This window comes from Rhinolophus sinicus, linkage group LG03 (assembly GCF_036562045.2).
Source record: "Rhinolophus sinicus isolate RSC01 linkage group LG03, ASM3656204v1, whole genome shotgun sequence".
Classification (NCBI taxonomy): Eukaryota; Metazoa; Chordata; class Mammalia; order Chiroptera; family Rhinolophidae; genus Rhinolophus; species Rhinolophus sinicus.
In genome coordinates, this window is record NC_133753.1 from 78,129,433 (window position 1) to 78,201,521 (window position 72,089).

Below are 72,089 nucleotides of genomic sequence, written 5' to 3' on the forward strand. Positions count from 1 at the left end.
AGATGCATATGCTGCTTAATATAAATTTTACATTTTAAATTGTTTTTGCTGTGATAGCTTGAAAAAGAAAACGTAATATATAAACTGTATGCCTTTTGTTACCAAACTCCTCCTGTTGGAAAGGGGGTGTTCATACGAGGGCCAGGAGTTTTATAGGCTAGCAAATAAAAAGAAAACATTAAAAACACCCACAATCCTCCAACCAGAGATACTGCTTGTGCTGGTTAAGGTTTTTTTGTACCTCTAAATCCACTTTCCACAGTTTGCTGCCCTGCTCTCTGCAACACAAGGCCTGCCTCTAGGGACTACATTACCAGGCTTCACATTAGGTATGCCTGATGGGAGATCAGCAGATCACAGGGTAGGAAAAGAACTAGTGTAGGATCTTCTACAGCTTCAGCTCTCTCCAAACTCTGGCTCTTGCCAGCCTGGGAAGTAGGGCTGGTAACACTACCTTCTGCTGCTAAATCTCTGGTTGACTCCTATAACCCTGCCCACGCCTCTGTAAATCATCCCTTCTTTAAAGTTTCTTCAGCTGAACCCTATGAGGTGTGCCATTTGTGTCCCACTAGGACCCTGACTGGTAGATCACTGTGAATATTTTGTTTTATTTCCATTAAAATCTTTAGGTGCATGCTTTCATTTTGCTTAATGTATCATAAGAATTTCCCCATATTATTAAAAACTTTTTACAAACATCATGTGCAAATTCTTGTCAGACTACCCAAATTTTCAGTAACATAAACAATGCTACAAAGGACATCATTGGATGTAAATTATTGTTTGGATTTTTTATTCTTCCCATAGGATGAATTCCTAGAATTTAACAACTGGAAGAAGCATAACAACACGTTTAAAATTCTTGATATGTGCTTTCCAAATTGTACAGATTCTCACAGTTTCCTGTATAAATGCTCCCATGCTCCATCTTTGACAGCATTGAGGATTATCATTTTCCATCTTTAAAGTGAAATGGCATCTGTTTTTCCTTTTGCAGTTTTTTATGTTCCTTATAAGGATAACTTCTTTTAACACTGGTCAGTATTTTTCCTTTATTTTTTGAATAGTCGTATATTTTTTAAATTACTTAAAAATGCTTTACCTTGGAAATTTTTAAATATGTATTTTTTAAAAAGGAAAGAAAATGTTATAATGAACCCCTGTGAATACATTTCCCAGCTCTCACAATTACCAATACTTACACTCCCTTTAGAAAAATTCTTACACAGAAAGGGAAACAGCACATAAGAGGATTCTGTGAAAAGTCAGTGTTGCCTGCATTTCTGATGCCCATTCCCCAGGTTGCTCACTGTTTACTAGACAGGCTGCTTTATATACTGCTCCCCGCTAATCCCAATTTTGTGCCTGGCAAGGTGCCAATTTACAGATTCATTTAGGATTCGCTGCTGCCCATTGAGATGCTAAATGTAGGCTCAGAAATGAAGCCCAAGTTTCCAGGCTGAAGAGAACCGGGTTTTACAGCAACGGCTGGCAACTTTTCTTCCCTAAAGAAATGCAGTGCTTTTATAAACAGGCAAAGTGCTAGTCCCTCAGAATGGCCACCATCCCATTTCAAAGTCTTTTTTCCCTTCTTTTCATCTGAGAATGAAATAATTGGATCAGGAATTGAGACCCTCCTCCATGTCTACCCCACACCCCTCTGGCTGCTCCTTGCCCTACCCTGTACGGTATTGGTAATAACGGAAAGGGGAGGGGGATATGTTGGAGGGATAAAATGATGGCCCAGTGGTTTCCTGGCCTTGCCTTGCCCTCCAATTGGGGCCTGACATTTCTCTGAGTGACTGTGGAAAGTGCCAGGCAGAAGAGGTGGCAGAACCTGATAGGAAAGAAAAAGCTCTGATGGAGAGAGTTTAGTCCAAGTACCCAAGAGAGGAGAGGAAGGCCAGTGTCCCGGGTTGGAAGCACTAGGCCTGTTAGTTTCCAGGTAGGGCCAGGCGGTCTTTCTGATGCTAATTATTTTTTGCTCAGATTCTTCCTTCCTCAGAGCCACGGGAGGGACAAAGCCTCTAGCTTTATTTGCCAACTTTAACTACGGCTTGTCCTGAGGGTAGTTTAGGAGGGCCTCAGATCCCATGACCTGAGGGAGCTAGGATTCTGGGGCAGTCCCGACAAGAAACAGTCAAGAACGCCCTCCGCAAGTGCCTCAAGTTCAGTCTTGGTACCAGTTTCCCATCCTCACGCCCCTGTTATAACTTTCGTGATCTTGGGCACGCTCTTGGAAACCTACACCGCAAAGGATAGTAGAGAGGGAATAGCGCCGGTAAAGTGACTGCACAGGATTTGGCACATAGAAGCATTCCATACGTGTAAATGGTAGCAGCTGCTGCTGTATTATTTATTAAACACAGTATTTATTCTTTGTACTCCAGATCTGGAATCTTCTTCTAAAGTCCTGTTCGTGGGGTTCAGATGAACTGTTAGCATTGGTGGCTAATGCTGCAAGACATTTTCTTGCGTGTTCTGAAACAGGAGTGGAAGGAAGTCCAACAAAAGGCTCCACCATCCCCACCAGATCCCACTGGCCAGGCTGTGCTGGACACCCAGAGTCTCCTTTTCCCAGACCGTAACCTTGAACTCTGACCCTCCTGCTGATGGTTTCAAAGCTCAAAGTCAGAGAGGGAGGCAGAGGGGGTCCAAGGACTTTCCTACATGGGATGCTGTGTAGACAGCTTTGGACAATTTGATGGAGAAGCTAGGAAACTCCTCGTTGTACAGCACCCTAGGAAAGGCTGTTTAGCTTGGCCGTGCAGCATGGCGAGGCGGAGCGCACACTCTCACAGCGACCATTCTGGGTTCTGTGGGCCTCAGCCACTTAATGGATGATCTCTGCTTTTTACTAAGTTCACAAAGGTCATCTTCATGTGGAAATAAAACATATATCCACCTATATGCTTTTTATAATATTTCATTTTGAAATAATTTCAAATTCACGGAAAAGTTGCAAGAATAGCTTAAAGAACGCTCATATACCCTTTATCAAGATCCGTCAATTTTTGACATTTTTGCCACATTTGCTTTTTGCTTTATCATCTCTCTTGCATACTCACTCACTGGATCTTTCTCTGTCTCTGTCTCATGTGTGCATGTGTGTAATTTCTTTTTTCTAAACTATTTGAGAGTAGATTGCATACATTGTGACCCTTTACTCCTTAATATTTCAATGTGCATTTCCTAACACCGAGAATATTTGGTGTACATTGCCACAGTACAATGATGGAGTTCAGGGAATTTACATCGAAACAAGACTTTGATCTAATCTGCAGTCAATGTTCCAGTCTTTTAAAATTTCCCAATGTCCATTATAGCATTTCCCCCCTCCAGTACAGGATCCAGTTAAGGATCATGTATTGCATTTAGTTGTCATGTCTCTTTTGTCTCCTTTTATCTGGAGCACTTCCTCAGTCTTTATCTTTCATGACATTTTAATTTTTCAAAAACACAAGCCAGTTTGGGTTTTTTTCTAGAGTATCCCTCAATTTGAGTTTATCTAATGTTTCCTCATGAGCTTCATGTTACAAATCCCCAAGGATGTGTCCTCGTAGTATCACGTCTAGAGGTACATAATGTCTATCCATCCTCATTGGTGATTTTAATTTTGATTACCCAGTCGTGGTATTGTATGATTGTCCTACTGTGTAATTAAGGATTTTCCTTTTGTAATGAATAACAATCTGTGAAGACATATTGAGACCATGTATCATCTTCAAACTTTCTCCCCAGATTTGGCATCCGCTGGTGACTCTTGCTCTAATCAGTTTTCACCACGTGGTTGCAAAATGCTGGTTTTTCAACTCCACCACTCCCTCCCTGTATACTTATAGATGGACAGAAGAACCCTCTTCTCTCCCACCCATTCATTCATTTATGTATTTTTATTAGTATGTTCTTCATAGATTTCCTTTTTACTCAATGCTTTTTCTACTAGCTTGATTTTAAATCTTTCATCTGCTATGTTAATTTTTAGTTCAGCTGGTTTTATTAATTATGAAAAAGCTTTATTCTTAGAGGAGAAACTGCAGAGGTATTACTGTAATTTCAAAATGTTTTCCTAATTACTATCTATTTTATCCTCAATTGTGTTATTTATTGCTGTATTACAAACCACCCTAAACACAACAAATTATCATTTCTGGTAATCCTATGGGTGGATCGGGCTGTCTCTCTTCTGCTCATTCATGTGGCACCGTTTAGCTGATGGGATGACCTGGATGGCCACACTCACGTCTTGTCAGCAGGGTCTCTGTCACCACCGGTTCCAGTCTGGGCTTCTTCACATGGTGGCTTCAGGGTAACATGGAGGCAAAAGTGGAAGCTGCAGGGCAACTTAAGTTCTTGCTTGAAAGTCACGTGACTTTTACCAGATCTGATTTGTCAGAGCAAGTCACCAAGCTAGCCCAGATTCAAGGGAATAACTTATCTTTATGGAAGGAACTGCAAAGTGTTTGTAGCCTTTTTTTTTTTTATTTGAACTATACAAATTTATTCTCTTCTCTTTTTTTGGATTAAATAAATCATCTTTATTCTCCATATCAGCAAAAAACTTTTTTAATTTAAAAAAAATTTCAGTTGTAGTTGACATTCAATATTATATTAGTTACACGTATATAGCAGTTTATATAACTTACTAAGTGATCCCCCATAAGTCTAGTACCCACCTGACACCATACATAGTTGTTACAATATTATTGACTGTATTCCCTATTGTGTACTTTACATTCCTATGACTGTTTGTAACTGCCAGTTTGTACTTTTAATCCCTTCACCTTTTTCATCCAGCCCTGTAGTCATTTTCAATCTGCCACCATCCCAATAGCAATTCTGAGAGGTAAAGAGAGCCAGTTATCTCTCTTTTACACATCAGGAAACTGAGGTACAAAGAGGCACATTGATACAGTATAAAGCAGTGCAACTTTAAAAATGACCCATATCCAGCACCAGTACTATCACCTGGGTGGTTGTTAGAATTGCAGATTTTCAGGTGCCACCCCAGGCCTACTTAATTAGCACAGACATGATACCTAAATAACAGAGGGATATTAATAGATACCATTAGTATTATTACATAGGTGTGCACACTTCCTACCTTGGAGTAGGTCCCAGGAATCTGTTTTAATAAAGTCCCCAGGTGATACTTACGCACCCTAGAGTTGGAGAAACATTGGCATCAGAACAAATGGATTCGAAGTGAGTCGAACCACATTCATGTCCTAGTTTCGTCACATGACAACTAGGTGACCCTAAACAGATCTCTTATCCTATTGGAACTTCAGGGTTTTTTTATCAGAAAAAAATATGCTAATATCTGCTTTGCCTACTCCTGCCGCCTTTTATGAATATGAAAAGAAGGTGTTGCAGGCAGTAATACAATGATGAATATGGTAATGCCCAGATCACAGAATGCATTCGTGATAGAATCAAGACTGAAACAGCTGGGTTCCAGGTCTTGAACCTGTTCAGGGACAAATACTAATTGGGCCAGCAACTTTTCTGCCATTTCCAGATTTTCAGAGCTATGGCAAACTGCAATACTGATTACAAAGAGCAGGCAAACAGCAGAGTGTGATGAGTTCTCTCAATGAAACAGAGCCCCCCTTCTCTCTCCTCTCTCCTTCCTCAGGGGCATAGAACCCCCCACCCCACTCCCCAAACAAGCTCACACAAGGCCATCACAGCAGGGCACAGCTAGCTTCCTTCCTTTTCATGGGAAAGGATTATTGAGTGGGAAGTGTTCAGGATGAGTGAGTGTTACTGGGGAGTGGGAGGTGGAGTGACAGTCCTGGCCTAGATTGTGTTTTTCAAGTTTGACGCCTGTCAGTGGAATGGCATCTACAGGCTGTTGAAGCTTTTGGAGAGTCAGAATTTGAGAGCTGGTGGGTGAGAAATTGCGATCTCTCGCTGATTATTCACCTCCTCCACCTATATTTTTAATTCACCCACTCTTAATTCTAATCTTCCCTCCAAGCAATTTTCTAAAACTCAAGAAGCCAATTGCTGTCTTATCACCTTTCTCAGTCTTCCTCAAACTCAGTCTAATGTAGAAAGGAGGTAGTAAAGTCTGGATAATACCCTTATCCTACTTAACCATAAACCTAGTTTTCGACCCAAGTTGACAGAAAAAAAAAAAGATGTATCTAGACATTAAAAGAAAAAAAAGTTCAATCTGTAAAAAGAGAATAGCACAGACTTCCTGGGATCAAAGCCCAGCTTCATCCTTTACTGACCTTGATACTTACTCTGTTCCTCGTGTCCTCTTCTGTGAACTAAGAACTATGATTCTAACATACAGGTGTTATGAGGGCTAAGTGAGTTATTAATACATATCAAGCCCTTATAACAATTCCTGGCACTTGCAACTACATGGAGCACTATACATTTGCCACACCATGCTGGATTACTGCAGCAACTGCCTGTCTGAGCTCCCGTCCGTAACTTTCCCTTGCATCTAACCCATCCTCCCATGATTAATCTTTCCCAATCACCACTAAGTCCTCCTTATGCTACCTTAAAGAATTTATGACCTATTGCACAAACTCTACACATCTTAACTTAATATTTAAGAGACTTATGATTTCTAACTCTATTCGACCATATTACCCAAATACCTCTCTCTAGAACAGTTTCTTACCCTTTGCACTACAGACATTTTGGGCTGGATAATTCTTTGTTGTGGAAGGCTGTCCTGTACATTGTAGGGTATTTAACAGTATCTCCATCCTCTCCCCCCAAATAGCAGTAGCAACCCCTCAGCTGTGACAACCAAAAATGTCTCCAGATATTATCAAATGTCCCCTTGGGATTAAAAATCTCCCCTAGCTGAGAACCACCGCCCTACAAAGACCCCTTCTCTTGCTATGCTTTCCTTACTGTTTTTCAAACATGCCTGAACCAGTCTCATTTTTTTTCCTTGTACTCAAAGTATATTAATTTTGTATTGTGGTAAAATATACATAAATTTTACCATTTTAAATTATAGTTCGGTGGCATTAAGTACATTCATGTTGCTGTGAAGCCATCACCACCATTCATCTCCCTAACTTTTTTATCTTCCTGAACTGAAACCCTGTATTTCTTAAACAATAACTCCCCATTCTTTACTCCCCCAATCCTTAGCAGCACAAAAAAAAAAAAAAAAAAAACTTTCTGATTCTATTAATTTGACTACTGTAAGTACCTCATAGAAGTGGAATCATATAATAGAATCTCCGTCCTTTCATGTCTGGCTTATTTCACTTAGGATAATGTCTTCAGGGTTTATCCATATTGTAGCATATGGCAGAATTTCCTTCCTTTTTAAGGCTAATATTCCACTGTATGTATATACCACATGTTATTTGTTTATTCCCCTATCAATGGACATTTGAATTATTTCTACCTTTCAGCCATTGTGAATAATGCTGCTATGAACATGTGTGTACAAATATCTGTTCAAGTCCCTGCTTTAGTTATTTTGGGTATGTACTCAGAGGTGAAAGTTTGGGGTTATATGGTATTTCTATGTTTAATTTTAAGAGGAAGCATTATACTGTTTTCCACAGAGGCTAAACCATTTTACATTTCCACCAGCAGTGCACGAGGGTTCTGATTTTTCCACATTCTCACCAACACTTGTGATTTTCTGTTGTTTTGACCATAAACATTCTAATAGTGTGAAGTGGTATCTCATGTTTTGTCTTGCATTTCCCTAATGATTAGTGATGTTGACAATCTTTTTGTTTGCTCATTACTCATTCATGTATCTTCTTTGGAGAAATGTCTGTTCAAGTCCCTTGCCCATTTTTTAATGAGATTTACTTTTTTGTTGTTTTTGTGGAATTGTAGGAGTTCTTTATATATTCTGAGTATCAATCCCTTATCAGATATATGGTATGCAAATATTTTGTTCCATTCTGTTGATTGCTTTTTCTCTCTATTGACAGTGTCCTTTGATGCACTGAAGTTTAAAGTATATTAATTTTAATTTTGAAAGTAAGTGCCATAAAGTCTTCGAAAGAGGTAAACCTGCAGTGTGTAATTTGGTGCTATACACATAAAATAATTCAAGTCTGCAGACATAGGTGTTAGTTTTCTATTGCTGCTGTAACAAATTACTACAAACTTAGTGGCTTAAAACAGTACAAATTCGTTATCTGCTAGTTCTGTAGGTCAGAGTTCTGAAATAGGTCTTAAGGGCTAAAGTCAGGGTGTTAGCAAGGCTGCATCCCTTCTGGAGGCCTGGAGACTATGTTTCCTTACTTTTTCTAGCTCCTGGAGGCCAGCCACAGTCCTGACTCATTTCCCCCTTCTTCCATTTTCAAAGCTAGATGTATAGCTGAAATATTCTGTGCAGATTGGATGTAGCCAGGCAGAATCAAGCTCTGACAGACTCCCCGTATTTAGGTACCAATTTATCATGGCCTCTGCCTTCGTTTCTGTCCTGCCATTCTATATCCAGTTTCAGCCAAGTCTACCATGAACTGTTCATTTTAACCCAATGGTCCCCTTACCAATCAATATACCTAGAACGTCATATATAACTGCTTTCTGACAGAGATATAAAAAATATCAGCTTATACCTAAACTACATCTCCAAAGTGACAAGGAGATCTACCAAAGTAAACCCTACTTAAATAGGATCAATGATTTTTAAGCATCTCGTCTTTTTTAATATCCCAAAATATATTTGATTAATTGCAGCATCAGGCAGTTTGGTACTACACGCTGGCCATCAAATCTGCAGACATAGGTTATATGAATCTGCAGGATTCATTGATATTACAAAACGTAATAAAATAATGTTATTATGTTTCCAGATCTTATGACCACCCTGTGGAAATACAGTGAGGTAAAGAGAGTGAGAAAGAACTGAAAAAGAGAGAGAGAAAGATACATTAGAAATCACCCAGCATAACCCCTTATACAAAGATAAAATTCATCATCATCAAAAGAATTCTCTGAGATGCTTTTTGTTAAGAGCCCACAATTTGCCTGTTCCCATGCAAAACTGCACTATTCAAACACTGACAAACACTATCAAAAAATCCCTAGTAGAGATAATGCTATACCATTGGCTTGTCATTCATTTTAAGGACTTTTATTGTGGAATGGGAAGGATCTGATAGAAATGATTATGGTTCTGTAGAAATATATATTTCACTAAAATCATACATGTTTCTATAGATCCATACACGGAATGTTTCTCTTAGAAAATCAAATACAAATAAAGTTGTTGGAAAGAAATGTATTAAAATCCTATTTCTTTTCCTTTTGTATACATCTTAGGAGAAGGGAAATGCAGTCCATTAACAGAGGCAGTGAAGTGAGAGCTTATCCCCCAAGGGTAGGAGTCAGAGTCAAAGTACATCCTAACTCAGTATTCAGTGGACAAGTAAACATGCAGTTCACAGCCTGCCTACAGCTTATCTGGTTGGGATTTCCAGGCTTCCGTCCAGGGTCTCCTCATTCATGTGACCATAGCTCTAAACACACTGGATTTCCCCATTATCAGAATTTTCTGACCTCCACCCATTTAGACTAACTCTTCTCACTGTCTGGAACCTCCTTGCCCCCTTCTCTACCCAACAACCTCCTGTTCCTTAATTAAGACCCAGCTGAAATGAAACTAACCTGATTAGTTTTCCTGGCCTTCCTTACCCCATTCCCCCTACTGTGACTACAAAATTACTAGCTTCACATTTGTGTTTCCAAAGCACTTATGTGAAACTTGTCTCTATTATATAGCATTGTCACCATGCATTATTATTTGTGTACATGTACATATGTCACTCACCTCTAGACAGAGCTTCTTGAAGATTGGGTTTGTTCCTCATTTTCCCAGTACTCAGAGGCTAGCACATGACATGGCATAATCTGGTGAATAGAATTGAATAGAGGAGACTCATAAAAGATGAACTTTCTTTTCCCTGCAATGATATTCATTCCAGAGACTGTAGAAATATCTTTACAAGACCAATAATGAGCTTAATGGTACTTAATATCAATTATGTTCAATCTTCAATTTTAGAAATAGCTTCAGATTTAGGTTTTTTTTTTTTTTACCAATGGCAGTTAAACAAAGATATTAAAGGAAATTTTATTGCAGCAATTGCTCAAGTTGAAACAGGTTTGAGAACAAATCCAATTTAAATACATTCCATTTACTTCTATTTACCTATAAGATGCTTAAAATGGAACACTTGGGGGCAGAATTATAAAAGTCTCCATCTTCAATTGTGAATTGTGAGGAAGTCGTTTTTACAGCTTTTCAAACATTGTACTGTCGTTGGTATTCAGAAGTTCAAATTATCTCAGATCGCTCCACCGCCCTAGATGTATAACTATAATGTTCATTCAGATGAGCCTATCCTCTATGGAAAGCTCGGATTCCACTGGATTGGTTGTAGACCTGCCCAAGATGCCACAAATTAGGACTGTGCCCCTGGGTCCTGCTCTGTACAACGTCAGTCTCCCACAGTGATGGGCAGCGACCCAGGGCACCAGTCGATGCAGAACGCTCTACCTCCTCCAACTGAGTTTTTTTTCAAAGGCCTAGATCTGGCAAAAATCCTTAAAATAATAATCCCCAGTTAGTGAAGTTGTGGGGAAAACATTCCCACAATATTTTGATGAGTTCTGATAGTGTAAAATGATAAAGCTAGTCTGGAGAGCCAATTCAAGAATATATGTAAACAGCTTTTTAAATCTTTAGACTCTTTCTATTTCATCCGTAAAACTCTCCCCTAAAGACCTGAATGACAGTGTTGCCAGCCGATCTCTGATCCTTGCTGTGTGTAACAAGCACTTACACTTCCTGTGCCATTTGCTTTCCAAAGAGTAAGTCCATCCTCTATTTACCCCAAGGGTCTTGAAGCAAGTCCTGCTATTTATGTGGCTGGCATGGCTGCTTTTCCTCTGGAGTCAGTTTTCTCTCACTTCAGTGGTTAGGTGAGAATATTTAGTCATTATTTGAATATTTTTATCATATTTTCTTGCACTTTTAGAATAATGTATCCTATTTTATATCATCTGTAGCACTAAACTTAAAACCAGGTTTGATTTCAGAGTAAATCCAATTGAGTTGTTCAACTGATGGTATTTGGGGAAAAACAAAGAACTGGCTCTCCTTTTTAAGCTGTATAACCCTTTGTTCAAAGGAAATCCTACACATATGTTAAAATAAATGCTTTAAAAAAAAAAAAAGTAGAGCATGTGGGGTGTGAGAAGGAGTCAAGAGGTCCCTAATATCATGTCGGTTCCACCTTACCCTTTCCCCTGCTCCTGGGCCTGCCCTGAACACAGTATGAAAAGCACAGTTTTACTGTCTGTCCGTAACCTCTTGATTGAGAATGAAAACATCTTGTTTTGGGTTCTCTATACTTAGTACAAAGAACTTCCATTTCAAGCAACACTTCTTATATAGACACTGAGAGGAGTGCATAAATGAACATGTCGTATACAAGTATGGACCGCTTTTATTTTCCATTATTTGAGTTCTTAAACAAAATGCTATTTCTCTTTATGCATCATTTGACTCTCTCCAGCAATTTGGTTCTTCTGAGAAGCTCATTGCCCTTGCGGGAGAAAGAGAACAGAGAAGGGCACAGGTATATGTGGTCAGAAGACTGGCGGGGAAGCCCTGACTTCCCTTTATCACCATGTTACCTTTACTGAGCATCTACCTCCCCGAGCATGAAACTTTCAATAGCAACATCACAGGGTTGGTTGGTCTTTGCATCTGATTAACTTAAAGTATAGAAAGTCCTTAATAGTTGTGCATGTCTGCTGTCCACAGTGATCATAGAGTTGGAGAATTTTGCAGCAGGTATAAAAGATGCAAGACCATCCCTAGCAACCATTATTTTTACCACCATAGACCAATTCTGTATCTTTTAAAGAGATGAGAGGCCTAGCATTACCCCTCCCCTGATTTCCTGGGGTGGTTAGCTTTCCTGAGAACCCAGGGCTGGTTCAGGACCCTTAAAGTTATGAAGCAAATACACCTCCCAAGATTCCAGAAGTCACATTGTAAACTGGCATTGGTCACCCAAATATCCCATCATTTTTAGGACAACTGCCCAGTCTCAAATCTTCCCCTTCTTCTTCCACATGCATAAACTCACAGGAGCTTACCTATCCTTTTTATCTCATCTCTTCAGGGTACCCTGTGTTGCCTAAATTCATAAAGAATCAATCTGTTTTTTATGAGGTGGTTCACTTTCCATTTAACTGTTGTCTTCTTGTTATTCCTATCTTCAGATCAACCTTTCTCAACATCACATAACTTATCTCTTCAAAAACCTTTCATCTCCTCTTACTTTAATTTGAAGTCTAATGCCCTTGATCCCCTGCCATTCCTCCCAACTAGCCAAATGATTTTCTACTGCCTCTGGTAGGTTCCTGGTATTGAGGTCACCACCCCACAACATGGCAGTCTCCTGGGATAGGCCTCTCTACTTCTCGCCACTCTCTAAAATCGTACCCTCACTTCAGGCCCTGAAAGCTTCCTGCTGCTCCAGGCCTGCTAGACCTCTCCTCCTCAAACTACCTACAACTTCTGAAAACAACAACACATATTTAGTTCTTAATTAACTACTGCCTGATCTTTATTGTTTAGTTTTACTGTCTTATATCTGCCTTATCTCTCCAGCTACACGATAAACTCTTTGAGACGGAAGTAATACATGTCTGTGTCTCTCATCCTTCCTAGCACATGGTAGGAAATGTGGGTGGCCTGTGTGCTTGCTGTGCCTGGTACTTCATGATAAAAGTCATTATAATGATACCCATGACAGAAATTACGGTAGGGAATGCTTGCAGGAAGGACAACTTGGCCCTCAGCCCCCTCCATTCAGGCCACGTCCTCTTCTTTCCAAATAGAGATCAGCCCTAGATGCAAACTGACATTTCTATGGCTATAAAAATCACTGTGAAATAACTCAGGACTATATCTCAATGGAAGTTTCTGGGACGAGGTGAGATTTGCTTGATTGGTAAATAATAGTAACTCAGCTATCTAGAATACATCGGTAACAAATGAGATTCCATAGTTACATTTCCAGGTAAGCAGAAATGTACTCCTCCATCGACAGCATCATCATCTTTTATATTTCAACCATTTGATGGAAAGTTGTTGTGCTACCTCCTAAAATGCACACTATACTTCTCTGTTTTCTTACCTAGGCATACATGCACTTGATTTAACGGACAGATCAGTATCTCTCAAATATTTTTACACAACTTCTTCTACCAGTAGAAGAGAGTAAGCATCGTCTCCAAGAAAATAAGCATGAAATACCTCATTTTTATCTTAAATTATTATCTAAGTCTTGCATTTCATAATATACCTTTGAGAATGAAGTTCATTATTTAAATCAGTGGTTCATAGATTTGACAATGTCTGCTTTGCCCAGTGACCTCCTTTCAGAAAGTTTATGTCCCTCCTATTTGGTTAATGTTAAAATATTTTTTTTTTATGAAATGATGTCAATAAATAGCCTTAATTGGCCAAAAAATAAAAACAACTGAGCCCCTCCCCTTTTATTTTATTTTACTAGTCCATAAAATTCAAAAGCCTGGAGCGACTATTTTTATTTACCATAAAGATTTTTTTAAAGTTCCAGGTAGTCCCACATTGCCTCTACCCCCTAGCATGCTATCTTATGCCCCAAAAGTATGCATCTTCATGAACCTCAGTTTTGAGGCCATGCTGGGAAGCAGCGATGCCCTCAGAACTTACAGATGTTGGCGGGGTTTCTGGTCCCACACTGAAAATCTCAGACTACTATAATTGCCATGTTTTCCCATTTGCTATCAAGACATACACTCTCTCTTTATTTCCATTCCTGTGCCTGATGTAACCGCCTTTATCTCACTTTTACATTGCTTCTTATACTTTCTCATGATTAGGACACCAGATTAGCAAAGATTTTATATTGAATGTAGAGATTAGAATGAATATACCTGAGTGAGTGTCTGAAGAATTCTCCTATGAATAAATGTGTGAATGTTAGTGTGTGAACATTATATCCCTTTTGGCCACCCAGAGATCTCTTTATTTCTTCTGTGTTCCTCACCGCATTACAGGTAAGGGAAGTTTCTGGCAGCTAAATTCTGATTAGATGATGGGGTAGACAATGAATAGCCTCCTTAAATTAAGAAATAGTACTTGATAGGAAAGCCCACGTTGTCATGGCTGCATTTTTTTAAAAATCAGCCTCAAAACTTGATGGCATGCAACAATAAACATGTATTCTCATGCTCACAGGTTCTCAGGTCAGCTGGGATTCAGCTCATCTAAGTTGGGCTCAGGAGGCAGCTTTGCTTCAGGTTGTGAATCTGACTGGATGTGACTCCTTGCGCAGGTTGTGCTCAGTTCTATTCCATGTGTGTTCATTCTGGGATCCAGGCTGAAAGGGCAGCCGCTACATGGGCAAGCTCTTCTCATGGTGATGCACAAGAGAGCAAGTCCATCTACATAAGCACATTTCAAGCCTCTCCTAACGACATGTCTGCTAACATTCCATCGGTCAAAGCAAGTCCCATAACCAAGTCCCCAAGTCAAAGGGCAAGAAAATACTCTTTACTCACAGTGAAGTCATGGTAAAGGTGTGGATGTGTGATACCTCTACAGGACAGTGAAGAATTATGGGAAATTCTATCGGCCACAGGCTGGAGGACTTTTAACCACAGCCACTAATCACATGGGCTTTCTGGAAAAGAGAAACAACAAATTTGAAGGAAATTTCTGAAAGCGAAAGGAAGGTACCTTGTGGGATATAACGTGAGAGCTTTCAAATATGATTTGTTAAATAAATGACATTATGAAAGAAATGGAAAGTCATGCTCCCTGATGTGGCAGTTGCATTAGGATTCATGTAAAACTGAGTTTGCTATAGGCTGGTTTCATAAGTGATAATTGATTGCAAATTATATTGACAGTTATTGAACCTAATTATTCACTGCAGGAACCATCCTTAATCAATTAATCAGGGCACAATTCAACTTCACTTCTTGTACATGACAACAATCTTTTTTTTCTTTTTTCCTTTACCTATTTTGTTTGCTGTTGTTGAAACATTTTAACAAATTAATTAGATGTTAATTCTTAGCAATAAATGAAACCTTTAAGGCACTTAAATTGTAAACTCCACAACAAAACCTGTATATTCCCAAATATCTTCCTCACTTTGAATAAACATAGATCTCCTTCAGAGATTACATCCAAAGAATGGATCCAAGGCTCTTCTTACTGATATTAGCCAGGAGAGATATCCCCAACGATCTCCTACAGGTCTAGCTCTGTTTTAATCAAATACCTAAAAAAGACATGGAAAGCATGCTTTATTTGTTTTTGTTTTCATTTTTATTGAGGTAACATTGGTTTATAACATTATATAAGTTTTAGGTGTCAACAGTATAATTCGATACCTGTACATACCATAATGTGCTCACCACCAAAAGTCTGGTTTCCCGTTGTCACCATACATTTGACCCCTTTTACAAAACCATGCTTTTTGAATTTTCAGCTGATCTAACAACGGAAAGGATAAGTAACATATTAAACACACACTCAAACTTCTGAACAGGCTGAATTATGCACAGGAGCTTACGAGATAACACTCAGCAGGGAAGAAAGTAATGTCCTGTTCTCAGTGGTGGTGTACCAGCAAAGCCCCTTAACAGGGTGGGGATTCTAGAGAGTGAGAGCTGCTCACGTGAAAAGAATGCAGCTATCGGTATCTCAGTTAACCTCAAATAATAGACATCAGCACTGAAATGTAACTCCAAAAATACTGGTGAGTACTTGGGCCACATGCCTATCTATAGAGTCCAAAATAAGAAAAGTGATAGCCCCCTTGACCTCTGGACTGGTCAGACTCTAGGGAGAGGACTGTATGTATTCCCAGTGTTATAATTTTCAGAGGAAATCAAACTACAGAAATGTATATACAGAGGAAGTGATTAAGGTAGAGAAGTATTTCAACACCAACTTGTCTGAAGAATGATAGGAGAAAAATGAAGGCTATTGTCTGAGGAATGGAGAAGTTAGGTGAGAGAGGAGAGTTGCCTTTAAATATTTAGAGCATTACGCTGAGGGAAAAGGACAAAGATGGATTCTGAGCAGCAGCTACAACAACCCGAAATAGGATTAATTGACAAAAACTTAGGAAGGCAGCTGTCAGATACCCTCCGTACAAACTCTTGTCTCCTGGAGTTGGTCCTCTCTTGTAGCCAGTCTGGGACCTAAAGTTCATTCCAGCCCCACAGTTCTAAGATTCTGTACAGGAAGAACAGATGTGTCAAATTGGTTATCACACTGGATTTTTAAAGTTCTTTCTTCTATTGAAAAATCAAGTACATCTTTGCAAAATAAAAATAGAATTTTATTATAGCGGTACAAACATTTTATGCCATTCTTTATAGTTTCAAAACTATGAATATCCAATCAAACTTCGTAATTGCTTTCATAAATGTCTAATTGAACTATAAATATTATTAAATATATCCATGTACAATAAGGAATGGAAACATCTGGATGAAAAATGAAAACTTTAGACAAGCAGCTGGATATTTTACCTACACAATGCTAGACACCAAGATATTCAGAAACATCAAATGGATGGTCGAGTTTCAGCATGTCATCTGGATATTTGACTCTATTTTCTACTTTATTTCAAATGACTTCTTAGTTTCTCTTTTTTAATGAGAATTTTTATACACTCCTCCTACTGAATAGCATTATCCAGTCACAAATAAAACACTGTTTCTCCTTCCCTGCCAGCTGTCTCTACTCTGGCTACCCCCTTCACTTCTATCGGAATACCAGAAATTCAGGAAAAATTAAGACGGGGCTTTTGGAATACACCCCTCCCTTCATCCTCCTCTTTACAGCCTGTGATGACTGGGAGAAAATCCAACTAATGTGGCTTCAGAACCCTCTACTATGAAATGTGTTTCAAATTACCCCCGCCACCCACCATGCTTCTACCTTAGATACCAGTCATCAAGTTCTATTCAGTATCTTCTCTGAAATCACTTTTCAGGGTCCTTTGAGTTGCCTGGTAGCCCTCGTCCTCACAGTGCTTAGCGTCAAAATAATAATGATGAAAATACTAATTCCAACCTAACAAACACTATGTTCAAGCATCGTTTTAAGTGGTTTATATGAATTAATTCATTTAATATTCCCAGCAACCCTATGAAGCAGGTAATATAATTATAATTATCCCCATTTTGCAGAAGAGGAAACTGAGGCCAGTAAATTTAACAAATTGCCCAAATTCTCACAGACACAGCACCCTAGACCACAATACATATTCAGGCTTTCTCTCACTTCAGAGCCCCTCTCTTAACCACTACGCTATACTGCCTGTCTAGTTAGTCTACTCTAATTTCCAAACATTTTGCCAAAATTCAAGTATTCTCAAAGATGTTCCTTCCATGTTTCAAGCAGGATTTGAAACCCGACCTCTGTCTAGAAGCCTGTAGACTTGCTATCAGGAAGATGACATGTTCTAATTGAGAAATTCAAATAACTGCCTTCCTAGGATAAAAGCACTTATCCTTTGCTTGTTCTCATTGTTCTCAGCACAACATAAATGCAGCAGGTAACCTGGTATTATTTACATATTTTACATATTTTATAAAAGTTAATCCATGTGAATGAAAGATTCCATTCATTCATTTAACAAATATTTATTTAACTGTTCTAGGCACTGATGATGCAATTATGATACAGACAAAACTCTCTGCCCTCATGGAACTTACATTCTTGTTGGGGAGACATGGCAAGCAAGATACATAGATAAATTGTATGTTAAATGATGACAAGTGCTAATGAAAATATTAAGGACAATATGCAACGTCCAGGCAGGGGGTTGAAATTTTAGATCATTGTGACCAGGAGAGGCATGATGGTATCATGGAGAACAAACTTTTGAGTAAAGACCGATAGAAGTGAGAGGTCTAGCCATGAAGACATAGGAGAGGAGCATTCAAGACAGGGGACAATCTAAGTTGGGAGTATGCCTAGTATGTTCCAGAAACACTAGGAAATCAGCGTGGCTGGAGGAGAGAAAGTGAGGATGGGATGGGAGGGTCAGAAACAGAAGAGATGGTCATAAAGGTAGAGGAAGGTGAGAGGTGGGGGATCCAGATCATGAGGACATGGCAGGCCATTATAACGAGTTTGGCTTTCATGTGAATGAGCTGGGAAGCAATTGGAGGGTTTTGAGCAGAGGAGTGGCAAAATCTGATTTATGTTTGAACAGGATACTCTAGCTACATACTGAGGACAGACTGCAGGGGCCAGGGGTGGAAGCAAAGAGGCAGGTAAAAGATTATCACAATAATTCAGGTGAGAAATAGGGGTGGCTTGGTCCTGGGGTAGCAGTAGGAAAGGTAAGAATTGATAGAATTCGGGATATATTTTTGAGGTAGAGCTGATAGAATTTGCTGTCAAATTTGAGGTATGAATGAAAGAGAAGAGTCAAGAAAGACAGTGAGATTTTTGGTCAGAAAAAATAGAAGATAGTTGATTAAAAACCCCTTGAAGAAAGAATCACCCACATATATTCACTTAATACATAATGGATATAAATTTTAAAATAGGAAAATGAATTGAAATTCCTCTGAAAAGTGTTAAATATGTGTAAAGCAAAAATAGGATGATATGTAGGTGTGTTATTAAATTATAGAATAGTTCTTCATTTAAATATGACATTGATATTCCCGAGTACCCAGTAAATAAAAGAAAGGCTTAATTCTTTCCACAGTGATGTTCAGATAGCAGATACTGAACACAGCATTAACTATTTGCAAGAAAATCTGATAGTCAGATTTCAGTATTTATTAAGGACTTTCCATATTGAGTTTAATTAAGGATTTGATTATGAATTCTACCTTGAAGGCATGATTACTACTTATCTCTTCACTCTTGGACCAAAGAGAATTACAGATGCTGAATATCTCTCCACTGCATCTATGAAATAGTCATTAGTTTGAAAAGGCATCTCTTCTTAGTGTTGGAAATTGCCTAGAGGAATTTAACTCATTCATCTTTTATGGTACTCTTTTAAGAAACACCGGATGTATTTTTAATTTTAGAACCAAGAAGATAGATGAATCATCACGACTAATTTTCTGATAAAAAATGCAATTGCCTTTTATTACCCTTTTATTATCACATATTAGGCTTTTATTCTTGTTAATACTGTGAAATATGGCAGGGAAATAATGCTGCTTTCTTAAAGGGTGTGTATAAACTGGACTACTAGTTTTCATTACTTAGCATCTTCTTTCCCTAGCTTTCCCATTTTCAAAGTGTCAGTGGAAAAACCTCACCATGGAATAGAAGACTTGCTCTTTAAGGAACTCTATTGTTAGCTAAATATTGCGGGTATCATAAAGAGCTGAAGGATTATTGCAACCCATTTTAGCCCTTGGAGCCTTTGGAACACACTGTTAAACATACAGGAGTCATACTGTTATTCGACAGAGAAAACCTCCTGGGGCATAGGTCGTGTCTCTTCCCTAAGGACTTGAAAGCCTGGACTATCATAAACTGGCAACGTATGGCAACCCCACCATCCCTCAGAAGCTCATTGTATTCATCTCTTCCTGGGTCTATACTCAATGACATCAAGTTGGTAGTTTGACATTGGCGATGGTGGGAGTATTTACACCATGGAAATCAGCAAATGTTAGAAATCTGAATTTTGTTTTGTTTTGTTTTGTTGCCGGAGAGCCAGCTGTTAAACATTTACCAGCATACTACTGCTCTCCCGTATGATAGAAATGTAACCCTAGTTAATTATGGATAAACTTACCCTCCTTCTCCTTCTCACTAGAGGAGCATTTACATTCTAAGGTGTTTCTGTATCATCCATGTATCTGGAGAAGAGATGTAGTCATCAGCCAGCAAGCATCTGTCCTCTATGGCATCCTGTGAGATGTCCATACAATCCCATCTACTCCCCAGGTGACATCTCCTTCCACAGTAGCTACCACTAAGATATCTCCAACACCATCCACTCCTAAATTGTTTGGCCCAATCTACCTTTCACTATAGATCCCTTTGTCACAATTGTGAGGTCCCTTTAGGCTTACCTTGTCTCCCTCAGCTAACTTCTGCACACCTCTCTCAGGGAACAGGAGAGTGTGGCAATTCTAGCATATTTCTCTAGGTCTGGGAAGTGCTACTTTGGGTGGACGATCTCAGACTCTTTCAGGCCAGACATAGCTGTCATCACAGGCACTCTGTTGATGCTGTATTGTGTCAGAGGTGTGGAGGAGCTCGGGACCTTGTCGTTCTCTGAGACACTTCTCAGAAGACAGTGCATGTAACTCAATTGCTCAGATGGCCTAGTACCGTGTTTCCCCGAAAATAAGACCAGGTCTTATATTAATTCTTGCTCCAAAAGATGCATTAGGGCTTATGTTCAGGAGATGTCATCCTGAAAAATCATGCTAGGGCTTATTTTCCAGTTAGGTCTTATTTTCGGGGAAACACAGTATATCAGAGGGTTTGATTCTTCTGCCCTGGGACTCTGCCTGAACTGGTCGTATGAGGCAAGTTTCCTTCTTAGTGACCTATAGCTCTCTGGCTTTTTCTTTAACCCCCCACTCTCTTCTCCAGACTAAAGAAAATTTTTATTTCCCTCCTTGGATAGGGGAGTAGGTGGGGGAGGAAACAGAGAACCTAGTTTGATAAATATTTTTCCACATTTGTCATTTATACCAAGATCTTAGCCTTGCGTTCATTTGGTTTGCACATGGCCTCTTGGCTATGTATGTGTATAACCTCTTGCTTAATTTGGTGGAAAAGGAATAGAGAGAAATTAAATATTCATTCCCATTTCTTCTACCTTAAATTCCCAATATAAACATATCAATTTTTCAGGAAGGAAAAAAACACAGTGTTATTTCATCCATCACCAGTGTCAAACAAAATACAACACGCAAGTTTATATTTGTAGTTAAAATATAGAAGTATGAAAGGGGGACTGTTTTCTCTGATCTTTCTCTGACATGCTTTTTGACCACTTCAGGTTTTATTCTTTATTGCTTTCTCTGTATTTGTCCGTGGATTAAGTGTCATTTCTTAGTGACGTTTGGGAAGATGTCAGTCATGACTGTAAACCTCGGTAACCTGTTTCTCCAGACCTGTAGCCTGGTTTTAATCTTCACTCCTTTCTCAGTATTCCTGCTGGGAACCATCACATATTCAGATAGTTTTTCCAGTCTCCACATTAATGGTTACTTTCTATAACATTTCCTTGAAAAAGACTGCCTCATCATAATATTGGCAATAACTGTGTTTTCAGATGTTTCTCTAATTGTCTTACATGTAATAAATATAATTAAAAGAAAAATAATACATTGCAGCACATGCATTTTGACTATTAAAATTAGTGGAATCAGTTTTCCTACCAATATTATGATTGTTTGAGAATCACAGTCAGAACTTACAAACTGTACATTTTTATTTTTATTAAAGAAAGGTAGGAAATTTGCTACATATATTTAATATCAAGAATAAATATGAATGTGTGTGACAGAGAATTGATTTAGTACCAGTTATGGGTCATTGTTTTAAAGGTAAACTAGAGAGTTTTTCCCAGAACAAATTTCAATAAGGTAAAAGTTTATCTTTCTCTCTTTGAGAAACCCTTAAATATAAATATGCAAAGCAAGGAATCCACTTTCACCTGGGTAAAACTATATGCTGAAAAATTATTAAGAATAAGAGACTGTGTATCCTATGCTACGTACCAAATATTTAGTAGCAACAACAGAAAGTGTAGACGACAGGAGTTTAAAGGAGGAAGGGACCACTCTAGGCTTAGACTGTCAATGAAGGTTTCAAAAAGGAGGCAGAATTTGAGGTGGGCTTTTTTCGATAGGTAAGACTTAGATAGTTGTAGAGGAAACGGGGAACTTATTTTCAGTGGGGAGTGTGGCATTAACATGATGAGCATACTTAGATGTTTTTAAAAAATAGAAAGTGAATGTATCTGGTAAGAATGGGTAAAATGAGAGATCAAGAAAGATCTGGATGATACAAAGATCTGGATGATGGACTGGGAGCAGATCTGGAAAACTTTAGATCATCCAGAAATGTGAACTTCAAAGGATACTACACTAGCCTCCCCTTATCTGTGGGGATTCGTGCTAAAACTCCCAGTGGATGTCTGAAACCATGGATGTTAGTCAACCCTGTATGTACTGCACTATGTTTTTTTCCCTATACATACAAACCTATGATAAAGTTTATAAATTAGGCACAGTAAGAGATTAACAACAATAATAATAAAATAAAACAATTATAACAGTATACTGTAATAAAAGTTATGTGAGTCTGGTCTCTGTCTCTCAGCAAACTAGCACAGATTTCTTTTCCTTCTTCACAATTTCACTGGTAGAAGATTTGTTCTTATCATAGATCTTAGCAGCTTCAGCACACTTTTTTCTTTAAGTCGAGAACATTCACCTTTTCACTGACAGAAAACATTTAACGGCTTCTCTTCGGCGTATCTGAATTGCCAGCATCACTACTCTTGTGCTTTGGGACCATTATTAAGTAAAATAAGGGTTACTGGAACACAAACACTGCAATACCACGATAGTCCATCTGACAACCAAGATTGCTTAGTGTCTAACGGGTGAGGGGCATATACAGTGTGGATACACTGGACAAAGGGATGATTTATGTGCTGGGCAGTGAGGAAGAGGAAAGCACAAAACTTCATCATGCTACCAGAATGGTATGCAATTTAAAACTTATGAATTATTTATTTCTGGAATTTTCTATTTAATTTTTTGTGGACCATCGTTGACCACAGGTAGCTGCAACCTCGGAAAGTGAAAGCACAGATAAGGGGGGATTAATTACTGTATCCAGATAGTGAAAAAACAACCGACATAATGGGAGAAAGTGTTTGCAAATCATGTATTTGATAATGGTCTAATATCAAGAATATACAAAGAACTCTTACAATTCAACAATAAAAAGACAAACAGCCCAATTAAAAACTGGGGAAAGTATTTGAATAGACATTTCTCCAAGTAAGATATGCAATAGCCAATGAGTACATGAAAAGATGCTCAATGTCATTGTCATTAGGGAAATGCAAATCAAAATCACAATGAGACACCACTTCACACACACTAGGACGGCTATAATCAAAAGGATAAGTGTTAGTGAGGATATGAAGACATCAGAACCATCATACATTGCAGGTGGAAATATAAAGTGGTACACCCACTGTGAAAAACAGTTTGGCAGTTCCTCAAAAAGTTAAACATATTTTTTTGTTGCCATATAACCCAGAATACCACACCTAAGTATATACCCAAGAGAAATAAAAACATGTTCACACAAAAAAGTGTACACAAATGCTCACAGTAGCATTACTCATAATTGCCAAAAGGTGAGCACAACCTAAATACACATCAAGTAAAGAATAAACAAAATGTGACATATTCATGCAATGGAATATTATTCATCCACAAAATGCAATGAAATACTGATTGATATATGCTACAACATAAGTAAACCTTGCAAACCTTATGCTAAGTGAAAGAAGCCAGACATAAAAGCCATATAATTGTATTATTTCATACACACACACACACACACACACACACACACACCCAGAATAGACAAATCCATAGAGACAGAAGGTAGATTAGTGGTTGCTAGGGACTGGGAGCAGGGGTGAATGGGGACTGACTGTTAACATGGGGTTTCACTGGGGTGGGGGGTGATGAAAATGTTCTGGAATTAGATAGTGATTAACTCAGAATGTACTAAAAACTACTGAACTGCATATTTTTGAATGGAGAATTTTAGAGCGCATGAATTATATCTCAGTAAGAAAAAAATCTACAGTAAGAAAAAAGAGAAATATAAACTGTATCATTTAGGTCCTAAGCAGCTACCTAATGTTTTTGAGTATAAGAGTAACCTGTTCACCTTTGCTATTGATCTGTCTCTTTATATTGACTCATGACCTGCAACAGCATTTCTCACAGTGAAACTGTTTCTCTCCTTTTCTACACAGCCTCTACTTCCTGACCCCACCTTGCTCCCCTGACCCTTGCCATTTTGCACCCAGCTTCATCGCATTATTAAAATTCTTCTCATAAAAGTTACCAAAAAATCTTCCTTGCTACCAATTTAATAGGTGAATGCTTATTTGTGCTCAAGAAAATAAATCTTTTCATTTTCTAATAATGATAAACACCTTTTCCTTGTAACTCTTATCTCTCTAAACACCCTTTTTCCTCCTGCTGCTCCCTAAGTGAGAGATATGCCCCCCTCCAGATGTATTCTTGGCCCTTTTCTGGAATCCTTGACGATTTTATCTTATGATTTCTGTAGGACTTGAAACTCGTTGCCCTAGCATCTCTCCATAGCTCCAGTCCCTCATTTCTTACTGCTGGCTGCACCTGCCCATCTGACTAGACTGAAAAGGCTGCTCAAGTCTCAGTGTGACCTAAACTTAACATACAGACTTCCTCCTGTGTTTTCTCTATCTGTAATGATCTCAGTACCTTCACAACAACTCCAGCTCAAAAATCATAGTAACACGTCTTTATTCTTTATCCAATCAGTTGCTAAGACCTATTGATTCTACAGTCTTATCTCTCATTTCTATGCCCTATTCTCCATTCCCATTGAAAACAACTTAATTCAAGTACTCACTACACCTTGACAGGGATATTCTATCCTTATAACTATACGTCTTATCCACCCTTCAATACCTGGCTCAAACACCATTATCTCCAATCTCTCGATCTAGAAGTGATCTCCCCTCTTCTAAAGGCTTGCCATGCTCTGTCTATACCCTTGTAGTTACAAAAATTTCCATAAAATAGGATGGAGAATACTCTCTTTCCCACTACTGGAAGTTCCTGAAGTCGAGAAACGTACCCACTAGAATATATTTTGCAATTTAAAATTTCTACTGCATTGCTTTGTACCCAACTAGTTCCTAAAGGAATTTAAGATAGCCAGTGTCTTATACAAAGTAAGTCCTCAATCACTATTTGTTCAATGACCAAATGTTTCCATGATTTTTTATAAGAATTTCTCTCCCTGCCATCCCTCTGACCCTGAGTACCTCAGTTCCATGCTTCCCATTCCAGTCCTTCAGAGATGCTCATTCAACCCTCTATCCTGCTGAAAATCCTTCTCCAGACACTGGTGCCTTCAATCCACACACTCCAAGTCCTGTGGTCACAGATGGGGGAGCACGTGTTCCTGCTCCGACTTATGATGGGGAGAGACACCTGCCCTGACATTCCTGGGCAATCTGAATACATTTACCCATGGAAATAAAATAATAATTACCTTCTGAATTCCAAATACATTTCATATGCTAACCAAGAAACTCAACCATTTATTACAATGGTTTCATGGGAAAATGGCTTCTGAGTTTTAAACATGAATTTACAAATGAAGTTAATTGTAGAACAAGATATTCGTTATTGAGAACTTGACTAGAGCAGTATTATTATTTTTATTAGTATTAATCCTACACTCTATTCTGTTTTGTTGCCATCAGTAGTTCTAGAGATTAAATCAATGCAGTCCAAGAAAGGTCCCTCCGGTTAAATTAACTTTTAGAGATGAAATTCAAGAAACTGTGCTTTAGGCTCTTTTGGGTAAAGTGAACAAATATTTGGGGTAAAACCCAAATGGCTACTTGATTTTCCAACTAACTTAAACATGTGAACCTTTGGAGGTGAAGTCAGTCAAGGTTTTAATATTTAAATGATGAGAACGTGTTAGCCACCCTTCCATTTGCTTCAGATGGCTCCCCATTACCTTAGGAAGATGTTATACTGCTGACAACTAGGTGTGATTTTTGTCTCATCAAAATATACACCTGTGCTTAAGACAGGCAGGTGATTGTGAATAATATCCATGATTCTAAGGGACAGCAGGACGGTACAGAGCAGAAGGTTTGATAATGAGAAATTATAGTTTCCTGCAATTCTGGAGAACTGGAGAGGGAATTATTTGCTTTATGCTGGCAGCAGTTTCCCCAAACTCTGTGAGATGGCATAGCTCAAGCTGTTGCAAACGTAGACAGAGTAGCCATCGCTCTTGGTTGGAGCAGGATTCCCTGGGGCATAAAATATATTGAAAAAGCTTTCTAAATAAGATTGATCACTTAATTTGACTTTGTAGAGAAAATCCTACACAGTCTTCAATTTCTAGCATTTGTTCACTGTTTCCTGGAAGCTTAATAATCACTTCTACCATATATGTGTGTATATATATTTATTCATAAAGTATTTTAATTAGGTAATCTAATTACAGACCTGATCATAAAGACACTAGTTATAGAATATTCTTTAGCTTGGTTTTTGCAATATAGTGCCATAAAGCAGCAAGGTCTTCCTCCAAGAGAAATAATTCAATTTTTAGATGCATGTTTGTGTTATTTTTCTATGATAAATATGGTGACATCAACCAGTAACACCAGTTCTCGAGACAAAACAACCAGCAGAACGGAGGACCATCGTGTTTAAAAACAGAGAAGCTGATAGCTGTTTTGTTAGCCACACACTTTAACTTTATAAAGGGGTTAACTTTGTAAAAGGGTTAACTTTTGCTTCTCACTTATACTTTTTCTTTCATGAATGAGCAATTAATTACTTCGCTGCTGTCGCTGTTTCAGCACTTCAATTTACAATAGCCTTTTGTTTTCTTGCAAACAAAAAAAACCTTTGAAGGATTTCAATCTTCAAAAACATGGAACACTTTCTTTCTCTTTCTTTCTGAACACACAAAAAAGTGTCTATTCTTATGTATATTTAATAACAGGCTTCAAAAAGAGCCTCATCGAGCACCTTAACATGATATGATTGATTCTTGCAGCTAAGTCAAAGGAATACATACAAATCCTCGTTCTGGGAAACATTTTCTATTTAAAATTTTTAAAGTATAAACTTTATAATAAACGAGGGGAGAAAATGTAAATATGTTGTATTTCATTTTAAATACAGTTAAGTGCAGTTTAAACACAGTCAAATCTTTCAGATGATAATGGGACTGGGATAATGAAGGGCTTCATCTTAAGTCACAGAAAGTCCAGAGCTGTTACCGAGGAAAAACTCTGTATGTCCTCATTTAAATAGGTTTATCTCTTGAAAACAGGGGATACATGTATGTATATACTGTATAGTCATCACAGGCAGAGGAGAATAAAAGGCTGAGGCATTATCTTATAATACCTGCGATGTAAATCCCTGATATCCCTCTTTTATTTCTTAAAAACAGATGTGGATATGGCAATGACTTTGACTAGGATAATAAAACTTTAATTATCTAGAATGGTTCCAGAATTGAAATTTCCTAATTAATGTAATAGTCTGATTAGTTCAGCATTAACCAGTATACATGATCTGTTTTAACCCATGAAATTTAAAGTATAAGTAGTCAGTTAAATGCACAGAATAATTTCCATCCTCGGTAAAGATGAAGTGAACTTGCAATATATCTTAGTCTTGCTATTTATAAAAATGTAGTCCTAATACATTACATTTGTGAGAGTACTATGGGAATATACACACGCACAAATACACACACACACACATTGTACACATAAACACACACACACACACACACACATCAGTTACTAGAGGACTCTAAGTAGTTAAACTCTAGCCAATTGAGAATATACTATAAGCATCTCAATTTTGCATTTAGTTTTATATTTTATAAGTAAAGTATTTTGTGCTTTGAAATGTTAATGTCTTCTTCCTGGTTCACTGGAGGACTTTATAAGACATGGTCCTAGCTTTTATGTCAAAATCATGTACAGAGTAAGCCAGCAAAGCCAGGTGTATGCTGACTTGACAACCCATCATCCAATCAGCTGAGCCTCTGGTGGTCAGAAACAGCTCATACACTGGTAGTCAAGACGACCACTGATGATGTCCTGGGCTTTGGGGATACCTTCCATCATCCTTCATTCATCCAAATAGGGGTTCAGAGTCGCTGTCATTCTATTAAGTGAGGCCCTTTGAGAATGCTGGGAGTCCAGTTAGGGTAGATTGACAAGAACTCAGTTCTTTATTGATTATTACCTCTCTGTACCACCATGGGATTCAGGGCCTCCAATGGAGACAGTTGGAATTCAAGTGATCAAGAGGTTCTTATTGGGGAAGACTGGGAGGATTTGGTTAATTCTGACCAAATAATCAACTTTCCAATTTTGTGGTTCTATCTTAATATGACTACTTTGAAACAGACTCACATAAAATACAATGGACCATTTGAAAATATGTCACATTTTAGCTTAAATTCCCATCTGGGACACACTATCTCTAGTATAATTTTTAATACCTGAATATACTATGCCACATGAGGGCATAATTTATATAACCAACCTTCTGATGCTGGGACATTAGTTTATTTCCCATTTTCATATTAATAAGCAGCACTGCTGTGATTATACTGTACTCTTGAGAGGGTAAACCTCAGTGGTTAAGAACATAATCTTTGGTGCTCAACAGACTGAGTTTTGGGTCCTGTCACTTTCTAATGGTGTTATCTTGGATAAACCTCTTAACATCTCAAAGTTCCTTCACCTTTAAAAGGAAGATAATTTCACCTAATACCTTGGACATTTGTGAGGCTCCAGTGAAAAAGTACACGTAAATTCATAATAAATAAATGTTAGTTTGCTCTTATTGGGCTAGTTAGTTATAATTATTTCCTTAAGATAAGTTCATAGACGTGGAATTATTTTCTCTACGTACATTTTTAAGGTTCTTGATGCATGTTGCCTAATTGCCCTCAAAGAATACAATTCCCAATGGCAATACGACATTATACTGTGTTTTCATGAAAATAAGACCTACCCAGATAATAAGCCCTAGCATGATTTTTCGGGATGACATCCCCCCCTCCCCGAACATAAGCCCTACTGTGTCTTTTGGAGCAAAACTTAATATAAGACCCGGTCTTATTTTGGGGAAAACACGGTATTGTAATTGGGTATGCATTGGTTTATATCTAGAAATAACCCATGAAGTCCTCAAGAGGAGTTCTAAGTCTTATTCCATTTCTGTTCTCTGGGTACCTGCCACAGAGACAGATTCACAATACATGCTCAGTCAATGTCTGTTTAGTGACTATCTACATCATTCCTTTTCACATCTGTTTTTTAAAATGGCACCACATTTTTCAGAACAAAGACCCTGCTTCTCATTAGTTCTGGAGACCACTGCTGGTAAATAGACAGTATTTCTCACCTGGGGAGCTTATTTTTTAAATGCAGATTTCTGTTTCACTTGCAGAGATTCTAATTCAGGAAGTTTCATTAGGAGCCCAGGAATCTGAATTTTAATTTACCACCTTCTGACCACTACTGGTCCTGACACGGGTAATATATTATATGTATTCATTTGTTTTGTTTTGTTAAGATTTTTTATTAAAAATACAGCTAACATACAATATTATATTAGTTTCAGGTGTACACCATAGTTATTCCTCATTTATAATCCTAAAGAAGTGATCACCATGATAAGTCCAGCAACCATCTGACATCGTACCACGTTATCACAATATTATTGACTATATTCCCCATGCTGTACGTTACATCCCCGTGACTTATTTTTTTTTGCTTAAAACAACAGACGTTTAATGTAATAGTTAGATATTTACACCCCTCACAAAGTGATAACTGCCCCCAATCTACTACCCCTCTGACATATATATGGTAGCTATTACAAATACAATTGACTATTCCCTATGCTGTACTCCACATCCTATGACCATATTAATATGTATTTAATTATAGTTGACATTCAGTATTATTCAGCTTCAGCTTCAGGTGTATAGCGCTTTGGACACAGTTTATGAAGTGATCCCCCTGATAAGTCCAGTGCCCATCTGCCACCCTACATGATCTTTACAACATTGTTGATTATATTCCCCACACTGTATTAACTAATCAATTTGTATTTCTTAATACCTTCACCTTTTTCACCCTGCCCCCATCCCATTCCCATCTATCACCCTGCAAAGCAATTACATACAACCAAGATGCACTGGTCAGGCATCTACACAGTCTATGAAGTGGTCTCCCTCATAAGTCCAGTGCCCATCTGACACCCTGCGTAATCTTTACAACATTATTGATTATATTCCCCATACTATATTTCATATCCCTGTGACTATATTATGACTACTAATTTGTACCTTCTAATCCCTTTACCTTCTCCCTCATCCCCACCCCTTCCCATCTAGCAACCGTCACTTTTTTCTTCTTATATCTCTGAGTCTATTTTTGTTTTGTTTGCTCATTTATTCTGTTCTTTAGATTCCACATATAAGTGAGATCATATGGTATTTGTCTTTCTCAGACTGATTTATTTCACTTAGCATAATATCCTCTAGGTCCACCCATGTTGTTGCAAATGGTAAGATTTCATTCTGTTTTTATGGGCAAGTAATACTCCATTGTCTAATGTACCAGTTTCTTTATCCAATCATGTTATCAATGGGCATTTTGTTTGTTTCCGTATCTCAGCTATTGTGAATAGCGCTGCAATAAACATGAGGTGCATATATTTTTTTCAAATTAGTGTTTTGGATTTCTTTGGATAGACACCCAGGAGGGGAACTGTTGGGTCATAAGGTAGTTTCATTTTCAATTTTTTGAGGAACCTCCATATTGTTTTCCATTGTGGTGTACCAGTCTGCAATCCCACCAACCGTGTACAAGGGTTCTCTTTTCTCTATATCCTCGCTAACACTTGTTGTTTGTTATGATTTCCTGACTTTAAATCAAAACTCTTCTTTAAATACATTATAGGGACTGGGGGGTGAAGAAAGGGAGAGGAATAGGGAAGAGATTTCTAGGTGAGAGGACAGTAGTAGTAGCAAAAATCACTGAAGTGGTAAACAATGAGTAGGTCCTTGATTTGGCTGAAATAGTGGGACCAGAAGAGAACTGATAAGTAATAAATTAATATTATATTAGAGCAGTGTCATGCAGCATGTCATGTGGGGTCTCTGGTCCCGCTCCCCACATAAGAATACAGGATATGGTGAGGCCAAAAAGAAACACCCACGGAGCCATAGATAGGGGAGTCATACCACTATATTCTCGCTGGTGGCCGGGCGAGACACACGAAGTAGGATCCACACAATCCACGATCTGCCATCCACTTCTCTGCCTGCCAACCAACCAACCAACCAACCAACCAACCAACCAACCAACCAACCAACGCACTCACGGCAGTTACATCAGCAGCCAATTGGCCAACTGCCTATAGCCAACAGCCAACCACCACCTGAGCCAGCACCCCCCACGTGAGGGCGAGAGCCTGGAAACTGCTCTCTGAGACTCTGTCCCCACACTCCACGCCTACAGGGTCTCACCTCACAATCTATGAGACAAACATCTTCCACGAGGGGCCCTGTGTCAGGAACCCAGCTCACGAAAAAAAAAGGTCCCAGTCCAGTTCAAGTAATGTCCCAGGGGGTGTCTCTCAATGTCCACCTACTTTCTGGGCACAGCCAGAGCTCCCAGGGCAGTCCTTCTGGGCACAGCCAGACTTCCTGGGCACAGCCAGGGTTTCTCATCAACAAGACTGCAGTCTGTGCCAGTGTCAACTAGGGCCAAACCCTCTGCACATTAGAAGGTGACCAATGTATGGACAGTTCCCGCTTGTCTCCTCTGACCTGGTACCTTGTCCCACCCCTAAGCAAGCTAAAAGGAGTCGGCCTCAAGCAGCCACATGAAGCCCTGGAGGGACACTGTCGCGCTTCCCCAGACTTCTCCTTTAGGACTCGCCGGAATTGCTGTTCCGGACGCAGCTGTTTCCGAAGTTCCAACTAGAGTGCATTGGGTTGTCGGTCTATTTTCTCCCCGATCAACCACTGCTTCCACGAGATCAGGCCACATCTGCATGTGTGCGTGTTACTTTCTGAGGCCCGTGACCTCACCCCTTACTTTTGTCTTGGACTTCCAGGTCTTAATTTCTAGGACCTCCTGTCTTAACTTCCTTTGCTGCCGGCGTTCAGCCGCCTAGGGTGGCCATGGCAATGGTAACTTCATGGATCCGCCACCCTACATAGGATGTAAAAATAGCAACCAAGGATCCAAAAGCACTTGCAGGGGCAGTATCCAAAACCAGATTTCTCATGCTGGCTGTAAAACACCCGTCATCCGGCCCCCACATGTTAGGGTTGAACATTGCATGTCTCGTACCCATTTCACGGATGATTTGAGTAAGTTCAGTATATGACTGCCATTTACTCACAGTGTCTGGCAGCTCGCCAGCCTCTCCCCATACTGTGGGCACTGCAGCAGTGAGCCACTCCATTAGAGTGTGGTTGCCCTAGTCTTGAGCCAACCTATGGCAATTCTGTAAATTTTGTCGCAAGGACGGATGCACTGTCACAAAGGCTAGCTTTTCCATTTTGCCTGGGGAGCAGAGAATGCTGAGTGCCCCCTCATCCCATAAACGTAGTAGCCAAGCTGAGATTGACTCTCCAGGGCGCTGTCGGTACCGCCTCCCCAGCTCCTGCAACTCAGTGGGAGTGTAAGGGTTGCAGGTTGTGAACTCAGTCACAGCTAGGTTGCCGGCAGCAATGCCCCCGGGGGCCCAAAGGTTGCTCACGTTTAACCTTTTACTTCAAGATGGGCCGGGCTTGGGGGTTGGGAGCTACATTTTCTCCACTGGCATCGACTGCCTCTGCCTCCGAGTCTCCACTGTGGGGCCCCTCTTCTAACAGGCGGACCCAGGCTTCCAGCGCTTCCAACCGGGATACCTGGTCTCGTACCTGGGCTATTCCAGTAAGTGCTTCCTCCGAGTTATGATGGATCATGGTGAGAACCTCCTCCATCCGATGGTCCCAAGCTTCCAGAGCCTCCCCCCGGAGCTGCTGATCCGGCACCTGAGCTATTTCATTAAGCGCGTCTTCTGTGTTACAACGCAATGCAGTGAGGAACATCCAGCCCACACGGCCGGCTGCACCCTTCGCCTCTTCTGGCAACCGCTCAGCCAGAACCTGCAGGGCCCTCTCCATGCTGGCCAGAGAGCCATCCATGTCCTCCCACCCCTCCTCGGGGGTCCAACTCCCGAGAGCAGTGGCTACCAAGTACCACATACTGTGTGGGGGCCACATGTTCTCCTGCCCAGAGTCAGACGCCATTCCTACCTGGCTGGAATCCTGCTCGCCGCGCCGGGCGTCCGATTGGGTGGAGGCCTCGGTATAAGATGTCCACAACCCTCCCTTATTTGTTTTATACATGGAGATTTGAACCTTTTATTCCCCGTCACCTTTTCTCCCCTTTTCAAATTTTTCAATTACAGTTGACATTCAATATTATTTTATATTAATTTCAGGTGTACAGCAAAGTGGTTAGACATATGCATAATTTAAGAAATGATCCCCTGACTAGTCTTGTACCCACCTGGCACTATACATAGTTATTACCATATTATTGACTACATTCCCGATGTTTTGTTTAACGTCCCATGACTACTTTGGAACTATCAATTTGGGCTTCTTAATCCCTTTACCTTTTTCACCCTGACCCCCAAACCTCCTATCTATTAACGTAACAAAGCTAGTACCAATATGACACCATACATAGTTATTACAATATTATTGACTATACTTCTTATGCTATACCCTACATCCCCATGATTACTGGGTAACAACAAATTTGTACTGCTTAATCCCTTCCCCTTTTTCACTCATCCCTAACCCCCCCTCCCATCTGGCAACTATCGATATGTTCTCTATATCTGTGAGTTTGTTTCTGTTTTGTTTATTTTGTTCTTTAGATTCTACATACAAGTGAAATCTTATTGCATCTGTCTTTCTCTGTCTGACATACTCCACTCAGCACAGTACCCTCCAGGTCCATCCATGCTGCCACAGATGGCGAGAACCCATTCCCTTCCCTGTCCGAGCAATATTCCATTATACACATGTACCACCTCCTCCTTGTCCAGTCTTCCATTGACAGATACCCAGGCTCCTCCACATCTTGGCCATTGTGAACAATGCTACAATGAACATATGGATACATACGTCCCTTCAAAGTAGCGTTTTGGGTTTCTTCAGATAAATACCCAGAAGTGGGAGACTGGGTCCTTCTTGTCTTTTGTTACAGGCATTGTGTGTGCTCTCCTGTTATAGTTGACCCTTGATTGCTATTGGCAGGTCAGTGGGTGGGACTGACCCACAGGCAGTGGGGTTTGGCCACATCCACAGCTTATGGGCTGCTGTGCAGGGAGCTTACCCCACTGAGTGGGATTCACTCCAGCGAGCTCTGGTGCCTATTGAGACCACCTTGTAGGTGTGCCACTTGTGGGGCTAATTGGGTGGAGCTCTGCTGAGGTCTGAAGCCACCCTCCAAGTATGTTGGCACTGGGGCCTCTTGCAAGGAGGTCACCCACTGCCTGTGACCGGCTGGGTACTACCTGATAAGAGCTACAAAGCAATCCAAGTTTCTTTGCTGCATATGCTAACCCTGGAGGTGTGTGGGAGAGGCCACCCTGGGAACCGAAGATGTGTGCCACAAGTACTGGGCCTGGGGAGATCTATAAAATGCCAGGACACCCAGAGGCCTGTTGCCACCTGTCAGCTCCCTTAAGGTTCAGCCACTGATAAAGCTTCCTGCAGTATGCAAGTTGGGTGAGGAAGAATCTCAGAGTCAGTAGAATGGAAAGAGTTGTGGTCACCAGGTTAATGTAAATTCTGGTTTGGTGCCAGTGCTGAGTCTGAAGCTACTCAACAAAAGTCTCAGAGCACACTGAGGTGAGTTGCCACCTCCCCAGGCGGACTCTGATAGTACTCCAAGAAAGAGTGCAACATGGGCAGGGCTGGCTGCTCTTGGAAAAAGTGCCTCTGGAGTTGGGGGAGTTGAGTAGGGCAGGGTCCCAGTGAGTCAGCAGGGTGGAGCTTGGACCTCACCTAACCAATCAGATTCAGATTTGGCCGTAAGCGTGAGGTGAGGGCTCAACATAGGAAAGATGACACCCACCTGCTAGTTGCACAAAGAGGAGGACCCCACACAGGGAAAGTGCCAAATGTCCTCCAGCCCTCATCCTGAAGCCACATAACTTAGTCTGTCCCCCGTATGTCTCCAACACCCCCCGAGTTACTGTCCTTCTGCTGAAGACCAAACTGAGTTCCTGGGAGTGAGAGAATCTGTATGCAACCCCTTTAAGAGGATGCCTGCATTTCCTGCAGCCTTCTGTCCTACCTGGTCGGTCGGAATCCCCATTATTTTTCACAGTCAGATGTTATGGGGGCTCCTCTTCCTGGCACCAGTACTCTGGGCTGGGGAGGCCTGTCTGGGGCTGGGGTCTCTCGCTCCTTTGAGGGGAACCTCCACGGCTGATATCCTTCCTGGTTCTCAACTGCTGCTTGGAGGTTTGGGGTTAACCTCTTCTCCACCCCTCCTACCAGTCTTGACGTGGCTTCTTCTTTATATTCTTAGCTATAAAACTTCTGTTCAGCCAAACTGCAGATGATTCTCCAGGTTGATTGTTCTATAATTTCGTTGTATTTTTAATTAGTTCATAGAAGGAAGCAGACATAGTAGGTATCTACTCTGCCATCTTGGATCTGATCCATGTATGTATTCGGTTTTGATAGACACTGGTCTCTGGAACCTTTGCTTAATAGTACCAAGCTTTTTAGGTTCTTTCCAGCCCTGTGACTCTATAATGCATTTTAAAAAACCTAACCAATCAGAACAAACCCTTATGATTTATCCATAATATTCAATAATTAGTAGGAGACACATTGTTACTAAACTGCCAGGCTTTCTGTTGATTTGGGGGAGGAACAGATAAAATAAGGTCGAAAAGTTCATCCAGGTACCTGCCCACACACAGCCAAATTTCATCCTAGCACCTATTCACAGAATGGTAGGAACTGAGTTGATCTACTTGATTTTGACAGAAAGTAAAAACTGTGTTATCACTCAACCTCATACTGTTTGATCAGGAATGCCCACAGATGGGCTGGAAGTGGCCTCCAACAAGGACGCCAACATCAAATCCCGTGACAGCAGAGCCAAGCAGCTTCCCTGTCTCTTGCTATCCCCTAGAGGGCAGGCCAAGACCAACAGACCCAGGTGAAGGCTTGAAGAAGTTGGCTCTCAGAAAGGTCCTCAAAGCAGTGGGAAACCTCAAGGGTCACCTGCAAATTTAGCAACTGAGACCTAGAAGCCAATGCTCCTGAGAAAGGAACATTCAAAGCAAAAGACAAACGACACTAGTAAAGAGCCACTCTTAAGCTAGATTGCCAGTTCATGTGTTTTTGACATGTGTAGTTCTTGGTACATCTATACCCAGCTCTTCTCAGAATGGTTCCCAATTACCCAGCTACCCGGAGCCTCAGATGAGAAAACGAATGCTATCATACATCACTTGTCTCTTTTATGTAAAGCAGTTCTAGGGTTGGTAGGAGGATTACATTTAAGTGACTTAGCAGAATGCTAGTTACATAATATAGGTGGTAAATCGTTCTCCTTCTCTTTTCCCCTCTACCCTCACCCCATCGTTACTCCCAATCTCTATCTTTTTGTGTCTGAATATGATGCTAGCTCACATATGCCTTACTCTTAAAATAATCAACAAGAATTGGTTGAAAACATAATTTTATACCAGCATATTTATTATGGAGTCTACAATAAAAATATAAATCATGATTCATAACCTCAATGAGTTTACAATCTGATGGGAAAGAGACAACTAACAACATATGTGTAACAACAGGGGAATACTGAAGATTTTATTAAATTCTTTTATTAATTCAATTTATTATTTAATTAAAATTTAATTTATTAAAACTTAACTTCCTAAATATTATCTGCTGGATCATCCGTAAGTATTATAGTACTTCAGAGGAAGACTCTATCAGGCTGAATTTCCAGGGAGGGCCTCAAGGAGTGATCAGCACTTAATATTGGCTCTGAGATAAAAACATTTACATGTTATTTACTGTGTTTCAGTTATTAGACTAAACAGAGATAGGTTTATCTTTTATCTTTATCATTACTCTCTTCCTCTTTATAAAATTACCATTCAGTTTACATAGAGGCAAGGACATTACAGATGTAAGGTAGAAGAGACAAATACGGGAAAAGAAGCAACTCTGAGGCAAGAGAAATGTGTGGATTAGTTCCATGCATTATTCAAGCAACACAGCTTTACAAATAAGCCCTTTTGAACCCCAACATACCAGGCTTTCTCCATACTTTCCCACCCAAGTCAATTATAATCTATACCATACCTCCTATACCTACACAATTCAAGTTCTCATCATTTATTGATAAAACAAAATAGTCCATGGCTTCAGAGTCTCAAGTCTAAGAAGCATTCTGTGCAAAATCATGGCAAGTTACATGAGGACTAAGGCAATGTTGTATTCTTCAAGTTATAGTTGTGGAATTAACCTGACTTCCTTTGAACCATGGGAATGTTGCTGGGAGGAAATGATGTAGTGTAAGGTAGTGGAAAATATACTGGCTTTGGCAACAGGTCACCAAAGTTAAGACTTCCTCTACTCCCCTGATCCCAGCCACTTGTTGTATGACCTTGGATAAACTATTAAGCCTCTCAGAGTTTGTTTCTTTGTGTGTAAATTGAAGGTATAAAAATATCTGTAGCATAGGATTTTTTGTGACGTTCAAAGGAAATAATCTAGTTGAAAGCTTTTTGGAAATTATAAAGCATTATTTAAAAAAATCGTTGTTGCTGCTTTTATTGTCATTTGCAGAACTAAGTGTTCTTACATCAGATGAATACATTTAAGTTTGCTTAGAAGAAAATGATTCCTATAAAATATATGCTTGGTCTTCCTTCAGGCATAATAAAAACTCCAGCTCTATAATACAAGCTCACTCATTTAACTGTCTTTTCCACTTAAAGAGTATTTGTAACTCACATAAATCAGATCCCTCTGCCTTATGAGGATGTTCAAAACACCTTTATCTATCCTAGATAATAGAATTTCAGAAGCTGGTGTTTATTTATTCTCTGGGCCTAAGTGCATTATTTTACTTATCAAAAAAATAAATGATTATACAGCCAGAAGAATTAGTCTATTGCTGCCTCTTTAAAAGACTCTCTTCCCTTCATCATTCCTGGCTTGTATTGAAACCAGATGGTAAAACCAAGACTGGAACATCCTTTGGTGTCCAGAAGGAGGCCAGTCTGGCCAAAGCATTGTCATTCTTGTCAGCAACCAGAGTCAAAAACATTTTTATAGTTAATCATCAGGAATGCCTACTGGCTCTAACAGCCATGTATGCAGTTTTTGTCAGCACGAAGGTTCCATCCACACCACAGATGACACCATGTCGGCAAAAAACGTGTTTCGATATCCCTCAGCAATGAGCTGAGCAAGTTTTCATGGCTGACTCCCAAAGCAAACGACAATGTGAAATGAGTGCTGGACTTCTTTTCCACCAAATTGTGTGGATACCAATACCTTTCACTTCGAAAAACTAACTCCCTCGCAGCAAGTTTGCCCTGGAGCATTCACTAAAACACAGGAAGTTAAAGAAAGGCAGCAAATTACCTCACCCTAAAATGAACTTTTATTTCAAAAGATGTGAAGTTACAATCTTAGACTCTGAGGAGCCAGAGTAATTTTATGGATGAGATCCCACAATAAAATCCTGTCTCTACCTACATTTCAGTAATCAATTGTAGCAAGGAAACAGTGAATATGAAAATAACATAATTAGAGTAAATGCACTATGCTTTGGAGCAAAAATAGAGGGGTTTTAGCGTCCACAGAAAAAGGAAGGCATTGAATAATAACATTTTTACATGAGTCAAGGGGTGAGATGATCAGATCTCGTATGTAGCTGATGGAAGCTATTCATTTCTCAAGTACTATAGAGAAGCAAATCTGGATATCTGGACAAGGACATCCCAAAACAGCCTCTCCACTTTACACTTGAGGCTCGTCACCATATCAGAGGGATTCAGATGAATATTTCATGTGACAGGTTTAAGTAGAAACATTTGAAGGAGATGCCTAGGGCAGCAGAACTAAATTGTAATTACATTCTCCACTACTGCAAGAGGATCTGACACAGATCTGACTTCTTTGTATGATGAAACTGCACATGTGTAATCAGTGAAATAGTGTTCAGGGCACAAACCATGTAAGTTTCCGGTCATAGCTAATAAACACTTGCAGAAATCAGAATACCGTGATACTGAGGTTATTCTCTCAGACATGATATTTATATCTATAGTGTTGATAATTCACAGTTTTTGCATAAAATGAAGTAAGATAAAATTTGATATGCTAACCTTACTGTTCTCCAGTTAGTGGAAGTTAAGATGAAATGCAGATTTATTTACTTTGAGTTGATAACATTTGAAATGTGATGATGAATGTTATTTATCTCTTTTTTATCTCTTTTTTTTTTCTTTAAAAATGTTTCAGAAATTATCTGAGATATGTGGATAATGATGAGAGGTTGCTGGTTTGATTTCTATCCTTTTGAAATTAAGAATGGCTATTTTCCCATAAGTAAACCCATGGTTATCACCAGTAATGCTCTCTTTGTTCTTATTAAATTTTTACACTGGGAGTATGATACAATAGTCATTAAAAGGGAAAAAGAAATTTAAAATAGAAAACAATCAGAAGTCCTTAAGACTGGGGAAAGAGATTAGCATGTGTTGTTTTAAAAGGGAAGCAATTGGGGAAAAAATTGTTTTAGAGAAAGAACCTGAGAAATTTAGACAGACTTTTGTTTACAAACTGTTTGTTATGCCTTGTAGTCCCATGGTGAAGCATAAGAAAAATAATGTATCACATCTTAAAAAACCAAACACCACAGTAGAGAGCAATACTATAAGAGACAGTACATGGATTTCTTTCCAAGAGCCCACTGCCTAATTTAAATGTCTTATGATTGGCCAATCATTTTAATTCCCAAGCCAAAATGATTGGAAACAAGCTTCCTCCAACCCCCCAATTTAGTTGTTAACTGAGCCAATCACAGAAAAGATCAGTTTTAAACCTACAGAATAAATAGGTTCATACATTTAAAGAAACGTGGTTCTCTAGCTGCCCTTTGTTAGAGTAGAGAACAGATGCCTTCTTTCATTCCTCAAGGAAGTTATTTGTTTTGCTTTCTGAAACATAAAATGAGCTATAAACAGCTTTACAATAAATTAAAATGTCCTGAAAATCATCCCAATAGTGAGAGATATTTTTATTCATCAACCAAGGAGCTAGTCATTCTGTGACGGAAGCTATCTATGTTAGGTTAAAAAGCATTGTTCAGAAAGGAGCTTTGGGATTCTGACCTTCTTTGTTCCGTGTATTATACAAAAAGAGAGCTTGAAATCACCTGGAAATAATTTTTTAAACATTTAAACTGGGCCACTGATATCAATTTTCTCCTTACATTTATATTAAGAATCTAATAAAATACAGATTAAATAAAGCCAAAGGATCCATATAAGCCCTCACTTGTTATGTAAGAGTCCAGAACCTTATGTAATATGCATTTTCTTACCAATTCTTCAAATTTTGAATGCTTTGTGTGATACTAAGGAACACTGATTAATGGGGTTTTAAATGTTTTTAAAAGCTATTTGAATATGTTCAGAGTATTTGAGCAACTTTTGTCAGTGGTTTGGTGACATCTAGTGGAAATAGTGATTTGCAGCGTAAAGTACTGAGTTAAATTCAACTCCTAGACCAAAAGGGAATTATTTAGGACGAAGAACATAGATAAACAATTGAAGACATTTCCCTACCTTCTATTCTAAGTAACAAGAGTGAGCAAGTTTAGATAGTCCTTCTGTAGAAAACTAACTTGACATCCATGTCAATTACTATTAAAAATAATTTTCTGATCATAAAATACATGGTTTTTGTAAAGAATTAGGAATAGAAACAAACAAGAACACAAAAATGTTCCGCCTACAAACACTGTTGATATCGTATGGCCTTTCTTCCAGGCCTAAATATTTTAGTTGATGTTGTTTTTTACTAAATTTGGATATTCTGAATATATACAATGTTATATCCTAATTTTCTTAATATCCTATGAGCATTTTTGCATGTTATCAGGCATAAAAATAATTTAATTTTGAGAAACAGAGAACTATAATATTATTTATTTTCAGAATACGGTACTACATGAGGATCCAAGAATGATGTAAAAACATGATTCCAACAAAGTTCTTTTATTAGCACAGTTTTTTAAAAGACCATGCTATTCGTAGCAATGTTAAATGTGTGTTTTACATCAACAAAATTTTATTAAGGACTATCACTTTCCCAGATCCTAAGGGCATCAAAAATGAATGAGATTTTTACCTGGGACACACAAGTAGTCCACTAGGAAAGCATGAAGGATTTTTTTAGAATAATAGTACTGTAATCAATAAATAGAACTATAACAAAGGAGGAAGTTACACTCTTTAGGGGAAAAGGAAAATGGAAAAATCCTCAAAGGAAATATGACAGGACTCTGAAGACTGAATAAGGAGGGAGGGTGTTTCGTACAGAAGAAAGCCGAGACAAAGGCAAGAAGCATGGAATGGCTTTAGTGTAGGTTGGTATCCCTGGAGGAAAGTCATAATGATGTGACTAGAGAGGCTGGATGGCTAAGGATATTTATTGTGGAGGTGATGGAAATCCATAAAAGTTCTTTTTCAAGGACAGTAACATGATTACATTAGCATTTTATAAAATCATGCTGACTAAAGTGTGGAAAATGAATAGGAGAGGAAGAGACCAGCCATTAGACTGTCACAGCAATTCAGGAAGGAGATTGTGAGGCCTAAACCAAACCAAAGCAGTGAGTTTAGACAGAAAACAAAGCTAAAGGCTGTTGAAGAGGGGACAAACCTCCAAATTGAAATATGCGGGGTGATGGAGTCATACGTGCCAAGAATGACCCTAAATTTTGCTTTTAGTGCCTGATCTCTAGAACAGCACGCAGCTGATTACTAGTTATGTGGAAATGTTTGGAATGTTTATATCGTGTGCTTTAAACACAGTTTAGGATTGGACAAATCCTAATTATTTTAACATTGCATGATATATAACAGGGAAAGAGGTATGCACACCTTATAAGGCTGGTTCTGGTTATTGGATAGGTTTTCTTTAGCCTATAGTTCAATGAAAAAGAAAATATGTCACGTCCTCACCACCCCAATGATTTTTTGAAAATGCCTCCACTGTAGGCACAGAGTGGTTGACTCTCTAACTGGCCACAGGGGGTGAGAGGAGTGCTAAAGAGGCTAGAGACCTAACCAAAGAGAGTCCAAAGGAAACTAATTTCATCTGTCTCAGAGATTTGTCTATATGGAGTGTCATGAGAAAGAGTAAAAGACCTGCGGAATATTTTGGTATTGAGAAGACGTTTCTAAAATGCAGAGATCAAAATTATATCATTTAAAGACTGTGTCTTCATGTCTCTGGGCATATGCTTCCCTATGTACAAAGTCAAGTGGAGAGAGAGCTTGTACAGTATGTCATCTGGAGACCTGGATTCCCCGACCAGTGGTGATCTAATGCACTAAGTCACCGAGAACTATGTGTTGTGCCCCCATGATGTGTTCACCTCAACTGCTGCCAGACAACAGACAGTTCCTGCTTCCACTGATGGAGTGCATACCTTAGCTGAGTGCTTTACTAACATTATCCAGTTTAATCCTTTCAACAGCCAAGGAGTTTAACCCTGTGGTGCTTAGGGAGGTTAAGCCATTTGCCGAGGGTCACTCATCCAGTAAGTGGAGAAGCTGGGATTCAAACCTCCGTCTCCTCCAACTCCAGAGCCATGCCTTTAACCATTATGCTATCCTAGGTCAGCACTGTTCATTCATTTAAAAAAAAGATCAAATTCTCTTCAATTTTCTTATTATTTAATGCTTCAGGAACATGGGGAACTGCACATGCCACTAGCTAAATTCTGAATATCAACATAGAGTTCATTTCATTCTCACTTTAGACTTGTGGCTCCACAGCTGACTTTACAGTGTGCTCTTATGTTGTTTCAGAGCATACAGAGCTGGTGTGTGCGAGACAGGTGGGAACCAGTTGCTATGGCAATTGCCTGTTATTAATGACAAAAGGTAATTACTGCTGCACATTTCTGTTTAGCTAGAAAATCTGACTTGCCCCCTCCCCACAAGGGGCACAACCCTTTATATCTTCACAACGGCCTTGTGTTAGCTCTTCCTGGACCACCCCACTTTGCTGCGAAGAGCTAAGCAAAGCCTGACTTCTTAAAGATTTAGAAGAAGGAGAAGATGAATCACAGAAAGAAAAAAATTCACATTTCCCTCCCATACAGGCTGTCTAAACTTTTTCTTGCCATAATTAAAATGTGAAGGAAATAACCCCAAGTACTGGACATTCATGGACCAAGTTCAATGGCTGTTTGGCCATGTGTGGTTAATTACTAGATGCTAAGACTGAAAGATCAAATAATATTTTTAAACTGACAGAGAACTATAAAAAAGATGAAGATGTCCCAGAAAAAGTGACTGACAAATCCATGTACTCAGTATTATTTACAAATTTTTCTAAGTCAGCTAACAGGCCTTTCGATGGGGAACTGTTTAGTATGTCAGGAGTAATGTAAAGTGAAAACCTTTATTAGTTACCTTTTAATTCAGTATTCCTTATGAGCTTTATTCAATATGCGCTACAATTTCTATCCATAGTACATTGTAGACTACAGTAGGTAAATATTGTCATAAGTAAAAGCCCAGAAACAGGAAATCAACATAAAAATCAAACACCGATTTACTCTCCCATTTCTTCTACCCCAAACCTGGGGTCCAAATTCTTCTCTCCCTTTAGTTTTTCTTTTTTTTTTTTTTTTGGTTTTTTAAATATAGCTCATAATTGCTTGACACACCAATGATGAATCCACAGGAATTCTTCTCACAAACAGGAAGTCTAGTGATTATACTCTAGCCTAAGGCCTATTTCATAATTACCTTTTCTCTTTTTAAATCCAGCTCTCACTTACATTTAATACCCATCCTACAGACAAGTGGATGAGCTTTTGATCCAAAATAATGGACCACTCTCTACAAGAAGATTTGCTATTCCTGGGAGACCAACGTGCTAAGATATCTGGAATCCTAGCCTCAGAGTTTGGTCTATTTACTAGGGTTGTTTCACTTGGACACTTTTAGGGTAGATGGAACAAAGGGAGTTTGGGTGGGGAACAACCCAAGGGCTGCCATTCCTATACAGGTTGTATGACACAGGGGGGAAGGGGGGAGGGTTCCCCAGTATTTATAATCTTCAAAACTGTGACTGTGAGCGTCACAGGGATTCTAGCACCCTGGAGCCTACAGCATAATAACCAAGCTCTTAACCCAGGATCAAATATCTCTTTTGATCCAGACAGGATGACTCTTTCATTTTGAGAGCCTGCAACTGACAGAAAGAAGATTGGGAGTTACATACAAAAAGCCTTATTCGACTCACCTGTGGCATTTCTGTTCCATGTAAGGGCAAATTAAGGGCAGGAAATCTGGGGGAGAAAGAATATTGAGAGCAGAATGGATGTGAAAAAGGAAAAGGGAATCAATGTGGTTTGATGTGTTTTTAGCATGTAGGCACCTTCTTGTTCAATCAGGCTGTATCTGCCCTAAAAAGGTGATTAGCTGATATCCGATAGGAAGGGGAGTTTCACCTGTTTTGTTCTCTGATATATCTCAGACTTCCTGACCAGTGCCTGCTACATGGTAAACTCTCAATAAATATTTGTTGAATATGTGAATAAAGCCATTTAACTCCATTTTCTGCCATTTTAATCCTCAAATCTTTCCATCTTTGTTTAAATTAGAATAACCAGCATGGCCTATCAGGGTATAAGTTAGTACCTGGACCGTAGCAACATTAAAGAGTAGCAAATCCAAATAAAATCAGGCTGAAAATTTAAGATATGACCCTGATTGTCTTACCTACTTCTAAGAAGGATTTAAGGCTGAGATTAGTGATTTCATTCTAGCAATTTACTTTGTTAGTTGAGGCAAAAGGCACAGGTCCTATTTGGCAAGGCTTCCCCTAACAGGGAATGCTCTCTGGGACCAAGCAAGGGGCACTCAGGAGTTCCCCATCAATTGGTAAGAAAGTCAGTGGGAAGAGAAAGCTACAAAACATCCTCTCATCCGAACTCTGCATCTATAGACCTCTAGAGGGCCCCCAGCAACTTGGGACAAACGACACAGTAATTGCTTCTTTTGCCCTTACTCCTCCCTGCTGTTTTGCTCACTGATGGCAGGCTAGCTTTGTCAAAGAGGAAAAGCATATGGATATTCGTGTTTCTTAATATGCTTCCTCTCCCTCAACCTGGGCAAGTTCTTTCCTGGCCTCCAGGAAACATTTGGCAATATCTAGAGGTACAAGGTCGGACATTTAAGTTCACGAGCTCATCCTAAAAAAAGTGCTACATACCTCATTGCTGAGTCACCTTAGAAGTACTCCCCTTGGGAAGCTATGCACTGACACCAGTGCCTAGTCCACCCTTCTTTTTTTCTGGAATGGCCATCAGAGCTGTCATAGTATTACCCTTGATGTCCTGAATGCCATCAAAATGTCTTCCTTTCAATATTTGCTTTACCTTTAGGTAAAGAAAGAAGTCATTGGGGGCCAGATCAGGTGAGTAGGGAGGATGTTCCAATACAGTTATTTGTTTACTGGCTAAAAACGCCCTCACAGACAGTACCGTGTGAGCTGGTGCATTGTCATGATGCAAGAGCCATGAATTGGCGAAAAGGTCAGGTCATCTAACTTTTTCATGCAGCCTTTTCAGCACTTCCAAATAGTAAACTTGGTTAACTATTGGTCCAGTTGTTACAAATTCATAATGATAACCCCTCTGATAGCAGAAAAATTAGCAACATCGTTGCAAAGAGTTCCGGAATTTAATTGTCAGACCTCGTATTCTTGGTTGTGCTAAGTAGGGGGCGCGGGGGGGGGGGGGGGGGTCGGCAGGGAATGCTTCTAGCATCTAGTGGATAGAGGCCAGGGATGTTACTAAATATCCTACAATGCACAGAGCATCACCCCGCCACAAAGAATTGTCTGACCCAATATGTCAGTAGTAATGAAGCTAAGAAACCATGTTCTCCGTCATGTGGCACTTACAGTGTGCCAGATGCTGATGCCGAATGCTTCTTATGCCCAGTTTCATTTCATCTTCACAAGAATCTCTGGAGTAGACCTTATCACCTTCATTTTACAGATAAAGACATTAGAGGCCTACAGATTTTCAGTCACTTGTCCCAAGGACACACAGACCCCTAAGTGGCAGAGCCTGTCTCCAAGCCCACATCACCCTGACTCAGAAAGAGTGTGTTGCTGCCTCATACAAGTTCCACCAAGATGAGTTCAAATGCCCAGCCTTCCCTTCACAGATCAGTACATTAGCCACAGACACCCAGAAAGTAGCTCCAGCCAGGGGAACATTGAGATACTTTTATTCCTATTTTAAAAGTAACAGCCATGTAATAATAATGGGCACGTAGCCCTTGCTTTATGCCAGGCACTGTTTGTTATAAGGGCTTTGCGTCCTGTGTGTTAACACACTGAGTCCTCTGAACAATCCTATGAGGAAGGTACTAGTATTAGCCTCCTACAGGTGAGGAAACCGAGGTGCAGAGAAGTGAGGCCACACAGCCAGCAAGGTGCAGAGGTGGGACATGATTATAAGAAGTAAGTCCAATTCCACTTTCTAGAATCCCTCACCATCCTTCTGTTTTGTCTGGTATATGTACAAAGCTGGAGAAGTGCAGCGTAAGCCACTGGTGGACTGTGACCCTTCCTCCTGCCTAGCCTGTCCCTTGAGTACCTCAGCAGGAGCTAATCTTTGCTCCCTTTGCTGTTCTTTGTAGAGCTGCCAAGACCTCAGTAAATAATGGTACTGAAAGTAGGAAGATCAGAAATAAACTCCTTTCCAGTTGCCTGGGCCCTAAAGGCAAACCAGCATTGCCCTCACTTACTGCTTTGAAATTCTCCTTTATTGTTTGCATAAAATTTCCTTTTATTACATGTGGGATTCAAAAAGGTTTTCAAATAATTACTACAGTTAGTCTAAATGTAAAAAAGCTAAAAGGAAAACTGTTTGCAATTAGAATTTGCATAATTTCTTTAAGCTGCCTAAGTTGTCTACATTTACAGCTAAAAGTAGGGGAGTATTTTCAATGAAATAAAATGAAATCTATTTACCAAGCTGACTCTGACCTTCGACATTTCTTTTAAGTACCTCAACTTGTTATGGAAACCCAAGTAATTAGATACTTGAGCACTTTTTCAGAGAATTTTTTTTATATCCTTGTTTATTATGTCTTCAGTGAACTTTATAAAAGCAGGGAGGTTAATGTATGGGCTCTCAAACGTAAGACAGTATACCTTGTGTATCATTTTTCCTCATAGGTGGTCTTCACCATCTCACAAATTCCATCAGAAAAACATTCAACTCTTCTCACTTAGAAAAATGCATGTTTTATGGGTACCTATATATAAAACTATAAATTAACATAAATATATATATTGCCTACTGCCAATTAGTATGCATTTATAAGCAGCACCCAATAACCCTGATGATAAGTGAAAATACATCAGCGATGAGACATCCCAGGGAAACGAATGAGACTCTCAGCAAGTATTTAACTTAAGAGTAGGTGGAGGAGACTCATTACTGGCCTGGCTTGTTGCCTTGTTCTGTTTGCAACCTTGATTAAAGAAATAACAAACATGGAATGCTAATTAAGCTGTTTGACCAATTTCAATAAACAAGCAGGTCTAATTTGGGGAGTGAAGAGAGGAGATAAAACACTACAGCTCTGCTATTTATTTTCCTACATCAGTTCTTTGATTCTTGCTATAAGACTTCATGTCCCTAAAGGCCTTCAGATCAGCAGGGTAGCTGATTCCAGGGTAAAGAGAGAGGAAAACGTGTCAACTTGCTGAGGCTCACTACAAGCTACTGCTTGCAGGCCTCCCTGAGATCGCAGCCCATGACTGCAGCCTGTCCTGCTCACTGACCTTCACCTAGTGGGGCCTGTTGTAAGTCATGAAGAATATGTTTAACTATAAATAGTCTTGCCTGGCTCAAACAAGCAAAACTGTTCCTTTAGTTCCATGCACGCACAGCTTGGAGGCCAGTGTCCTGGGTGTACCAGTTGTATCTCCACATCACATGAATGTCAGCAATACTCTAGTATATAATATTGTCTATTAGACAGTGCATAAAGGCCTGCATTGTGTGTACATACCGTCACCACACAGAAAACATTACCAAATGAGCCTGCTTTTAGCCCACTGCCTCATACAGTGGTAATTAAGGAGAACTGCTTTTTGATTTGCAACTATTTGCTGTTCGGCAGGAAAAACAGAGCTTAGACCATCTTGTTCCATTTGTTGTTGCCATGCTTAATCTTCTGATTCATGAGGAATTATTACACCCAACACCTATGGGGAATTTAATTGTTTGGCTCCTACTCCTCTGGCAAGTGTAATTACAGAGGAGGAGGATCTATAGATTAGCATTTTTTAAAAACTTCATCCAAGGGAAAAAAAGGAGATGGAGTTTTTTGTAAAACCCCCTATTGAACAACACCCAGGGTTGGAACAATGCCAGAACTGAGCTTAAGAGGAAATGTCAGTGACTAAATGAGAGGTCAAACCAGGGCCACACAGCCCAGAAGTTGGATCCCATCACCATTAACTTGGACATGAGCACACCCCATCTATCCCTTAGATAATCCTAATCATCAATACACTTTGTATGTGTGGATCAAAATATAAAATAAAATAGTTTTGAATGAATTGGGGATAGGAATGACTTAGGTCTCTTTCTGTTGTTCTTTAATGATAAAGTTCTGTTTTTCTGCAATCATAGATGAATACGAGAGCTATATTCCCCCGGTAATTTGAAAGGCAGGGAAGATGTGATATTTCATATTGGATCCATAAACTTTCAGGTGCTGCTAAGTGTTAGTACGCAGACAGATGAATGAGGGCTGTAGCCAACTGTGAGGCCCCCTCCCCATATTCCTAGGACCCTCCCATTTCACTGGCAGGCTTCTAGCTGCTAGTATCAGCACCTCTGAGGACTTTTCTGGAACTGTGGAAAGCCCTGCTTGTAGGCCAGTGACTCTCAGGATTTGGTGAATAGCTATCCCAGGTACCTCATCCCACAAGTAGGATAATTTGCAACATGTATTTTATACCCCTTTCCAGAGTTTCACCACAAGATTAAGCTCCAGTTACCACAGTGGTAGCTGGCCTAATACCACATCCTTTATTTGCTGCCTTTCCTCCCTTGAATCACTTCCCTACTCCTCTGCAGGTATTCTCTGCATCTGAACTTCTCATGTCAGGATCTACTTCTGGGGAGCCCAAATAAAGACAAGGTACCCGCCTTCAAAGAGCATACAATCTGATGGAGACATTAGAAGAGGATAGGATAGGAACAGAGGAAAGAAGAGAGGATGGGAACAGAGGACGGGAGGGGAGAGGAAAGAAGGGGAGGAGAAAGGATGGGAGGGGAGGGGAGGGGAGCAGAGGGGAGGGAAAGGGAGGGGTGAGGAAAGATCATATGGTAAGTATAATTATGTGGGTCAGGGATACTATATACCAAGAAATGTGGTATTTTATTTTTTTGTTCATGATCTCTTGCCCCTAGGCAAGACATATAATTCATTCCTGCCATAAATAGTTATTGCATGGCTACTATATGCCAGGCAACGGCAGAGCAACAAATCAAAAACAGTCCCAGCTTGCATTCTAATATATATAGACTCATAAGTCATGTGGTAATAAGTGTTGCAAGGAGAAATAAAGCAAGGTGTATTGCGGAAGTCTTCTCAGGCTGCCACAAGATACCACAGACTGGGTGGCTTACACAACAGAAATCTATTTTCTCACAGTTCTGGAGGCTCCAAGTCCAAAATCAAAGTGCTATCAGAGTTGGTTCTGGTGAGGCTTTTCTTCTTGCCTTATAGATGGCCACCTTCTCTCTGTGTCCTCACCTGGACTCTTCCATGCAAATATGGAGAGAAAGGGCTTTGGTGTCTCTTCCTCTTGTAAGGACACCAACTCTATAGGGTTAGGGCCCCACAGTCATATTAGGGGTTAAGGCATCAATATATTAATTGGGTAGGGAACATAATTCAGTCCATAATGTGAGAAAAAGAGATGAATAGTCAACCATTCAAACCAGTGAGGAATTTAGTCCTCAGTTTGTGAGGCAGCTGCTTGGAACAGGTCTGGCTGCGCAGTAGTTAACTACTATCGTCATCGTGGATTTTAATGTGATAAAACTGATGATCAAGACTCCAAAATAACACAGACTATATTTCACTCATTAGAGTAAAAATGCTTTCTCCCCCATTTATCTCTGTGATTTGTCTTTATTATGATGTAGCTATGGCCTCTAAAAATAAGGTTATAATATACCAAGTTTTCAATTGATAGCAAAAGAAGATAATGTTTAAGTCTTTAAAGACATGTTTCCAAACAAAAGGAATAAGTAAAACCATAGTGTGGAAGCCCTTAAGCAAACGCATAGGCGAGCAGGGAGCCTTCAGAGCTGCCATGCTGTATCCTAATGGGCTTCAGAGAACATCAATCTTTTAGAAGAAGAAATCTTCCCATGTTAATTGCTAAGCAGTTTTCAAGGGCTGCTTGCTCTCCCCGGAACATGCTTGGCTCTCCTTCAAACACTGTTCAACCTGACCAAATCAGAGCTGTATACAGATCACACACACACACAAAAAAAGGACAATCCACACCTTCAGCATAATTATATGGTACAAATAATAGCGTTTTTGTTAACTACCAGCTATTTTTGCAAAGCCTATCAAGTATCATAGATGGTATAATGCTGTAATTGCTTCTATGAACCTGTGTAACATTTAGACAATGAGTTCCAAAGGTCAAGGTACATAATACATATCCAATATATTTCTCTGGTGAGCCTAAGAAGTTTAATATGATGTAAAATGAAACTAAGAACAGAACATGTTTCTCTGTAAGAGATGTTAACTTCTCTAGCTATTATCGAATGCCAAAATATTGTTTATTTTGAAAGAGTCTTATATTAATTGCTTATTTACAATTTTACTTAATCGAGATTACAAAAGAGGTTTGATTCAACATATGCTTGGTTTGCTTTTAGTCACTAATGGATGGTTCAAAACTCTCAACTATATTTTTGCTATTGATACTAAAATCAAACCTGAGTTGATACTATCAAACGCAAGTTGCTTGGTCATATCAAGAAATAGTCTCTTTAATGTTGGAAGGCCTCAGGGCTCAAACCTTAGTTCTCTATCTACAATTTTTCATCCAATCTCTTGGCTTTAAATCCCATCTGTAGTCTAATGACTCTCAAATTTACATTGTTCACTCAGCCCGCACTCCTGAACTTAGGACTCATATATCCAATTGCCTATTAAAATCTGCACTTGTTAGTCTAATCCCATCTCAAGGTCAATAGCTCCAAAACTGAGCTCCTGATTTTATCCCACCATCCCAGTTGATGGCAACTTCATCCTTCCAGAGGCCCAAACCAAAATCCGTTAACTCAAAATACTTTTTTTTCTCACCACATTCAATCTGCCAGAAAACCGTATTGGTTCAACCTTCAGAAATATCCCAGCCTGGGGCCGGCCTGGTGACTCAGGTGGTTAGAGCTCCATGCTCCTAACTCCAAAGGCTGCCAGTTCAATTCCCACATGGCCCAGTGGGCTCTCAACTACAAGGTTGCAGGTTCAACTCCTCGAGTCCCGTAAGGGATGGTGGGCTCCGCCCCCTGCAACTAAGATTGAACATGGCACCTTGAGCTGCCTCCCTGATGGCACAGTTGGTTGGAGCGCATCCTCTCAACCACAAGGTTGCCCAATCGACTCCCGCAAGGGATGGTGGGCTGTGCCCCCTGCAACTAGAAAAACGGCAACTGGACCTGGAGCTGAGCTGTGCCCTCCACAACTAAGACTGAAAGGACAACAACTTGAAGCTGAACAGCACCCTCTACAACTAAGATTGAAAGGACAACTTGTCTTGGAAAAAAAATAATAATAAAAAATAAATAAAAATAAAATAAAATATTTGTGTTAAAAAAAAAAAAATCCCAGATTTCTCTTACCCTCTCCACTATTACCACCATGGTTCAAGCCACTAAAATCTCTTTCCCAGATTATTTCAATAGTCTTTCAATTGGTTTTCCTGTTTCTGCTTTTGCACCTCTCCCCTAAGTCTATTTTCACTGCCACAGTCAAAGGGACCTTTTCAAACATGTCAGATCATGTCACTCATCTGCTCATCTCACTCTGAATAAAATGGAAAGTTCTAACCTGGGTTGTAAGGCTCTAAGTGATAAGGCCTTTAGCCTCCTCTCTGATTAATTCAATTCCAATGACATTGGTCTCTTTGCTGATCTTCAAACAGGCTTGCTCCCTCCTTGGGGCTTTGGCACTGTTGTGTCCTCTGCCAAAAACGCTCTTGCCCCAGGGCCCTACGTGGCTGACTCCCTCATCTCCTTCAAGGTTTTGCTCAAATATCACCTTTTCAGTGAAGCCTAACCTAACCAACCTATTTAAGATTGCAACTCGCAGCACTTCTCCTTACACCCCTGATTCCCTAATTTCTATGCACTGTAATTATTTCTTATGTTTATTGTTATTTTTCCATCTTACCTAGACAGACTGTAAGGCCCATGAAAACAAATTTTTCTGTTTTGTTTACTATTGTATCCAAAAACCTAGAACAGAGCTCAATATAATAAATATTTGTTGAATCAATGCAATGTATTTCTTAATTTCTTTGTCCAAGAAGTATCACTTGGGTTTCATCATAAGAAAAATGAATCATCAAAGGGAACGGACCATGTACGCTTACTGCAAAACAATAATAATACATAATAAGAAGAAAGTGAACCAAATGAGTTTTTAATTTTAAAGTGCCAACAATTTTATTTAATGATATGTTTGTTAGGAAAGAATTGTTTAAAATTTGGAAGTAAGTTAAAGAGATAGGTGTTCTTTTAGTGCAAGGCTAGCCTTGGCTTTAAATTGCCTGGATTATTTTCTAATTCTGCAGAGGCAAAGGTTAACATGTAAGTGCTTTGTTCAGTAAAGATGCAAATAATTTCTGTCCAGTGGAAGAGATGACCACAAAGGTTTATGTTCCTCTAAGACATTAACTAATCTTGTGTTTAACCCAGCATTCTATTAAATTTCCTGTAGGTACCTAGCTTCTCAAAGCTCTTTGGAATAATGTAACATCTTACTGGTTTCCTCATTAAATTATGAGATGAATGAAAACTTTGACATGTTTTCATTCTACGTATCCATGGGAGTCATGAACAAGCCTTTCTGAAAATTATATTTTAACATATTCAATGATCAGTTATATTTTTTCATTATTTGGAAACTACAGTGAAATGTCTCAAGAGCTTGGAAAAGAGAAATAAGATCATCAGCTAGAATATGAAAGAATACTATATCATGCTCGTTAACACAAAGATTCAATGTGGTATAGTTGTCATTCTTCTTAAGTTAATTCATACATATAAAAAAGCACCATCAAGTTCTTTTCTTGTTTTTGTTTGTTTGTTGTTTGTTTGATTTTTGAAATAATCCTGTTTATTTGGAAAAAAATAATAAACACAGTCAGCAAACTAATAAAGGGAAGAGCTATGAGGATCAGTCTTACCAAATATTAAAACATATTATAAAGCCTCAGTAAACTAAAATATATGATACCAGCACATGAATAATTAGATATATCAATGGAACTAATAAAAATATGCCCAGATACATAAGGGGATTTAGCATAATTTAAAATATAGCAAAAGCAGCACCTCAAAAGTGTGGGTAAAATGATGGCTCATCAAATAAATGGAGTTGGGGAAAAGCTGGGGTGGCAGGATAATGCTGGATTTATACCTCACACTTTAAACCAAGATCTCACTGTAACAGATGAAATCATATATAGAAAATCTAGGAGAATACCTTTATATCCTTGAAGTATCCTAACTATGACTCAAAATCCAGAAACCCCTCTCCAAATAATTGGTAAACTTAGAAGTATGTGTATACTGTGTATATTTTCCTCCCACATGTAAAACACAAAGTAGAAAGACAACCAAGTATTTCCAATACTTGGAAAAGTATTCACAATTCATATCATAGATAAAGCGCAAATCTCATATGTATATATATATATTTTAAGCTCATATAAATCAATAAGAAAAATACAATCTAATAGAAAAATAGGCAAAGTGTAAGAACAGCCAGCTCACAGAAAAGAAAATACAAATGACTCTTAAATATCTGTCTTTAAATCTATTATTTATAAAATGATACTTGCAAAATAAAACTACATTAGATACCATTTCTTACTTATCATATTGGCAAAAATGCAGACATTTGATAACACATTCAATTGGCAATGCTGCTGGAGAAACAGGCACTCTCATACATCATCTAAACAGAGAACATTTGGGTTGGGAAATAAAAATACTAGAAAGCAGGATTAAGCAGCCAAACACAGCTTTTCCAAGCTTTTTCTCAGGCAGAGGGAACAACACTCAAAGGACATAAGGTATTCTGGTCCCATTAGTAAATCTAACTCTCCCATAAGAATAATGGCTCAGAATGTCTTCCTGCTGCCACTAAACATTAAATAACCACATTCCATTTATTTAATACTCAGCCCACCAAGCAACTTTGTAATAATAAATTGTGTTCTCACATAGCTCTCCCTATAGGAAGAGATTGATCATTTCTAAAGAAAAAAATAACTTTATTATATTCTGTGTGTCTGACACATAATTTTAATTCATCCAAATTATGTCATTCTTTTTACTCACTATCCATTTCTAGAAATGCTTTTATTTATTTTCATTCTCTTCTAAGTATCTGACCTGTGGTGTTTCAATCAAAAATCAACTCTAGAAATTGCCTGCTTATAGCTTTATTGCCAACCTTATTTTGCCAAAATAGTCAAGAGATTACCAGGTCTTTTTAATTAGAAATGCTAGGGACTTTTATTTCTGTTAAAGAATGTAAGCCCATATACCATGTTTCCCCAAAAATGAGACCTAGCCGGACCATCAGCTCTAATACGTCTTTTGGAGCAAAAATTAATATAAGACCCAGCCTTATTTTAATATAAGACCAGGTCTAATATATTATAATATAATAATATAATATAATAATATAATATAATATAATATAATATAATATAATATAATATAATATAATATAATATAATATAATATAATATCAGGTCTTATTTTAATGTAAGACAGGGTCTAATATAATATAATGTAATATAATATAATATAACATAACATAACATAACATAACATAACATAACATAACATAACATAATATACTAGGTCTTATATAGTATAATATAAGACCGGCCGGGTCTTATATTAATTTTTGCTCCAAAAGACGCATTAGAGCTGATGGTCTGGCTAGGTCTTATTTTCGGGGGAACACAGTAGTTAACTGTGGTATTAGAACTATTGTTTTGAAGTGTACATTATTTTTAAGTATCTGGTAGCATTGTTATGCAGTCACAGAAAGAAATGAAGGCACTGTTTTAAAGAGTCTCTTCTCATGGGATGTTTTAAATCAAACAACTAGTGACATTTACTAGATGGTCTTCATTCTATGGGCTGCCCTTCGTTAGCTGTTGTATCTACTTGCAAAAATACAATTAATGGTCATTATTCTAGTTGACTTTCCAGAATAACTAGTAAAGTCTAGACATCTAGACACTCAGTTTTAACTTATAATTACTACTTTATTCTATAACTTAAACCACTGGTGTTGCAATGTGTTGCTCTTTGGCTCAACAAAAATGATCATATTTGATGATTTCTTGAATGATTACTCAAAATCTTCAGAGACTTTACATTACCTTGTTTCCTCTAAAGACAAGTGAAGATAGAAATGATGTGCTTTATTAAATAATCAAATTGGGAAGGACAGAAGGTGAGAGAAGAGAGGGAAAATGATCTCAATATACTTGAAATATGCTTCTCATTCTGAATATCTGAAATGAAACTCGTGATGTGGGATAGAGTTCCGCTGAAAGGACTGTTCTCATTATGTCTTCAGTTTGTATGCAAGCCTCAGCTGTGTTACTTTTATTGCCATTTTCAGCAAGAACTCAGGAGAGAATGAAAGGATGGAAACTCAAACAGAATGACTAAACTGTAATACAAAGATAATGAACTCCACTGCAATAGGACAGCAAATTAGAAGGCTGGGAAGTTGTGAGCCAGGAAAAAAAAAGAATAAAGAAAAAGCTTTATTTCCACACTTTTGAAGCATTCTTTGGAAACCAGAAAAATCTAGCAATACAGTTAACCCAGTTACTGTCAGTGCAATTCTACATTCAAAAGAAAGCCAGGCTAACATTTTTAAATAGCAATTATAGTTTATGAAAAGGGAAAAGGGGGGAGTGAGAGGAACATCAAAATTCCCAGAATCATGAGGGGAAGACAAACCAATAAGAAAACAGTTTAAGATCTCCTCCATTCACCTCAGCTTTTTGAAATAAGCATTTCCAGGCCTTGCTACCCTTCACTTTATCAGCCTGACAGGGACCTGGGGGACATAAGCAGTTGCTGCCAAAGGGATTCATATGCTAAAACGAAGTAAATCATGGACCACCCACCCAGTCAAGAAACAGCCGTAGTTTAAGTTTCTTTTATGTCCTCTCTTAGGTGGCTCACTAGGAGTCTCAGAGAGGAGTTTGTTTTAGGAGAGCTTCTCTACAGTAAGTTTTAATCTTCCAAGACACTGAATTAAGACTAAGATTATTCTGAGGTATGGTTGTTATGATGCACTGGCAATAGATTATAGTGGGGCATCCCAAAACAATAACAAATAAATCAGACTCTGTGAAAGGCCTTTCAAAGATGTACAATCCAAATCAGAGGTGATTCGAATATACCAAATGATTTTTTTGAGTTCCCAAATAATTTTCTTGAAGAAAAACACAAAGCTTCAAAAATCCATAAAATGATCTTAAAGTATACTCCAACTAAGATTTTAAATCCAATCAAATACAGGTAATGAAGAAAATTACTTTTTATATTTATTTTCTTATTATCATAAAGGTGTTTTGCGAAAATTCTTTCTGAAACCTCTTTTTTGTTGTTGTTGTTCTAACCCAGCAAGCTAAACATGTTCCATTTATTTTTAAATGAAGTGAAAATTAGCCAGGTGTGTTAGATAAGCTTTCTATACACAGGTCTAAATATTGACAAAGGGAGATGTGTCACTGGAAAAATCATCAGTCTGGCAATTATCACGTTAGCATGTTAAGTGGAAAAAGATGTGAAACTTCCAAATGTGTCAATACAGATTATTTCATTTCCACCAGCAGCTATGCTGTGAACATCAGTTCTTTAATGTACACTGAGCAGGCAGTTCAGCTAAAGAAATTTCTCCTCTGTGCCCGAAACATAACCGCAAGGTCTGGTGCGAAATCACATATGTTTCTAACTATGGCTTCAAATGACCCAAAGAAGGGAAGGAGGTGCAAATGATGACAAAGTGCTTCCCTGTATTGTTTGTTTTTATAAGAACTGAGTCTACACTTCTTTTTCATTAGGTTATGTGGGTGATCCCTGCCGTGCTCATCAGTCCCAAACCCACAGGCCTTTCAGAAAAGCGTAGCAGCAGTGCTTGCAAAGTCAGATCATATTACTATATTTACGGTACTGAGAAAATGTTTAGAATATCTCAGTAATAATTATCTTGTTGCACACTTTAGATTTCTATGAACTGCACTTGAAGATAAGAGAAAGTGCTATTAATTTTGGTGTTATTAAGAATCAGGTGTGTATGAGTAAATTCTGGCGATAGGAAAATTCCATCTTTTTATCACTAGGTAATTAAGTGAACAAGTAGGACAATAATATCCCTGCTAGAACATCCCTAAATACATACCTTTTCCTACATTTTTTTTAACCCACATTCTTCTTTCTGTGCACAAAATGGGATTTCTATTTACTAACCACTGCTCCATTTCTTGCTTACTGTTCATTGGTCCTCACCTTGCTGCTCATCACAACTCTTCTCTGGCTTCACCAAACTCAGATAGTAGCTTCAAAGTCCCTTAAAACATGGAATTAGTTCTCTCTGTCCAGGAGTGGCAAATTTGAACACCCATTGAGTTTTCAGCATTGCTTTAATTCTTTGTCGTATTATTTTTCTGAATTCCTATTTGTTTCAACTTTATATTTGATTACAAATCACTTTATAACCATTTACCTGCTCCCTAAACTTTTATAATCTTGCCTCTGCCCTCCCACTTTGCTGAAATTTCTCTCTTAAAAGTCACCAATTACCTCCTCTGATTATTTCTACAAAAATGACTCCTGGGATCTTGATTGGGATTGCATTAAATCCATATACCAATTTTGGGGGAAATTGCTATTTTAACAGTCTTGACTGAGGCTTCCAGTCCGTGAACACAGGATATGACTCCATTTATTTAGATCTTTAATTTCTCTCGGTAACATTTTGTAGTTTTCAGAGTACAAGTCTTTCAGTTCTTTTGTTAAATTTATTCCTAAGTATTTTACTTTTATTGATTTTATTGAGAATGAAATTATTTCTTAAGTTTCTTTTTGTTTTTTGTTTTTGGCTAAGAAAACAATCAGAAGACAATTAATTTTGTATAGTGATCATATAGCATGCAGCCTTTTAAAATATATTCATTCATTCTAATAGTTTCTTTCTTTTAAAAAATAGATTCCTTAGGATCATGTCATCTGTGAGTAAAGACAATTTTACTCCTTTCTTTACTTTTCAATCTCCAATTGCTTTCTCTTGCCTGACTACACTGGATAAAACCTACTGTATGATGTTGACTAGGAGAAATGAGAGTGAATATCTTGCCTAGTTCTCGATCTTCGGGGAAAAGCATTCAATCTTTTACCATTAAGTGTGATGTTCGCTGTAAGTTTCTCATAAATGCCCTTTGTCAAGAAGAAAACTTCCCTTTCTATTCCTAACTTGTTGAGAGTTTTTATTGTAAATGTCGAATATTCTTCCAACACATATTGAGATAATCATGTGTTTTTTGTTTTTATTTTATTAATATTATGTATACTAATTGATTTTTGAATATTAAACCAAACTTGCATTCCTGGGAAAATCCCACTTGGTCATGATGTATAATCCTTTTTCCAGGTTGCTGGATTTGGTTTAATAATATCTTGGTAAGGACTTTTGTATCAATTTTCATGAGGAATAGTAGTCTGTAGTTTTCCTTTTTTAATGTCATTGTCTGTTACAGGCCCCAAGCACTAGGACCTAAATTGGTAGAGGAAAGGTTTTTCTCCCACAGAGTATTCATCTCATCCATGGAGAAGAATTCTTATGAACGCTAAGACTTGCTCAACATCTTAGAGCCAAGCCAAAATTTGGCAGGTATATTTATACAATGAAATACTATTGAGCAATGAAAAGAAATAAACTTCTGATACATACTACAACTTGGATGGAGCGCCAAAACAGTATGCTAAGTTAAAGAAACCAAACACAAAGATTACATATCACATGGTTCCATTCATATGAAGTTCTTGGAAAAGGCAGTTTTACAGAGAGCCAATACATGGCTCCCTGAGGCTGGGACAGAGAGCAGAGACTGACCACAAATGACATTGAGGAAACTTTTGGGGGATAAGAAAAATGTTCTAGAACTAAGCCACAGTAATATTTAACCCAAATTCTATAAATTTGCTAAAAATTATTAAATTATACAACTAACCTTGGATGAATTTTATGGCATATAAATTATATCTCAATGAAGCTACTATAAAATAATTACTGTGTTTCCCTGAAAATAAGACCTAGCTGGGCAATCAGCTCTACTGCGTCTTTTGGAGCAAAAATTAATATAAGACCCGGTATTATATTATGTTATATTATATAAGACCCAGTCTTAAATTATAGTAAAATAAGACCGGGTCTTATATTAATTTTTGCTCCAAAAGACGCATTAGAGCTGGTAGTCCAGCTAGGTCTTATTTTTGGGGAAACATGGTATTTTTAAAACCCTAAACACACACACATGAAATCAGCTGCATAATGTGCAATCAGTTCTATTTATTCTGCAACAACTTAAAAATCACAAATTTCATCAAGATTGAAAATAAAAATGGAGAAAATTAGGAATATTTGGTTATACATTAACCAATGATGGCACTTTAGTTAGTGTCATTGTTATCCAGTTGCTTTTCTGTTTAACAACTTACACAAGCTAGTTTATTCGTGTCCATACCTAAGCAACTTTTCATCACTTGGTAGAAAATTTTCTTGCATTAAATATGTTATCCATGGTCAACCAAGGTGTCTTTCTTACTAATTATAATTATTTGGAAAGAATGTCTAAAAGAAAGTTCTTTTTCTCTTTGATAATCTCTGCAAAGCAACGTCCCTTAGCTTCTGTACAGTTGTTATAGAGTGTTCTTTGTTTCTTTCTTCTGTTCTACTACCTCCTCTCTCACCCGCTTCAGAATTTCTGAGACATATAAGTAGATTCAATTATGTCCCCAAGTTATGGGAAACAACTATGCATTGGCAGTTTTCTTTCCGCTGTACCATACTACCAATATGAACACTGGAGACCAAATGCAGTAAAATTCATAAGAAAAATCTAAAACTTTAATCATGTAACATACATTTTGCATTATTGTGAGATCAGGAGTAGCTATTGTTACCTAGCCAACCAGAAGTTTTTAGAAATCTGGTTGTGTATTCCAAATCTCTCCTGGTTCCAGCTGTATTCTGTCACCAACTGGTTATATTCTGTACCACTTTAAATTTCACTGGAGACAATTTTGAACTCTGTGGCTAGCTGAAATTGACAGAGAGTAGCAGTGATTCTAGGAATAATCTGAGTGATGGTGATGGTCGCCAATTTCACTATCCTGATCTAAAGAAATTAGATAGAAAGAATACTGAGAATGTAGGAATTTACCTTTTGTCTCCACTTCTCAAGAAATGTTTGGATATCTCCACCCAATCTTGCCCTTCTCTATATATCTTACATCCCTCCTCATTCCTCAAAATATGAGAATTTTGCCCACTCCACTTGAAAATGGGGGCTGTGGGGACGGTAACAGCCAATTGCCAATTGTGTTACATCTAAATTCACATTATCATCAAGTATGTAATTGAAGGGTTTTACCAGATCTAGCAATCAGAAGAGAACTTTGAATTCAGTATAGAAAAGTTATAGCATTTTTAATTTAAAGTTAGATGAAAGCATGCTTCTATGGTGGTGATTGTGGTTGACTTAGCAAGATGATGTGTCTAACTCAACCATAGTAGCCCATTTCTCATTTTATCATTAATTTGGAATAGGTACATGATCCAATCCAGCTGTTAAAATGAGAGAAGTGGGTGAGGAGCTTCTGGGAAAACATTCCTCATGCCTAGAAGAGAGTCTCAGAAAGAGCCAGTTCTCCACTTTCCCCTGAAGGTTACTAGGTCTGGATAGAAAGCTTGCAATTGTTGAAGACATCTTGTGAATATAGAGAACCAGTAACATAGATTCCTTCCTTAACCAAATGTTAGTCAGTTCTTTTGAACCCTCTGTAGGACTAGGCCCAACCTTGGCCTTCCATCTCCATCCTTGTAAAGACTAGTTTCAGCAAGAATTCTGCTAAGTTAGTTTAGTCAAAATCCCCCACCCTCCATATCTTATTAACCCTGAACATCTGACCAAATTCCTCATCTCCCAGGTCGTATCTGGTCCCCTTAGCTTGCCTTCAGCGAGAATCCTGTTGGGTCAGTTTAGCAAAGAATTTCTCTGCTTGCTTAGTAATCTTCCACCCAGTCCTCCCCCAAACCCTACACATTGGCTATAAATTCCTACTTTTCCTTGTTGTATTAAAAATTGATCCCATTTCTATACTGAGGTCTCTTTTGCCCTATTACAATAGCTTCTTACTAAAAATCTACTTTTACTGCTTTAATTACTGTCCAGCTCTGGGTTTCTTTGACACCAGCCTCCTCAAGAAGCCAGTGGTAAGGACAGCAGGGCAGGGAAATAAAAGGGTCTTGAGTCATCAGTGACCTGTTTGAGTAAGATTTTTGTTGTTGTTGTTTTTGGTTTGGTTTAATTTCGTTTTTGTAACTTCCTGCTAAAAGTATCTTAACATAATGCTTTTCTGTGATTATTGAACCTGGGCGTCCCATCCTAGACTATGATCATTTTGATAGTTTAGATTTTATGGAAGAAATATCATTTTTAAAGAATAGTAAAAAGGAAGAGGAATAGGAAGAGCTGGTTCAGGATGAAGGATGACTTTCTACTTAATCACATGGCATCCTTTCTTCCCCACTTCTTTCAAGAATAAGAACTATGTCAGCAGATGCTCATAAATCAAAACAAAGAAATAATGAACTTGCCTATAGCTTTCTCCCTGGCCCCAGTAGAGGCATGTGCAATTTCATATTACCCAGCTACCACACCCAGTGATCGCTGTGGGAAGTTGCCACTGATCTTGGCCCAGCAAGGTGCCCCAGAAGGCTCCCCTCCCACCCATTAGAACAGCATAGAGCACTTGAAGAACATGTTAAATGCTTTGCCTTTGTAGAATATTTTAAACTTGCTACAGTACTTTCAAATCCATTAACTAATTGCAATCTTCAAAACAGTGCACTAAGATAGACATTACCCCCATTTGACAAATGACAAGTGCAGAGCACATGGAAAAGGTGAAAACACTTAAAATAACTCAACTAACTACACTGAGAGTATTTGCTGAGAAAAGCGAATATTCCCTGACCTTATTGTAAGTAAGCTCTGCTCAGGATTTTCCAAGGGCAGAAGGGCCACAGCGTCTCTTGAATATATTGAGTACACACTGAATATACACTTACATACCTTTAGCCTTTGCTGCAGCCAGTTTGTATTTCAGCCTTATCACTTCCTGTTTATCCATCCTCTACTGCTTTTCACTATACGCAAACGATGCAGAAATTCTAGGTTTAACAGAGAAGCCAAAAAGATACCTCCTGGGAAAAGTAAGGAGAAACAGTGGACCACGGGATCAGCTACAAGTGGAGATAGTGCATCTTTTGCATTGATCAAACCAAAGAAAAGTGGTAACGACTAACTTGATTCCATTTTAAATAGAGTTCAAAATAAGAACAAACATTAAAAACAAGACAACTGGCCCAAAATGGAACTGTTTATGCTAAGCCCCATGTCACTCAGCCAGTTAATTTAATCACAGTTTTCCCTCTCCCAGAAATGGAATCTTAAACCAGTCAATTCAGGAATCACCTGACCACTAGTTAGGTCATCTGCCTGCTACATAGATCTCATCATCCCCTAAAAAAATAACCTTGCAATAAAGAACTCGCTTTTTTGCCTCGTATCATTTCCTTGTTCCTGCTCCCTTCTGCCTATAAGTCTTTCATTTTGCACAACAACTCAGAGCTCCTTTCTATCTGTCAGATTGGATGCTGCCCAATTCATTAAATAAAGCCAATAAGATCTTCAAAATTTACTCGGTTGAATTTTTTTTTTTTTTTTTTTTAGCAAAACCCTTATAAAAGGAAAATGCACTGTTTTCTCTGCTACTCTGCTGACTTATTTGATCACAAATTTGGTTTTCCACAACAAGCAATTCTCCAGTTCTCTGTGGAACACCAACTGGCTATCCAATTAAATGTAGTTCTGACACTATCACCCTGGAGTTAGCCTCAGATCCCACGAGTTAAGGGCTCAGTCCCACAAAACTGCCCCCACTTCAGATGCCAATCACAAGTCCCAGGTTGTCATCTGTACTTCTCACTGGCTGGCTATAAGTTGGGGTTCCCATAACACCCTCCTTGGTTTTGATAATTTCCCAGAATGACTCACAGAACTTGTGAAAACAGTTTATTTACTAGATTAGCAGTTGACTATAAAATAATACAACTCAGGAAGAGTCAGATGGAAGAGACGCATAGTGCAAGGTATGTGAAAAGGGGCAAGGAACTTCCATGGCCCTTCCAGGCATACCACCCTCCATATGTTTCACCAACCCAAAAGTTCCCAAACCCCCATTTTTTAAAAACTTTTATGAAAGTTTCTTCATGTAGGCATGATCAATTATTAGTATACTCAATGTCTAGCCCCTTTTCCCTCCCTGGAGGATGAGAAATGGGGCTGAAAGTGCTCAGCTTCTCATCAAGGCGTGGTCGTCCTGGTGAATAGTGGCCAGCCAGGAGCTATCCAGGGGTCCACCAAAAGTCACCTCATTCAAACAAGACATTCCTATCATCTCAAACTTCCAAGGGATTTAGGAGCTCTGTGTCAGGAACCAGGGTCAAAGATCAAATATTAGAACAAAAGAAGCTTAAGAAATTTCAAAGGTTTAAGTAGCTTTGGCCAGGACCCTGGGATGAAGACCAAAATGTGTGTTTCTCATTATATCACAATATCACACATTTACCAAGGTGCCGATTATAACCCTACCAAAATAACTAATGAAAGAAAAGGGAAATTGGTCTCTACTTTTAAAATGAAGATCAAAAGACTAAATAGCAAGTTTCAAAATGTTGTTAAATTTAATCCTTTTAAAGGTAGGATTCAAACTGTTAAGTTCAAGTCCTAAAAAAAAAAATGTGATTGCCACTACTTTAAATCTATTCTTTTTTTGATTACCATTATAGCACATACTATTTTAAAATACTCTTTATCTCTCAATTTCACTCAGCCAAAAAGAATAAAATTTGCAGATCTGCAGTATAGATTAGAGTGTATTTTTCCCCTTTTGTGTGTAATATAAGCCTCAATTAATCTGTTCACTCCCCCAGATTTACTGGAGGCAGGTATTTTTATATTTAAAAGTACCTTAACAATGTTTTATTATAATGACCCATATAAGAACTATTTCTTTTCATATTCAATTATATGAAGATTTATAACTGGTGTGCCCTGCCCTTTCCTTTAAATATTATATAATCTGTTAAAAAGTGAGGTTGGCCAGGGAATTACCTTTGGAAATGAGAAACTAGGGGAAGAACCAGTTAAAATTCTCAGCCTACACTTTGAACAGGAAGCTTTAGAAAGGGACCTAGGAAATTAAGATTAAAAACAAAAAAACAAAACAAAACAAAAAACTAGATGGTGGGCAAAGAATATCAGGTTCAAGTTACTGGTAAGTTGACTAAGCAATTTCTAATGCAGTAGTTTTTCTACTTCTGTAAGACTCCTAACATATATAGAATCCTATAAGCACTTTAAAAGGTTTATTTACATGTATATATTGTAGAAAATAAAAAAGTAAAATGCATAATCACTGCTATTTAGTAATTTTCTCTTTTTGTATTAGTTTCTGGTATACAAAACAACACAGTGATTAGACATTTATATACCTCATGAAGTGATAACCCAACTAAGTCTATTACCCATCTGACACTTTACATAGTTATTACAATATTATTGACTATATTCCCTATAATGTACATTGTATCCCCATCACTATTTTTTATAGTTGACATTCAATATTATTTTATATTAGTTTCGAGTGTACAGTGTATTTCCTAGACATTTATGTAATTTATGAAGTGATACCCCTGATAGGTCTAGTACACATCTGACACTATACAGTTTTTAAAATATTATTGACTGTACTCTCCATAGTGTACTTTATATCCCCATGACTCTTTTGTAACTACCAATTTGTACTTTTTAATCCCTTCCCTTTACCACCCAGCCCCCCAACCCCGCTTACATCTGGTAACTATGAGTTTGTTCTCTATATCTGTGAGTCTCTTTCTATTTTGTTTGTTTGATTATTTTGCTCTTTAGATTTCACACATAAGTGAGATCATATAGTATTTGTCTTTCTCAGTCTGACTTATTTCACTTAGCATAATACCCTCTGGGTCCATCCATGTTTTCATAAATAGGGAGATTTCATTCTTTTTATAGCAGAGTAATATTCCATTTTATATATGTGCCACAGTTTCTTCATCCAGTCATCTATTAATGAGCATTTCAGTTGCTTCCATATCTTGGCTATTCTAAATAGCACTACCATGAACATAGGGGTGCATATATCTTTTCAAATTAGTGTTTTAGATTTCCTGAGATAAATACCCAGGAGTGGAATTGCTAGGTCATAAGGTAGTTCTACTTTTAATTTTTTGAGGGACCTCCATACTGTTTTCCATAGTGACTGCACCAATTTGCAATCCCACCAAACCATGCACAAGGGTTCCCTTTTCTCCACATCCTCTCCAACACTTGTGGTTTGTTGATTTATTGATGATAGTCATTCTGACAAGTGTGAGGTAATATTTTATTGTGGTTATTATTTGTATTTCTCTAAAGACTAGTGACATGGAGCATCTTTTCACATGTCTATTGGCCATCTCTCTGTCTTCTTTGGAGAAATGGCTATTCAGGTCCTCTACCCATTTGTTAACTGAATTGTTTGGTTTTTTGGTGTTGAGTCGTAAGAGTTTTTATAAACTTTCTATATTAACCCTTTATCAGATGTATCATTGGTGAATATCTTCTCCCAGTCAGTAGGATGACTTTTCATTTTGTTGATGGTTTCCTTTGCTGTGTGAAAACATTTTAGTTCATTTTTTCTTTTGTTTCCCTTGCCTGAGGAGATATATCACTAAATATATTACTAAGTGTAATGTCTGAGAGTTTACTGTCTATGTTTTCTTCTATGAGTTTTATGGTTTTGAGTCTTACATTTAAGTCTTTAATCCATTTTGAGATTATTGTTGTATATGGAATAAAAAGGTGGTCCAGCTTTAATTTTTTGCATGTATCTATCTAGTTTTCCCAGCACTATTTATTGAATAGACTATCTTTATCCCAATGTATATCCTTGCTTCCTTTCTCATAGATTAAATGACCATATAGGCATGGATCTATTTCTGAGCTCTCTATTCTATTCCATTGATCTATCTGTCTATTTCTATGCCAGTACCTTGCTGTTTTGCTAACTATGGCCTTGTGGTATAATTTTATATCAAGTATTGTGATACCTCCAACTTTGTTCTTCTTTCTCAAGACTGCCGTGGCTATTCAGGGTCTTTTATGTTTCCATATAAATTTTAGGATTACTTGTTCTGTTCTAGTTCTGTGAAAAATGCCATTGATATTTTGATAGGGATTGCATTGAATCTATAGATTGCTTTGAATAGTATGGACATTTTAACTGTATTAATTCTTCCTATCCATTAGTATGGTATGCTTACATTTATTTGTATCTTCTTTCATTTCTCTCTTCAATGTCTTATAATCTTCTGAGTACAGGACTTTTACTTCCTTGGTTAACTTTATTCCTAGGTATTTTATTTTATTTTGATGCTGTTGTAAATGGGATTATTTTCTTAAAATCTTTTTCTGATAGTTCATTATTGGTGTATGAATATCCAACCTATTTCTGAATATTAATTTTGTATCCTGCCACTTTACTAAATTCATTTATCAGTTCTAATTGGTTTTTGGTGGAATCTAATATTATGTCATCTGCAAATAATGACAGTTTTATTTTTTTGTTTTTCAACTTGGATGCCTTTTATTTATTTATTTTTCTTGTCTGATTGCTGTGGCCAGGACTTCCTGTACTATGTTAAATAAAAGTGGTGAAAGTGGACATCCTTGTCTTGTTCCTGATCTTAAGGAGAATGTTTTCAGCTTTTCCCCATTTAGTATGATGTTAGCTGTGGTTTTGTCATATATGGCCTTTATTATTTTGGGATATGTTCCCTCTATTTCCACTTTGCTGAGAGTTTTTATCATAAATGGATGCTGGATTTTGTCAAATGCTTTTTTGCATCCATTGATGTAATCATATTATTTTTATTTTTTATTTTACTTATGCAGTGCATCACATTAATTGATTTGTGGATATTAAACCAACCTTGAATACTAAGAATGAAGCCCATTTGATTGTGGTGTATGATCTTTTTAATGTGTTGCTGAATTCAGTTTGCTAATATTTTGTTAAATTTTTATCTGTGTTCATCAGGGATATCGGCGTATAGTTTTCTTTTCTTGTAATATCCTTGTCTGGTTTTGGAATCAGGGTAATAATGGCTTTGGGTGCGTCCCTTCCTCTTGAATTTTTTGAAATAGTTTGAGAATAATAGGTATTAATTCTTTTTTGAATGTTTGGTAAAAATCAGCTGTGAAGCCTTCTGATCCAGGATTTTTGTTTGTTGGGAGGTTGCTGATTACTGATTCGATTTTAATGGTAGTAATTGGTTGGTTCATATTTTCTGTTTCTCCTTCATTCATCCTTAGAGGATTGTATGCTTCTAGTAATTTAACCAGATTGCTGAATTTGTTGGCATAAATTGCTTGTGGTACTTTCTTAATTTTTTTGTATTTCTGTGTTGTCCATTGTCACTTCTCTTCCAGTTCTGATTTTATTCATTTGGAGTCTTTCTTTTTTTTTCATGATGAGTCTGGTTAAATGTTTATCAATTTTGTTTATCTTTTCAAAAAAAAGGAGCTCTTGGTTTCATTGATCTCTTGTATTGTATTTTTATACTCTATTTCACTTATTTCTGTTCTGATATTTATCATTTCTTTCTTTCTAGTTACTTTGGGCTTTGTTGGCTATTCTTTTTCCATTTCCTTTAATGTAAAGTTAGACTATTTATTTGAGATGTTTTTTTTCTTACGGTAGGCCTGCATTACTATGAATTTTTCTCTAAGGACTGCTTTCTCTGTTTCCCATAGATTTGGGGCTTGTTGTGTTTTCATTTTCATTTGTCTCAATATATATTTTTTATTTCTTCCTTGATCTCATTGTTGACCCATTCATTATTTAGTAGCATGTCATTTAGCCTCTATGTGTTTGTGTGTTTTGCAGGTTTTTTCTTGTAATTGATTTCTAGTTCCATACCACTGTGATCAGAGAAGACACCAATATAATTTAAATGTCTTTAAATTTATTGAGACTTGTTTTGTGGCCTAACATGTGGTCTAACATGGAAAATATTTTATGTGCACTTGAAAAGAATGTATATTCTGCTGCTTTGTGGTGTAATGCTCTAAAGATATCAATTAAATCCATCTGGTCTAGTGTATAACTTAAGGCCGCTGTTTCCTTCTTGATTTTCTGTCTGGAAGATCTGTCCATTGGTGTCAACAGGGTGTTAAAGTCCCCCCGTATGATTGTGTTGCTGTTAATGTCTCTCCTTATGTCGGACAATATTTGTTTTATGTATTTACATGCTCCTATGTTGGGTGCATAGATGTTTATTAGGGTTATGTCCTCCTGATGGATTGATACCTTTATCTTAGGTGATGTCCTTCTTTGTCTCTTATTAAGTCTTTGTTTCAGATCTATTTTGTCTGATATAAATATTGCCACCTAAGAAAGACTGCAGCACGAGCTGGGGCCTATAGTTCGCCACTGAATGTTTCCCAGGCTGACATTGGCCATCTGAGGCTCTACAAGCCTCTAGCAGCTTGTGGGGTGGGCCCGCCCTCCCAGGAGCTGAGAGTGCCCCCAGCAATGCCACACTAGCTGGGTGGGATTCCAGGGTGTCAATAAGGTGGTATGCGTGCAGATTTTACCTGACCAATGCAGTCTCAGATTTGGCCCTTTGGGGGAGTGTTCAACACAGGAAAGATGGTGCCCTCCTATAGGCTACATATGAGGCAGGCTCCACACAGGGATAATGGCGGCTATCCCATAGTAACTTTCTTTATAAAGAAGTTCCTTGAACATATGTCAGTAGGTAAGAGTTTTATGTAATAATGTTAAGTAAGATAGAATATATGAACTCAAATCTCATAATTCTGTACTTTTATTTTCAAAAAGCATATTCAGAGTTTCTAATGATAACAAAAGAACTTGAAGCAAATAGAGACAATGTACACAATATACAGCCAAACAAAAATTATAGTCCATATCTTTAAAGAAATAATAGGAAGTCGTATAGCCATGAAATAAGAATAGAATGCCATGAAAAGGGAACAATCAGAGAATGTCTTAGGAATTAAGCCGAATTAAAAATTTTTATTAGCAGGATAGGGAAATAAAATTGAGTAAATCTCCCAGAAGGAATTTCAAAGGGGACAAAGAAAATAAAGGGGAAGAAGTTTTCAAAGATGTAACACCAAACACTTTTCCAGAACTGAAGAATATGAATATCTATAGAAAAAGGGCCCACATAATGAGTGAAGAAAGACTCACCAAGTTTCATCATTGTGAAATTTCAAGACAACAGGATAAAGAAAATGTTGTTAAGTAGCAGTACAAATGCTAGATCATAGTGTCGCTGTGCCTTCAAAATGCTGAGAGAAAATATTTTCAACTAAAAATGGTATACCCAATCTATCAATCAAATGTAAGATTAAAGCCAATCAAACATGCAAGAATTTTTAAAAATTTGCCTCCTTTCCACTGTTTTCTATGAAGCGACCACAGGATATCCTCTAGCAACCTGAAGAGAGAAAGAGGAAAACAAGGATTTCAGAAGGATAAGGACTCCAACACATGAGAACAATGAAAGGAAATCCAGGTTTACAGCTATACAGCAGCCTCGAAAGCAGCTAGTCTAGATGGAAGCAAGAGGGAAGAGAGCTTCAGGAGGGATGTCTCAGGGCAGGATCTTAAACTGTTCTAGTGTTTAGAATTGTGTATCAATGTATCTTTTTTTAATTGATAAGTGAGTGACCAAAAAAAAAGTGTGATGAATACATAGAAAATTAGAAAAATTTAAAGGAGGCAATTATTAACTCCATAGGAAATGTAAAGTTGCACAAGAAAGGAATCTACTCGTTTCTGTAGGCAACAATTTTATAAGATCACGATTTTATAAATTTGATCACAATTCATAAAATTGAATTAACTAAACAGTATCATATAATTATTTGGAGAGTATAAGGGAGAAGAAAGAGGACAGAGGAGAGTAAAAAAGAGTTAAAATAAGGAATCAGTAGACAATATCAGACATTGAAAAATAGATTGGCAGGAGGTAGGCAAGAGTCAGAAACTGATCATTTTACTTTAAAACTTTGAGTCCATTTTGGGGACATAGGTGGGTAGGTTATGTATTATCTTAATAAAAACATAATTTAATTTTCTAAAAAAGTTAACTAAACTGTGGAAATACTCTTGTGTGGTGTTGCAATGGGAGGCAGGAAACATAGATCTAATCCCAGCCCTGCCAACTCCAAAAGACTGTGGCCAAGTCTCTTTACTTCAGTTTCCTTATTTGTGGTCAGGGCTCCAAAAATTTCTCTCAATTTTATTCTTATATTCTCAAATCTGCCCATCTTCAGTGCAGCTATTTCTTGTATCTCTCTTACAATGATTGATTGGCTAATTAGAAGAAAATAAAACCCAAATGAACAGCTTCTTCTCCAGGATCTCAAATAGCCAGAAATAAACACATTTTTCTCTGACTCCAGGAATTTAGCTGTAGAACTACAAGAAATAAGGCTCTACCAGGTAGTAAAAGGAATGCAGTGCTCTGACAAGATCTTAATTGACTCACTAAGTTATGGAGATTTTAGGCAACAATTTACCCTGTTCTTAAATTTTTAAAGAAGTTGCCATAGTAACTCCTAGACACAGCATATGGTATGTCTGGTACCCCCAAGATAACAGAGCGGATTCTTGATGAATTTTCCTTACAATATGTTGTGAACTTTTGTACAATTTTGTTTCATTGGGCAGTGTTATAAGATGCTAGTATTAATTGATACTACCTATATATTTTAAAGCATTATTTTGAAGCATTATTCATGTGTAAAAAACTAACTTCTAATGCTTCCCACATCCCTCAATATTATTTCTTCATAAAAAAATAACTACAAACTAGTAGAAAAATAAAGAAATTAACAGATAACTTTAAAGTGAGTAAGTGTAAATCGACAATAAATAATATAGAAAATGTCCTCTTCATTTACAAAGGAAGCAAGGAAAATTAAAACTAGATCCTAGTTTTCCACTTATCACATTGGAGGAATGGAAGAATTTTAAATTGGTATTGTTGTTCTAGTAGGTGATTTTGGATTATAAATTCATGCTTTTAAGATGTCCTTGCCATTT